Source organism: Lacerta agilis, chromosome 1 (genome assembly GCF_009819535.1).
Source record: "Lacerta agilis isolate rLacAgi1 chromosome 1, rLacAgi1.pri, whole genome shotgun sequence".
Lineage (NCBI taxonomy): Eukaryota > Metazoa > Chordata > Lepidosauria > Squamata > Lacertidae > Lacerta > Lacerta agilis.
In genome coordinates, this window is record NC_046312.1 from 44,646,902 (window position 1) to 44,718,990 (window position 72,089).

The 72,089-nt window shown below is 42.0% G+C and overlaps 2 protein-coding genes across 2 annotated transcripts in view; one reads left to right on the plus strand and one right to left on the minus strand.

The window, feature by feature from the left end:
• The first annotated feature begins 9,665 nt into the window (after positions 1 to 9,665).
• MAP3K9 (mitogen-activated protein kinase kinase kinase 9) lies at positions 9,666 to 44,100 on the plus strand. The gene is made up of 11 exons (XM_033138540.1): positions 9,666 to 10,107; positions 14,365 to 14,778; positions 23,589 to 23,769; positions 25,984 to 26,132; positions 29,763 to 29,938; positions 31,058 to 31,298; positions 32,382 to 32,504; positions 33,053 to 33,209; positions 38,026 to 38,135; positions 39,135 to 39,938; positions 43,123 to 44,100. Exons 1-11 carry the CDS (start codon positions 9,666 to 9,668, stop codon positions 43,593 to 43,595), a joined length of 3,270 nt encoding a protein of 1,089 aa, XP_032994431.1. The 3' UTR covers positions 43,596 to 44,100.
• Positions 44,101 to 69,794: 25,694 nt separating this feature from the next.
• TTC9 (tetratricopeptide repeat domain 9) overlaps positions 69,795 to 72,089 on the minus strand; it is a 23,780-nt gene continuing 21,485 nt past the window's right edge. The window contains exon 3 of the mRNA XM_033146592.1: positions 69,795 to 70,023. Coding sequence (XP_033002483.1) covers positions 69,944 to 70,023 — 80 coding nt within the window. The 3' untranslated portion in view covers positions 69,795 to 69,943. The remainder of the gene's footprint in view (positions 70,024 to 72,089) is intronic.

Below are 72,089 nucleotides of genomic sequence, written 5' to 3' on the forward strand. Positions count from 1 at the left end.
GGGTGGGACTTTACTCGGAGCAATGCCATTATCTGAGAGACGGCATTTCTACATCTCTCTCTGTGAGTATTGAATAAAATATCTTGGTAAGAGCTTCTTGTCTTTCCATTACTGGCAGTCTGCCGTGAGGGAGGGGAATCAGATTCCCTGAAGCCTGACAAGAATAATGCTAGCAATGGCTATGAAACACCTTCCATATTTGCTATGCCTCTGAATACCACTTGTCAGGAGTCACAAGTGGGAAGAGGGCCATTGTGCTCATTTTCAGCCCCGTCTCCTCCCTGCAAAGAATGCTTTGCAGATCACCACAGCACCTGGAGACAGACTGGTTGTGTATCCACAGCAGTGGCCAGAGGAGAAACGCCTGCTGGCAGGAGTGCAGAGAGAAGAAACACCATGCTGCTACACCTGAATCAGCACAACCGGACCCCTTCATCTGCCCCAACTTCATCTGCAACAAAACCTGTCTCTCCCGTATTGATCTCTACAGCCTGTTGATTTAAGCCAGGATCTATCCAGGTCTTGTGCCCCACTTCGTGCCCCGACTGGGCCAGGCGATAAGACTGGAACACCTACAGCTCAATCATAAATATCTGGACTCAAGACTGTCTGTCATGAGCACCCTCACTTCCTCAGAGGTCGAATAAAGCGCTGGCTATTTTAACTTGAAACAGTTCTTCTTTATTTTTCTACAAGCTACAATATATACATAACTATACAGCCTGTGTGGCTAAGGTTTCTTCCACACATCTTATCTCCAGAACGAACCCTGTCTAACACACACAGTGAAGGTCACATTCTGTCTGGCACAGAGAAGTTAATTAAGAGATCAAAGACTCAGTTCCCTCCCCCTTCTCTCAGACCATAAGTCACACGATTCTCACAAAGGGAGGGGGTGAAATACTAACATACTCCCCCATTTCATCCCGAGTTTTGGGAGAATCTAACATAACTGTAACTGTTTAACATATATACCAAGTTGTTCCTTGTTCACAGCCTTAGTCAACACATCAGCAGGAATTTCCTTCCCTGGTACATATGAAACCTTCACAACATTTTTCTGAATACATTCTCTGGCGTGTTGTAATTTTATCTGCAAATGCTTCGTTCTTTGCTTGCAACCTTCAGAATGTATCAGTGCTATGCAAGATTTACTGTCCTGGTATACATTAACTGGACAAGTAACTTTCAGTCTAATGTCTTGGCATAGCTGCAGTAACCACTCAATGTCCATAAGTGAGTGAGTTAATGCATTGAGCTCTGCTTCGCATGAACTCAAACTTACAGTCGCTTGCTTTTTACATGCCCAATCAAAAACACATTGGTTGTACATGTAACAGATACCTGAAGTGCTTTTTCCATCAACTACGTCACTTCCAAAACTGGCATCCGTGTAAATTTCTAGACCACCTGACTTCTGGCTAGAAAGACGCAAGCGATAGTGCATAGTACCTTTAAGGTAGTTCACAATGCGTTTGAGCGCTTTAAAGTCTTGCACTGTGGGATTGTTTGAATATCTGCTGAGCAGATTTACACTAATGGCAATATCAGGCCTGGTACATCTAGCTATGAAACTTAGCTTGCCCAATATGCTCCGAAACAATGTGACATCAGGAAACATTGTAGCAGTTGTGTCATGTTGGTACCCTGTGATCATGGGAGTGTCCACTGCATTTGACTCAGTGAGTCTCAATTTCTGGACCAAATCATTAATTTTGCATGTCTGGTGTAACAGAACATCACCTTTGTCATTCCTTTCAACTTCTAATGACAAGTAATTAGTCACATCTCCCAGATCTTTCATATCAAAATGTTTCTGCAACTTCGTGAGTGTGTCTTTGTAAATATTTACATTTTTCCAAAAGAATAAGAGATCGTCAACATAAAAGATGCAATACAACTTCTGTTGCTTGTGCTCCTTTACAAAAACACAGGAATCGGCCTTTCCTTGTTCAAAACCTAAGGAAAACAGTATTTCAGTAAGTTTTGTGTACCAACAGCGAGAACTCTGCTTGAGGCCGTACAAAGACTTTTTTAACTTGCACACCATTCCTTGCTTTACTTGTACACCATCTGGTGGTTGCATATAAATGTTTTCATCTAGAACACCGTATAAAAATGCGGTATTCACATCGTGGTGTGAAATTGTCATGCCTTCCTCAGCAGCAAGTTTCATCAACAGTCTGACACTTTCAAACCTAACTGTTGGTGAATATGTCTCGTGGTAGTCTTGATCAGGAATTTGAGAAAAACCACGAGCTACTAGTCTAGCTTTGTGTCTGACCACTTTACCATGTTTGTCAGTTTTGGCTTTGAAAATCCACCTGCTATCTACCAATTTCATGCCTGGTTCTTGTGGAACCAATTCCCACGTTTCATTCTGCTTGAGGGAATTCAATTCAGATTTCATAGCATTAAGCCAAGGTTCTGCGTCTTTGGCTGACATGTTTTGAACCTCTTTGTAACTGGTTGGTTCAAACACAGAATCTGAATTACTGGCAGTAACAGCAGTTTTGGCAAACTCAACAGAAAAACGCTTTGGTGGTTTTCCCTTGGTGGTTCTTTCGGACCTTCTTACAGTCTCCTGATCATCTGGATCCACTTCCTCTTTAGGAGAATGAGGATCTATTGTGAACAAAGGTTGTTCATCTGCACCAGCCTCTGGCTCATCTTTAACTGAGGCTTGGGCACTGTGAAGGTCTGTATCTGGATCAGACTCTCCACCATCACTAGAATCAGCATCATCAGACTTAACCTTTTTCTTTTCTGGTTTTGGTTTTACATTTCCATCATCAGACAGTGGGTAACATTGGAAAATACCAACTGTGTCCCATTTGGGATTGCAGTCTATGCTCCTGGTCAACCTTATTGCTTTTGTGTCTGTCATCAGAACACGATAAGAACCTTTCTCATATCCTAGAAAGATACCATGTTGACCACACTTACTCAATTTGTCATTTTTCACAGTGTGTACCCAGACTTCTGAACCAAAAATTTTCAAATGTTTTACAAATGGTTTCTTCTGAAACAGCATCTCATACGGAGTACTCTTAATACTTGAGTGAAATCTCCTGTTATAGACATAAGTGAAGCAAGACAGAGCTTCCCCCCAAAAAAGGTTAGAGAGGCCTGAATCATGCAACAGAGTTCTTATCCCTTGTTGCAACGTTTGGTTCATTCTCTCACACAGGCCATTTTGCCATGGTGACCTGGGTGTGGCGGTCAAGTGTTCAATTCCCTGTTCAGAGAGGAAACTTTCAAATTCTTCTGAACAAAACTCACCACCTCGGTCAGTAAAAAAACAGCGTACATGTTCATTGTGCACATTCTTAAGCCATGCACAGAATTGCTGAAATCTCTGAAAAGCCTCTGATTTCTTTTGCAACACATAAACCCAGACATATCTGGAAAATGAATCAATCAGAACTAGAAAATACCGTGAGTTTCCTCTAGAGGGCGCTAGAGGTCCCACCAAATCAGCATGAATTACTTCATAAGGTTTTGTAACCTCCCTTCCTGATTCTGCACCTTTGGAGGCCTGTTTGATTTTGTTCTCTGCACAAGAGATACATTTCATGTGGTAAGGACACTTCTTAACCTTCATACCATCAACCAAATCTTGCATTTTTGTTAAAGCCTGAAAATGAAGATGGCCAAACAAGCGATGATAATCATGAATACAATGGTTATGCAACTTCTCATTCTTATCAATTGATATGTTGCAGTGGGCCTGTTTAGTTTTCTTAGCTGTACCAGCTGTTGCACCTGTAACAAAAGGCAATACATATAAACCATTAACACATTTGGCATAAAGAATGAGTTTGTTGTCTCTAATAATGTCACATCGGGACTTTGTGAACACCAGCTTGAGACCTTGAGAAGTAAGCTGAGAAACACTCAACAAATTGTCCTGCAAATGAGGTGCATACATAACATTCTTAACTGTTGCATTAAGATTCTGCAGAGAAATCGTTCCCTGGCCAGGAGACTTTATCTCTGACCCATCGGCCTGTTGAATTCGGCCTTCCTGTCTCTGCAAATTAATGAAAATACTCCTGTCGTTGGATACATGCCGCGTGGCCCCAGAATCTACAACAAAAACAGAGTATGCGTCCTTATCAGTACAACGAGAGATCAAAGCCTTTTGTGCAGCTGGCCCTTGAGGTCTGCGTCGTCCTCCACCACCTTTGAAGTTGCCCTTCTTCTTTGAAGCTTTCTTGCAATTACTCCGATAATGACCTAGCTCTCCGCAGCCATGGCAACGTACTGACTTCAGTGCCTTTGCAGTAGTTTCACTTTCTCCTGCTGAAGGCTTAGAAACATTTTCAACAGCTTTGCCCCGGCTTTCTTTAACAGTCTGTCTGCGGTCAAACTCATTTAAGAGCACGCTAGATACATGATCCGGTGTTAAATGATCATTAGGCAATGCTGATAACTGAGAAGCAATAGCATCATACGACTCATCCAGGCTATTAATCATTAGCATAGAAAAAACAGCATCAGAAAAAGTCAAGTCTCTTTGAATGAGGTCTTGCCTAAGACGTTGTAATTGGGACAGATGGCTGGGCAAATTGCCATCTTTCTGCAACTCCAGTCTACACAATTTATTGAAAAAAAGAATACTGCTCCCTGCTCCCTGCCTAAGATGCAAATTACGAAGTTTGTCCCAAACAGCTCTTGCCGTTTCAGCATCTTCTAAACTAACCAACAGGGTATCACAAACGCCCAGAACAATAGTCCCTCTGGCTCTTTGATCAGCTTCATGCCAGGCAGGCCATTCATCATCATCTTCCTGTGGGGGATCATCCTCAATGGTATGAAAAAGCCTTTCCCTTTGTAAAAGCGCTTTCATTCTAACTTGCCAGGTAGGGTACGTCTCTGGCGTAAGAGGAGGAAAAGAGAGAGATATCTGGCCAAACTGTGCAGAAGACATGCTTGCGTTTTTAACTGTAGCAAACACCACTTCTTCATACAACAAAATAAGCCTTAACTCCCTTTAACTTCACTCCCCCAAACTCAGCGCAATTAGCAAGAATCTGGAAAAGCGTCTCTGCTATCTGTTCTGGCAGCTAAACAGCATACCATTGTAAATCAATTCTGTAGCTTGAAAACAGCTCCGAAATGAAGCAGCCGAACTGTCTCACCAAACACAGCAGCAGCACGTCTCAGCAGCCTTCATCTGCAGAGGAACGAAAACCAGCCGCTCTGCAACACAGGAGGAACGCCAACCAGCCGCTTTGCACCATAGGAGGAACGAAGCCATCCGCCTCTGCTACCATATGTTGATTTAAGCCAGGATCTATCCAGGTCTTGTGCCCCACTTCGTGCCCCGACTGGGCCAGGCGATAAGACTGGAACACCTACAGCTCAATCATAAATATCTGGACTCAAGACTGTCTGTCATGAGCACCCTCACTTCCTCAGAGGTCGAATAAAGCGCTGGCTATTTTAACTTGAAACAGTTCTTCTTTATTTTTCTACAAGCTACAATATATACATAACTATACAGCCTGTGTGGCTAAGGTTTCTTCCACACATCTTATCTCCAGAACGAACCCTGTCTAACACACACAGTGAAGGTCACATTCTGTCTGGCACAGAGAAGTTAATTAAGAGATCAAAGACTCAGTTCCCTCCCCCTTCTCTCAGACCATAAGTCACACGATTCTCACAAAGGGAGGGGGTGAAATACTAACACAGCCTTGGCAGGTGCTGTATTTCTCCAATGGTTTAACTTCACCCCCGGAGGCGCACTCTTCCATGGTCTCCCAAGACAGACGGATGCCAACCAATCCCATCCTGCCCTTAGAATGCCCCATTTCAAGGCCTTCCCTCAGGGTCCCCTGACAGGGATACTGCTGACAAGCCTCCTGACCACCTGTTTGGTGAGTGCATGGGGAAGGTCTGTACTGACAGAAGTGAGCAGAGAGTTGCCTCGGCTCAATGGAAACCCCACACAGCCTGGCATAAGGGGGATCTGGAACGCAGAGAGATTAAATTTTAGTAACATAAACATCATAAAAAGTCAAAATGATGAAATAGGGAGGGGGGACTTTTGGTCAAGCTCTCTTGTTCCACGTGGGCCTAATCCAGTAAAGAAATGTTTAAATACTTCTAACAGTGTTTTTATTGCATTAGTGCCACTAAATGCAGTTGTCATTACATGTTCTGCGGCCCACATAAAACTCTACCATGACCTACAATAATGGTTTTTAAATTATTTATGCTTTCTTACCCAAATGAGTGCAAATTAATTTTATCAGAAAAGACTGTGAAATGTGCTTCAGGCGTCTGGCCTTTGTTTGCTTCAGGATTCCTGCTTTGATGGAACCGGTCTTGCTTTAGTTTCCAGGTCAGGAATACTGCTAGTGTACATTATAATCAACTGAGGAACTTCCAACCCCCCCCCCCCCCGAGGTCAGGGCTGGTTTAACATGTTTTTTATTTTTTTGTTTTTTATTTTTATTTTTTTAACCACCATAGGCTGTGGGTCTCCCTGCAAACTGAGTGGGTGCCCCAGATCTCCTTATGTCCAGGATATTGCAGAAGACTCTGGGGGTAAATTCTGAGTTTACATTGGAAGCAGTACAAAAACCCAGATTCATGCATGTATTGGGGCTCTCTCTTCTGTTAAGCAATATTTTCCCAATCTTCAGACCCAAATGTCTCAAATTAATTCATTTTATTTTTTACAAAAAAAGTCCAAAATGGGCTGTCTAATTATTATTAATAAATGTCAGCAATGGGTTTTCCTCTAATCCATTATTACAGCTTTGCCTCCAATAACTTCAGCAACCAGTTTCTTTTTGTTTTCCAATGTAGGTCTTATCAATACAAAAATAGGTATGGTGCAAGCAAATTTTTATTCTGAAAGTGTGGCTTAGAGAAAAAAGTTTGAGGACCACTGCCCTAGGGTTTCAGAGTGGGATATTCCCAGTCCTGCCTGGAGATGCTGGGGATTGAACCTGGGATCTTCTGCATAAAAACCAAATGCTTTACTGCTGAGCTATGGCACCTGTGCCTCTTAAGTCCTCCCTCCCTCCCCATCAAACCTCAGTTATGCCCCTAAATGGTCATTTAGCAATGGGATCTTCTGCAGCCTGCTCCTAGGACATTAGTTCTTTTATAACTTGAGAAGGTGTGGAAAGCAATTCTAGATTTCCCTGTTTGTCTATTGGTAAGTACAATTTAATTAAGAATGGTTTCTACCCAGTCCTCAAGTGCTGCATAAGAAAAGTTCCACTAATATGAACTGAGCTTGCGTTGATGCCCGCCTGAGGACTGCAGTCTTTTTCTGCTTTGCCAAGAAAAACAAATCTTACATCAGGTTTGAAAAGCTATTGCAATGTCAACCACAAGAAGGCAGTGCTGCTTGTTTTTTAAAGTTATTAAAGTACTTTGCTAGACTAGCGGAACTGTAGAAACAGATTGCTGATCATTGTTGTGGAGGGATGCTTTGGAAGTTACTACATCCTCAAAGCATTTCCTTCTTTAGTTAAATGCATGTTTTAGATTATTGGTTTTGCAATTCTAGTAAATGATAACAACTTCATATTATGTTTTTGGTGTGTACATGTATTCTGCATACTAAAATAACCCATAAAGAGGAAATCACATATTTTGAAAGATTGATTCAACAGCATACATGAGCAAGAGATTGATGGTGTTCCTCTTTCTTTGCATACATCTCTTTAAAAAACCCGGCACATATATTTTGTTTCCCATGAATCAGCCTGAAGATTCCATGCATTTAAGATACTGTACATGCATTTAAGACTGTTCTTGTAAAGATAACCCTTGTGCATAGGGATTTAAATTGTATTCCAACATGTATCACATGCTGCCTGAAAACAAGGAACTAAGGCACCAATTATCTTGTGGCAGTGAGGGAGAAACTTTTGGAATGACATCAGGACACCAGCTCCACACAAGGCATGACGGATAGTAGCAACAACCAAGACAGACATAATATTTTACAAGGACAAGAAGAAACAAAATGGACAGAATAAATTTCACACACAGGAAGAACAAGGAAACAGTATGACATCTTCTCTTGTACTTATAAATCATTAAATGTGTCAATACGAGTAAAGGTAAAGGGACCCCTGACCATTAGGTCCAGTCATGTCCGACTCTGGGGTTGCAGCGCTCATCTCGCGTTACTGGCCGAGGGAGCTGGCGTACAGCTTCCGGGTCATGTGGCCAGCATGACTAAGCCACTTCTGGTGAACCAGAGCAACACACAGAAACGCCATTTACCTTCCCGCTGGAGTGGTACCTATTTATCTACTTGCACTTTGACGTGCTTTCAAACTGCTAGGTGGGCAGGAGCTGGGACTGAGCAACGGGAGCTCACCCCATTGCAGGGATTTGAACTGCCGACCTTCTGATCAGCAAGCCCTAAGCTCAGTGGTTTAACCCACAGCACCACCCGCGTCCCGTCAATACGAGTAAAAGTTATAAATACTGCAGCTGTTGTATAAGGGATTACTATTGTGACTGGAAATTGAATTGAAATAAGATTTTGGACTGCAGAAATAAAGTAAATCATCAAACCATCAATTCTAGTAGGTTGCGTGCCACCTAAATTATGTAATTTGGTATTTGAATGATTGACATTGGGAATCGTATTGTCATTTGACATCGATATAATGAGGCTATTATTGGATTATTGTAATTAAAAACTAATAAAAATCATTATCACAATTATCACTTGACAGTCTCTCTCTCTCTCTCTGGCGCACCTGCTGCCAAGAGAGATAAGAGCTGCAGTCCTTTCAGCTTTCCTAGCAGGTGCCACACGGCCTTGCCTGGTGAAATATAGAATTATAGACCAACCATTGGACATACTTTCCCGTAATTAGCCAATAGCAAACAAAGAAGCATTGTTCCTGTGAGCAGTACAAATAGAACGCGTCTCACCACGGCCCCGTCTCCTTCCCTCTATTTCTTTTTCTGAGCCACGCGCATTCATTCGCAGCCCAATGAAAGCTCTAGTACTCCGTCTGAGAGGTGCTGAAGGAAAGGATAATTTAGCCAAGATGCAATCTTAGCTCTTCAAGCGGAGGAGGCGAGATCCCAGCCAATAGGGGAAGCCACCGTTGGCGCGGAACGGACCAATGGGAAGGGTAACTTTGGAGCGCGTGCGAGGAGGGGGGGGAGTACGAGTAAGAGTATATGGGGCGGGGATTGTACGCGGCTGAGTGGGCTGCGGCTAAGCGGGGGGCGGACGACACAGCCGGTCTACAATCAGGTGAAGGGAGGAGCTTGAAGGACTGCTGCAACCGCGAACGGGGATGGAGATCTGAAGGACGAGTAGGCGGGCCTTATAGGCCGCCCCTCCCCCTCCTCCCCCGGCTTGCCGGTCAGTCAGGTGCCTCAGGATGCGCGGTTGGTGCTTCAGCCTGTGGTGGAGCCGACGACGGCTGAGAGGGACGCGGCTCTGGCGGGGAGGCCGGGTGTCGCCGCCGCCGCCGCCGCCTCGTCACCGCGGACTGAGGAGGCGCTTCCTCTCCGCTCCGGGCCCAGGCGCCCCCTCAGGGTCGTCGTACCTGCCGCCGGCAGCCGCATGAGCTCTCGGCGGCTCCTCCCGCGGGCAGCGCCTCCCCCCTTATGGAGGAGCCGCTCCCTCGTCGCCCTCCTCCTCCTCCTCCTCCTCTCCCCGCATGGAGCCTTTCGCAGCCCGCAGCCCGCGCCGCCCCGCTCACCCGCCGCTGCCGGCGGAGGGCGCGGACGGCGAAGAGGATGAGGGCGCGTCGGCGTCGGCGGCCACGGCCAGCTCCAGCTGGAGGACGGCGGCGTCGGGAGCGGCCTCGTGCGATGGCGGCGTCGGAGGCCTGCTGTGGACGGCAGTGTTCGAGTACGAGGCGTGCGCCGAGGACGAGCTGAGTCTCCGCCCGGGCGACGTGGTGCAGGTGCTCTCGCAGGACTCGCAGGTGTCCGGAGACGAAGGCTGGTGGACCGGCCAGCTCGACCAGCGCGTCGGCATCTTCCCCAGCAACTACGTGACCAGCAGCTGCTGCAGCAGCAGCAGTAGCCGCCTCTGCCTCCGCCAGGGGGGCGCCGCCGAGCTCCAGTCCCGCTTCTCGCAGACGCCCGCCATACAGTGTAGGAGAGGGAAGGCGGGAGGACGAGAAGAGGAGGGCACGGCGGGCGGGGTGGGGGGGAGCCAACAGTGCTTATCCCTTAATTCCTTTAGGCCGCTGTTTCCTGGGAGAGGCTGGACTCCCAGCCCCAGGGGCTCCCTGCTGCATGAGCCTCTGCAGACGACCCTTCAGCGTTACAGCATTTACTTCTAGGCAGGACAAGGTGGCTGGAGTTTTCGACCTGTGCCATCTATATAAGCTGCATGTTGGTTAATTAAGTCGGATTTTTAGCTCATTTTGATCGATTGTGGAATCTTTACCTAGAGGTGGCAGTTGTCCCTGTACCTACTTTTTTACCTCTCCCTGTTTAACGAAACTGCAAGGGTGCTAACTTGCCTATATACCTTGCTGCTTCAAGAGGTAGCGAAGGAGGGGGCGTGGCACTGGGGCTGGGTTATATTTATCCTACCACTGCTTTTTCTGTCTCAGCTTTGCTCTCAACACCAGTGAAGAGCTCTTCTGTTCCTCCCCTTCTCATCTGGGCTTCTTAATAAGCTAATTAAATGCCAGGCTGCTTCAGGTCAGATGAATGTTATTCAGTCTGATGGTATTTTCACTGTAACTACCTGGTGATAGAACCAGGGCAGCTTTTCAGTACTGTCATCTGTTACTGAATGGTGTATGTAGAGTGTATATGTGTGCTTACCTTATAAGCACCAAAACCAAAAGTCTTCATGAAACCAAACGTTGTCCTGTCTCTCAGTAGAGATTAAAACTATAGAATGTAGCTACATTTTCCATCTGTCTAGCTGACTATTCTTTTTTATTGTCAGACATCTTGTTATGTTCAGGGTGTGTTTCTCCATTTTTAAATCCATCACAATGTGATCATTCTCCACATTCTACTCTTACTAAATACATTTTTTTAAAGTAACTTGTTATGAAGGAGTTAAGAAATGCATAGCATAGCCTAAAGTTCAGTGCTAGGAGAATGCAGAGAAAACACATTTTGAGAGTTTATGCGGAAGGTACATTACTTCTTACAATGAAGCTGCAAAGAGACTGCAACTTCTTGTATCTTTGGGTATGTCCTGTCTTGTAGGTCTTCCTTTTTTTCTCACCCCTACACACACTTCTAAATCTAACCCATTGTTCACAGTTCTTCTGCATCAGCTGCCTTCAGGTGGGCTTGTTTTGAGGATGTCTTCCTTCTGTCAGTGTTGATGTTGCACTGCTCTCATTGCATGCAAGCAGACACAAAGGAATTGAAGCACAAACTTATGCAGGATTGTGACTTTTATTCTGTTGTATGAAATTATGTTTGAAATATTAGTATTTCATTATAAACATATTGTTGTGGGCAAGAGATTGTAAGACTTTGTATCTTCCTTTTGGGGTTTAATCTATAAATTATTGATGGCCAGGGATTGGTGTTTCTTTCTAGGAGGTAGGAAAGGAATAGGACAGATTATCACTGATGTATTTGGATCAGGAAACCAGGCAATTAGCAGTAGCATAGTTCCTGTAACTGCTATGACAAACTGCATATGAGACTTTTTCTGTCTTAGAAGGCCAGTAGATGTTAGAGAGGGAAAACATACAACACAGCATTACCCAGTGGTTCAGAGGCCCATCTCTCTTGACTTGTACATGCAATCTTCTCAGTTAAAAGTTGGCCTGATTGTATACCTTGGTCTTTAGAGACAAGGACTTGAATTGGTTTGTCATTTGAGTGCTTGTTTGCAAGTAACTGCTACTTGTTGCAACTGGTGAAAGGCAAGTTATGAGGGCATAGTGTCTCTTAAACATTACATTTATTACTGACTTAATATGTATTTAAACTATATCCTTTTTATACATACTATTTTGCAAAGTAACTGAGATGGTATGTGCTACACTTTTTGTACCTACACCCCCCCCCACGCGCGCAAAAAAGCAGCATGTTTTATTTTCAGACTCTGTTTGCATTTGAGGCAGGGTAAATCATGCATTAGTGGTTAGAGGGCACTTGAGAACACAAAACCAGCAAGGTTAGATTCGAATGTTAAGAATACCGGCTGCCGTGTTAACAACCATTTGTATCATTAAAGGAGCTGTCCTTTCAGCACTGTTTGGTTTAGATCCTCAGTTTCCCCCTAAGAATGTTCAAGAGATGTTTAGTGTGCATCTTACAGCAAACATTCCACTCCCTGGGCCCAAATTATGGAGGCCCACCAGTCCCAAAATAGGGGTACAGGGGCGGAGCCAATAAGAAAGTGGAGGTGGAGATTGTCAGCTGATCATGTCAACCACTGATACCATTTTCTATTAATGCCTCATTTCTCTTTGGAAATTGCTAAATTCTTTACTACATCAGTTTCCTTGCAATAGGGAGTTCCATAGTTCAGCTTTCCTCAAGCTAAGCACAGGCTTTGGCTCTGGAGGTATCATGACTCATTCTTCCCCTTTTAGCCAGAAGTTGCTGATCCAGAAGTTTCAAGTAGTGAATAATTCATATATTCCCCCCACCCTCTGTATATCTCTAAAAACATTTTATTTCTTACATATTTTCCTTTCAAACTTCTATCCTGTGCCCACTCCCAAATTGCCAATTTATTTCATCCTTCCTCCTCTTTTCAATACTTTCTCCTGTGCCATCTTTCCTCTCATTCCCTTCCTCTCTATTTCCCAGATTACTACACTACTTCTACTATTATAGGAGATGCTGATGCACAGCCAAATGGCTCAAACTCCTAAGACAGTAGAAAAGGCTACTGCATTATGGGGGTGGGGCCAGTAATGGTCCTTGGCCTACAGTTTGAGAAATGCTCCCATGGTATGTCACATCAAAGCATTACTCAATGTAATAGAGCTTCTCACTACTCTTGAAATAGCTCAGCAAAGGACTTAATGTAATTTCAAGCACTTTTAAGTAGGGAATTCAGAACTCTATTTCCTGCTGTCTGCCAGGCATTATGACACACTTCGACTTCCTTTTCCCTAAATGAAGAAAGTATGCGAGTTGGCAAGAATGTTTCCTGGTACTGACATGCAGATTTCCTGTTTTTCTCTCATCATAAATTTCCTGAGTGGCTTTGTATTTTAAGTTTCAGAACTCTTTTAGTGAGTCTTCAGTAGTGATGGCTCCTAGTCAGATGGGCTACAATACGTTTCATGTAATAGACCAACCATCAAGAGATGTGTACTAGTCCTGTGTAGTCTGGGTGCTATGGCCTTAAGGCCTGTGTTCTGTCCTCCACATCTTACAGGGTGGAGGTAGATGTAGACTTCAGCATGTGGATAGATTCATGCAAGGGGAGTTGGTCCTTCAAGCATAAAGCCCCAAACTATTAAAACATTAGAGGTAGTCTGAATTGTGGCCAGAAACAAATTGGGACTTAATGCAGTTGATACAACACTGGTGTAATAGGATAGGACCAGGCTCCAAGGGCAGCACTTCATAAAATTCATTGCAGTAGTCTAACCTGAAAATAACCAGCCTTGAACCTCAGGTGGGAGGTGAGTTAAAATATAAACAAATTGTTCATAATACTGCTGCCTTTTCTGGGGAGTTCCTTACCATACTGGTCATAGTTTTATTGCAGTATGTATGCTATATCATGTTGCAACCTTAAAGTGCCATTAAATATGAGTAGTGATTCCAATAGGTTACGTGTGGCACTTGTCCAGTTAACGAAAATGTAAAATGTTCTGTCTATTTGGCACATTTGAATTAGGCTGCTGGCAGCTGTACATTTTTATAGCCGATTCTTCTCATATGAAAAGAGTAGTACAGGGTAAACTAAAGTAGTAAAGGGAGATGTCTGCCTTTACAAAAAAACTTCCTTGCTATAACAATTGCTGATGGAAATAACCACATGTTAAGCACAAGCAAAGAAAAGTTGAAATACTTTTTTGTTTTCTTTTATATATTTGTAGCTACCTGTGAAACATGTTGTGTGTATATTTTTAGCAATGAAACATTGTATTTTTGCTGAATATATGCAACTTTATAATTCAAGCCACCAATAAAACTTTATTAAAAATTACCTAAAATAGTTATATAGAATTGTTGCTTACAACAAAATTGCGTAGGGCATTTTAATGATACTACCTTGGTACAATTTTTCCAGACAAGTTCTGATAGCAATAAGAGCTTAAGAATCTGTTGACACAAGCCTAAACTGTTAAATTTAAATCGTACAATAATGTTATTTAAGGCAAGGAATAATGCTGAAGCTATTTACTGACAATATTTAATCTTGTAAAATAACGTATTTCTTTGTTTCTCCATTTATAGTACGGGAAATTGACTTCTCTGAGCTGGTTCTGGAGGAAATCATTGGAATTGGAGGCTTTGGGAAGGTCTATCGTGCAATTTGGATTGGAGAAGAAGTTGCCGTCAAGGCAGCTCGGTATGATCCAGATGAAGACATCAGTGAGGCTATTGAGAATGTCCATCAAGAAGCCAAGCTCTTTGCCATGCTAAAACACCCCAACATAATTGCACTTAAAGGCGTATGTCTAAAGGAACCTAACCTTTGCTTAATCATGGAGTTTGCCCGTGGAGGGTCACTGAATAGGGTGCTGTCTGGTAAAAGAATCCCACCAGACATACTGGTGAATTGGGCTGTCCAGATTGCTGGAGGAATGAACTATCTGCATGATGAAGCAATTGTTCCTATTATACACCGGGATCTGAAGTCCAGCAACAGTAAGTGGGGAGTATAGCGGGTGTGATTTTGGGACTTACAGAGAAGTGGACAGCATAGATAAAATGTTAGCAACTTGAAATATATTCCAGCCACATAAGCTTGAGGACAAAATTGATGAGTAGGCTAGAAGGAAAGGCAAGGCCATGAAAGTTTTCCATGAAACCTACTCTTAAGAGAGCCAGTGATATAGTGGCTAGACAGGTGGATTGGGGAGGCCCAGATTCAAATCCCCATTCAGCCATTAATCCTGCTGTATGGTATTGGACCAGTGATTGTGTCTCAGCCTGAACTACCTCACAGAGGAGTTACAATTAAAACACAGAGAACTGTGTATGCCAATTCCTAAGGTATTTCATGACACAGTTGGTTAGAGCATGCTGCTGATAACACCAAGGTTGCAGGTTCAATTCCTATATGGGACAGCTGCATATTTCTACATTGCAGAGAGTTGGTCTAGATGTTCTGCAAGGTCCCGTCCAACTCTACAATTCTATGATTCTATGACGCTTCTGGCATAATGGTTCCTTACCCCTGGTTTAGAGAACAGCCTTCTCCTAGAAGTTTATTTTTTTATTGAAGATTTTACCAACAGAATTATGAATTCCTTTCTCGCTCTTTCTTTTAAGGCACTGTTGCCAGTTGTCATCTCTGGTATGTTAAGAGAAACTTGTGACACTTAGAACAGAGTTGTGAAGGTGATGGAAGGTTACTGTAATTGCCCTTGCTTGTTTGGATGTCAAAAGTGGTAGTGTCAAGAACATTGTGATGTAGATTGATTCCCCCTCTTCTGTCTTTTCTCCTTCTGTCCTGTTTCTATGAGCATGAAGCATATCAGCCGTCTGTGAGTCCAGACTTCAGGACTTCTATTACATATGAAGTCTTTGAACCTTGAAGGCAGTTTTGTAATTTACCACTTTTCTCATCACTTGGATCAAGAAATTATGTATAGACTAAAAGTATAACATTTGAAGCAGTTCCACGTGTTTTGTTAAATAACAGTTTCACAGGAGAGTTATTCTGATTAAATTCTCTATCTTAGAACTTTATGCATACTCTATATGGACTCTTTTCAGTATTGGTCAGTATAGCAGCATTAATAGCTAACTGTTTCTCCCACATTAGAAAGATGGAATCAAGCTTGTGGATGAGAGGGAATGTGTAACATTGAGAGTATGACACAAATTGGGATAGCCTTGTGAGACTGTTGGTGAGCAGGTATCCTAGATGTGGAGAAGAAAGGAAACAAACTTAATTTTGATTCCTTTTTTCCTCCTCTGTAGTATGGTATAACTAGGATGATAAAATGGATTTTGTTAGAACCTTCCTGTCATTTGTGTGTGCAACACCAGCTTCTCACTTAAATTTGTGAGGAGTTCTATTAAACTGACTAGAAGTGAAGTTTGTTAACTGTGGAGAAAATAGACAGTGTTGGCAGCCAATGTGTAACTAATTAAAAATAAACCTCTTAGCAAAGCTCCTCTCTGTCAGTTTCCAATACAATTAGCAGGATGCTAGCTGTCAATGTGTGTTAAATCTTTTTGACCTTGGAAATAATTTTGTCTTAGAACCATTTAGGTATTTGTTGTTCCTTGCATTAAGGAGATATCTACATGAACTAGTTAGTTCAGTGCTCAGATGAGTGCTTCATAAGATGTGTTCACATTTTCACAACTTAAGATAAGAGATGTGACTAAATAACCTTTTTTGTAAAACTATTTAGTTAAATATCTGTATAATTCAATATCAAACTACAAAACATGACTAAATAGGTTTTCTAGCAAAGTATAGTAGGGCTACAACACTTGTGCTCAGTAGCATTATTTCTGCCATATTACATGAAGTGAATGTGACAAATTCCACTACAAGCAAGAAGCTGTGACATGTCCTTATCCTTAGTGTGTAACAAGATGGCCACAATTTTTTGTTTAAATCTAGTTTCTGTCCCTCATAGTTGGAGAGCAGACATGATACTTTTCCCCCCCAAAGTTCTCTGTCTTCGTTTTATTTTTCCCCAATACATGAATCTGGATATAGGAGTAAAAGTATCTTAAGGGCAACACTTTAGAAAAAATAACATCATTAGCTTTTTTCTGGCAGCTAATGTGAATCTTGGAGTACCAGGTAGTCTGATTGGGAAGAAGTGTACAGGAAAAAGTTTAGGCACTTGTTTGCTACTTCTCACCTGCAAATAACTCTGTACTGCTTTGCAATAACAAATTAGCTGCTGGGATTTTCATCCCAAGTTTGTTCTGAAGATGTGGTTCAGGCTCTTAAACAGCCATTTGTGTGGTCACCTGCAGTAGGTAAGGATTGTCATTAAGTTACAGCAGACAATGGGGATACACTACACTAGTAAGCAAGATTTACTTCTGTGAACTCACTTGCAAAACTGGCATATTCCTGTTTTTAGTTCATAATTGGTTAAATGTGGGCTTGTTCTAATTTAGAACAAGTATGTCTCCTGTATTGTACAGTAGACCCACAATTTATGCAGGGGTTACGTTCCAGGGCTAGCACATAAAGTCAAAATTGCATATAGTCAAACACATTGGGTGCAATGGTGGGTGGGATTGCCAAAGTCTTTTTTTCCTGGACGTCCATCCCTTAAAAAATATATATTATTTTTTGCCAGGTGTGTAAAGCTGAATGCGCACAGATTAAATGAGTGTAAGTTGCGGGTCTACTGTGTAAACTGGCTGCCAAACTGGAATTTAACCTATATATTAAGCATTATTTTCCTCTTTGAAGTGTCTGATTAATCTCCATAGGAGTAATCAGAAATTGTTCTACCAAAGTAATTGTATCTATTTAAGAACAGGTAATAGGAGCTCTAATTTCTTTGTATACTGCTTTGGGAAGACTCCTCAACCCATAATGCTTTCATATTGTTGCACAAAATCTTAATCTTTGGATTGCCATTTCTGAAATAGGATAGTTGAGGACCTTCTATACATGATAATTAGAGTGCATGTCTTTTAATATGTCGACAACTTTGTGTTTCATGGTGGCATATTGGCAGGCTGGTAAGAATGTAGATGTAGCATTTTGAGGCCTACAGACTTAAGTATTGCAATAGAACAGTTGTGAACTTCCTTAGTTGTAAAGTGAAATGCATACCTGATAAGCACAGGTAGAATTTGACAAATTGGTAGCACTTGCCCTAAAATGGCTCAAGTATAACGGTGCTCAGTTCCTGTTATTATTTTAGTTCCTCATATTATTCAAGACATGTACAAAGTCTGATTGGCACCCTACTTTACCCGTGAACTGGGGACTGTGAACCAGCCCAAAAATCAGTGAGGATGCAACCAGACAGAGTTTTCATTTTTAACCTACTTTGTGGCAATGATAGAGTTGAAAAACAGTTTTTCTCCACTACGTGCGTATTCTCAGGGCATTATCCATTGGAACTTTTCGCTGTGGTTTAACAGTCTCACAGATGGATTGTCAAGGTGAAAGAACCCTTAGAGGTATGCTGTAACATGTTTGCTAAAGATTTTGAGGATAAAATTACTCACATGCATTTCTACTTGGTGACAGATAGTTCTGTAGCAAAGTTTATAGGAAGGTGTCTGGAGCCCTACCTTGCATTATATTGAATGAATTTGGAGCCTAATTACCCAAGTTAACATGATGCTAATTGTGTGAATTCATTAAACGTATGCAGCATAAAAAATGTAAATAAAAGCCTTTGTAGGTAGCTTAAGCAGCATCAGGAAGTGGGGAGTAAGAGTTTAATCATTGTAGAGGCAGCTTGATGTAGTGATTAGAATGTTGTAGTAGACTAGGGAGATCCTGATTCAGTTTTCTACTCAGCCATGGAGATTACTGAATGGTAAATTAGGCTGAGAGATACGGACTCATTTCACGGGATTTTAGGATGAAATTTGGGTGGGGGTGCATGTATGCTGCCTTGAGCTCCTTGAAGGAAAGGTGGGATATAAAACAACGAAATGAATCCTTTCCCCTACCTGCTCTAGTCCCAACATTGTTTCTACCAGTATTGACTCTGCCATTTTGAAAATATAAACTTTTTCTAAACAAAATAAAAAAATAAAAAAATTCCTTCCTGCACCTTAGAGACCAACTAAGTTTGTTCTTTGTGTGAGTTCTAAGGTGCTACTGGAAGGATTTTTTTATTTTGTTTTGACTATGGCAGACCAACACGGCTACCTACCTGTAACTGAAACTTTTCTATTTAAAGAAAGTGATTTTGTATTTGTTCCACCCAGGAGGAAGGATTAAGCTATCCAGAGTCCTGATGCTTATCTTGAAGCCTTACATGGTTACAAGCATACCTGAAGAAATGCTTGCTTTCCTTATCTTGCCATTCTGCTGAAATAATAATCTGGCATCCTTCTCCAAGTGCCTCAGCCATCAAAACTGAGACAGAGTCAGTTTTCTACTCCATAATATTTTAGTTGGTCATCCTGTGATGATACTGGCTCTTCTAGTTTTTCTAATAGCTTCATACCATTTTTAAAGGAGTAAATATGCTTCATTGAAACTGCATTGAACTTGCTGCTACTCTGACAGTCTTACTGCATGCATTCTGCTAAAGCCTCTCCTCCTTAGCGAGGGGAGGGGTTGTGAGTGGGAGCCGGCTCCAGCATTGAGCCGCGCCGCCGCGCCGCGCCCCTGGCAGTCAGCCAATAGGGCTGACTTGGGGGCGGGGATTTGCTGCACCTGGGCAGCCGCGGCGGCACCTCTCCGCCATTCTGCGTGCAATTTACTATCTACTAGCTGGCCACGCCTTGCTGTGGCTCCCCGCCCCCCGTTCTCACCTGGTTTCCCACACAGCTTATCCCCATGAACTTCCGTGTACCCCATTTCAGTCTTCCCTCCCCCCTGTTTTCGCCTGGTTTCCCACACGTTATCCCGATGAACTTAGGCCTGCCTCCTCTCAGTCTTTCCCGTTTTCACCTGGTTTCCCACAGCTTATCCTGATGAACTTCTGCATGCCTCCTCTCAGTCCCCCCACCCGTTTTCATCTTCCACTCACGCGGCATGATTTGTTCCCCTCCCCCGCACTCTCCGTGGTCACTCCGAAACTGTTGATCTTCTACCTCCCTTCTCTCCGATTCCCCCCCCCTCCGGTTTCGCCTGGCTTTCCACAGCTTGTTCTGTTGAACTCCTGTGTTGTGATTTGTTCCGTCACCTCCGCACTCTCATGTCTGTTGCTCACTGTTTTAAAATGGGAATTGGCCGAGCCTGAGGCAAGGAGTTGTTATGACGGTGGTAGCTAAAGGTTGATTTGGCCCCTCCCCCGCCAACAGCCTATTGGCTGAGGCGACCTCAAGTTCTGCTCCCCCTCCCACCCTCTTCTGAAGTCTGTTGTTGTAAAGCGTGTGTTCCTTTGACATCCACTGGAGGGTGCTTTTTTGCACAAATTCACGGATTTACCTGGGAAAGGTGTGATATTTTTTGCAATCTAGGTACCTAAGAACCTTCCCATATGGCTAAGGAATGTTGTGTCCAAATTTGAAGGAAACCGGTCAAGCAGTTACAGAGCAAGGCCTTCGCACCCATCTTGAACATTTATATATAGATTGCAATTCATTTTGGTGTTGTGTTTCAGCAATAGGAGAGGCAGATGAAAAATGGATAACTATCAAGCAACACAGGCAGCTAAAGTGCAGTGAAATGCATGTTGCCAAAGGCGTTCTTTTGCAGGATCACTGTGATCCCTCTTGGGTAAGATGCCTTTTAGATGGGAAGTTTGTAGATGGAGCTTTGGCTTTGAATCTGCTTTTGTTTAGCTGCATCTATCCAAAATATCTGCAGTCACATATCTGTCTCAGTGTGCAGTTACATTGGCATTTTGTTGGTGTAGATGGAAGCATTGCAGGTTAAAGAGAGCAGAATATCGCTTTATCTCAGCTTTTCACTAAAGTTAATTTTGAACAGGATCTTATGGAAAGGACTTTCATTAATGGGTATTCATTATTCCATAAGGTCCCATCATGTCCTCATTCCTCAATTTAAGAAGGATATCACAAGCTGGAATGTGTGCAAAATGGGAACCAAGATGATAAGGATGCGGAAACCAAGCCTTATGAGGAACGGTTGAGGGAATTGGGTATGTTTAGCCTGATAAAGATGAGATTGAGAGGAGATATGATTGCCAACTGCCATGTATGATCTAGTTGAGATTCCTGAATTGCAGGGGGTTAGACTAGATAACCCTCGGCGTCCCTTCCAACTCTACAATTTTTTTGATTCTGTGTGTGGTCCAAGTGGCCTAGATCAGTTGTCTTCAACCATTTTAGATTCTAAACCAAGGGTCACCAATCCAGTGCCTGTGGGCACCATGGTGCCTATGAAGGCTTTTATTGGCACTCTGGGCAGGTGTTCCAGTCTCTCAGCTTTTCTTTTGCTTTTTAAAAGGGTATCTTTAGCCCTCCTAGAAAGAAGGTATGTGGCGAAATGGGCAGTTACCTTCAAAGTGATTTCTATGAAATGAGATCGGTATTTGCTATCTTGTTTATTTTTCCTGGTTCTGAGGAATACTCCCTGTTATTAGACAATTGTGTGGTGTGTGTTTGTGTTTGTGTATGTATGCTTATGAAAGTGAGAGAGAGCCATAATCAGGACTAGCAGCGCATAAGATTATGCTTACCATGGGAAGTCAGCTGTTGGGGTTGTTGTCTCTCTAATTCATGTTATGTCATGCTTCCAAGGGAGCCATTTTGTGCATGGCATTCCCAGCATTCCCTAATTCAAGTGCAGTACTTTAACCAAAATAATGCCCAGGGGCCAGAAACTGAAAGCACCCAAAGTGGCCATAATTGGACTCTGGAGACTGAGCAATCTTAAAAGGATAGGTTGGGGATAACAGAACTGCACCACAGGGAAATATTTAGTAGGGATTTCATTTGTTTCTTTTGTAACCTTGAAGTCCTGTTGGACTACCGTAGCATAACGTATATATATACACCATGCCCATCTGACTGGGTTTCCCCAGCCACTCTGGGTGGCTCCCAACAGAACAATAAAAACACGATAAAACATCAAACGTTAAAAACCTCCCTAAACAGAGCTGCCTTCAGGTGCCTTCTAAAAGTCAGATAGTTGTTTATTTCCTTGACATCTGATGGGAGGGCATTCCACAAAGCGGGTGCCACTACCGAGAAGGCCTCGTTCCCTGTAACCTCACTTCTCACAGTTTCAAAACCCTAAAATGTATTTTATATAATTGAATTTTTATTTCTATTCTTTGTATATTGTATTGTTGTTTTATTGCTATGGCCCATGGCTGATGCAAATAAAGATTCATTCATTCATTCACTTCTCACAGTGAGGGTACCACCAGAAGGCCCTTGGAACAGGATCTCAGTGTCCAGGCTGAACAGTGGGGGTGGAGATGCTCCTTCAGGCCGAGGTATACATAGCTTGGCATCCTGCCAGAGAGTGGTTTGTTAGGAGCAGATTACATCAGTGCTGCAGTGTCTGCTTCAAATTCCTGTAGCTTTCCTGGGTACAACTCAAGACACACTCTTCAAATCTATGCAGCTCTAAATGACTTGGGCCTTGTATACCCAAAGAGCTTCTTTTCCCTCAAGTCCTGTTGCAGTTACTAAGACTGACAACCTGAGAATGTCTCCTTGAGTTGGTGGATGAGATATGTAGAAAAAGCAAATAGTTTTAGGGCTCTCTCAATCTCAGGCTATGTATCTTAAAAGCAAAGCATAATGTTTCCAGTCCCAACTCACAATTTAAATCAGTTTTTATTTTATTTTTAAAATTAACTATTTTAAAGTGAAAACTTTGTTTCTATCCCCTCCATCTTACCTCTCTATAGAAAGGTATTTAAAAAGTGTACTTAACAGATGACTGTTTGACAAATCTAATTAAAAACATGTATGAAATTTTTCAGACTTTATAAATAAGATATCCAACGATTTGCAGGAGCTACCGCAAAAATATTTCTCTTCAACCAGACCTTTGACTGATTAACATTCTATGGCATTTTAAATGTGTTTGGGGCGGGGCTGTTTTTGTTTTATTGTGTATTTTGTATTCTTACTTTGTATATGTTGTTAACCACCTTGTGATCTTTGGAGGAAGGGGGATTTAATAATAATAATCTTAATCTTCAAAATTCCCAGTAAGTTTGCAGTATTCAAATGTTTTACCATACAGTGCCTTGATGTTGGATATTTGTTCTTATAGTATAGTGGGAAGCTCATAGGAATACAGCCTGCTGGTTTGCTGATGTCTTAGTTCTCAGCCTGGCTTTTTGCTCGCCAGGAATGACACTTTCTACCCACTTTGTCTGTGTTCCAGAGAGCCTCTTTAGTAGAAATGGATATATCATAGAGGCCAAATATATTTCTCATAGCTATCTCATAGAATCATAGAGTTGTAATATCAGTGCATTTCTTGTCTATTACATTCCCATTATGGGAGATGTGAATTAGGTTGATTTGCTTAAGAATGATATTGATTACGATTTAATGATGGTACAGATAATAGCATATTTATCAGTAGTTTGTATTGATTGTTTTATTGTATATTTTTGTAATATTTGTGTTCATAATTTGAACACTACTTAGAGATTTTATATATCAAGCAATTTAAAAATAACCTTAAATAAAAATGGTGAGCAAATGAAATTCTCCTCTACCCTTACAATTTAGACACATTCAGTGTGACATGTGCAGTAGCAGAGCTTCTGTCACTTCTTCACCCTACCCAACACTGCACCTATGGACAAGATCTAAAGATTGGCATATATTTTTTTAGAGGAAGCATTAAGTATAAATTGTATGTTCACTAAACATTAACCTTTTTCCTCCCTGTGTGCCAGTATTGATACTTGAGAAAGTGGAAAATGGAGACCTAAACAACAAGAACTTGAAGATCACAGATTTTGGTTTAGCCAGAGAATGGCATAAGACGACCAAAATGAGTGCTGCTGGGACGTATGCTTGGATGGCTCCTGAGGTCATCCGTTCCTCCATGTTTTCTAAAGGCAGTGATGTGTGGAGGTAAGTATATTGGCACTAAACACATTGGAATGTTAACTTGTAGCTCCTGGATACCTAATTTAACTTTTTGTGCTTGAAATTATGTTTACTTATTGAACAGAATTCCTAAACAGTTGCTTTACCAAAGTATCGCTCCCCCCATCTTGTTTTGATACTGTTTTTTCTGTGCTTCTGGTTGCTTTGTTCTAAATTCTTACACTTTTATTTAGATGTACATTGGCTTATTCTTTAGCATAGCTGTCAACTTTTCCCTTTTCTTGCAAGGAATCCTATTCAGAATAAGGGAATTTCCCTTAAAAAAAAGGAAAAAGTTGACAGCTATGCATTAGTTTTCTGTATTAAGAATAGACAAACTACCAACAGGCACAGGTTCAAGTCAGTTACTGAAAATAGATACCCTTCTTTCCAGCATGAAACTTCCTGACTCATACATTTTTTTGTCAAAGATGATAAAATCTGGAATCACCAAATCGGTAAAATGCCCTTTTTAAAAAACCTGATGTTCCAGTTTTGTTCCAAGTATTGTGTTTATATTTATAGTGTAGGTATTATATTTATAGTCTTAACCTTTTGTCCATTATCTTGACCCTCATTGCTGGGCAAAGAACTAAAAATCCCAGTTCTGTTTCTGCCAAAGGCTACAGTGCATAAATAGGATTGGTACATGGTTGTGGCACAGGTTCTAAGGTGAAGCAGATACATATGAGGTGTAAACACAAGGCTAATAGCAAACTAGGATGTTGATCCAGCATGGCATGCCCCTAGCATCTTCCTTTTGAATATCGTGGCAGGCACAGTAGCCATACTATGGACACTGGGCAAGTAAACAGATTTGGTCTCTGAGGTGTCTCTTTGTCAATGAAGATGGTGTTGGTGCCAGCTCAGCATCTGATTTACTCTCAGTTGCCTTCCTAGAAGGAGGGAAGGCTCCTCCCTCCCTAAACAGAAAGAGGCAGAGGCATCTGGGCAAGGATGTTTGATGTCACAGGGGTGGAACATTCCTTCACCAACCTGTAGCTGTTTATCTTCCAGAATACAGGCCCTCTACCTAGGTTCAGTGAGAGATTTTACTTTCTTGGGTTCCATGATCACTGCAGATGGTGACAGCAGTCACGAAATTAAAAGACTCCTGCTTCTTGGGAGAAAAGCAATGACAAACCTATACAGCATCTTAAAAAGCAGAGGCATCACCTTGCCAACAAAGGTCCGTATAGTTAAAGCTATGGTTTTCCCAGTAGTGATGTATGGAAGTGAGAGCTGGACCATAAAGAAGGCTGATCGCCAAAGAATTGATGCTTTTGAATTATGGTGCTGGAGGAGACTCTTGAGAGTCCCATGGACTGCAAGAAGATCAAACCTTTCCATTCTGAAGGAAATCAGCCCTGAGTGCTCACTGGAAGGACAGATCCTGAAGTTGAGGCTCCAATTCTTTGGCAAACTCATGAGAAGAGAAGACTTCCTGGAAAAGACCCTGATGTTGGGAAAGATTGAGGGCACAAGGAGAAGGGGATGACAGAGGACGGGATGGTTGGACAGTGTTCTCGAAGCTACCAACATGAGTTTGACCAAACTGTGGGAGGCAGTGGAAGACAGGAGTGCCTGCCGTGCTCTGGTCCATGGGGTCACGAAGCGCCGGACACATCTAAACGACTAAACATCAATGATGTTTTGGGGATGGGGCATCAGGCAAGAAGGAGAGTCAGGTGTCATCTGGCTCCTATCTTCTCCCAGAAAGATGCCAGCAGTAGATATCAACCGCTTTTCTGTTTTCTCATGTCAGCTTCTCCTTCCTGCTCCTTTCCTTCCACCCAAAGATTGAAGGCACAAGGAGAAGGGAATGACAGAGGACGAGATGGTTGGACAGTGCTCTCGAAGCTACCAACATGAGTTTGACCAAACTGCGGGAGGCAGTGGAAGACAAGAGTGCCTGGTGTGCTCTGGTCCATGGGGTCACAAAAAGTCGGACACGACTAAACAACAACAACAACCTAGGTTCAGATGCTTCCTGGAGTCCCAGTTTCTCCTCCCCCATTCCCCCAGGACCCTTACCAGTTCATCCAGCTCCCCAAACCCCTCAGGATCTTACCATCCCCTCTGTGACATCTCCACAGAACTCACTCATTACATCCATGTGTACTTAATTGCTGCTGTCACTTCTAGGAGAATTGGTTGGTTTTAAGGGAGAATTACATTATTAAACTTTTCTTTTCTTAGCTATGGTGTGTTGCTTTGGGAACTACTAACTGGGGAAGTACCATTTCGAGGAATTGATGGCCTAGCAGTAGCATATGGTGTTGCCATGAATAAACTTGCCCTTCCTATCCCTTCAACCTGCCCGGAACCTTTTGCCAGACTGATGGAAGGTAAGCGTTGACTGCATTGGACCTTACAAGATACATACTACTACAGTGGACACTCAGGTTGCAAACGTGATCTGTGTGGGAGGCACGTTCACAACCCGCAGCACCGCTTCTGTGCACACGCGGGTCGCGATTTGGTGCTTCTGCACATGCGTGAGCGCTGACACCCAGAAGTAACTCGTTATGGTACTTCCAGGTTCAGCGTGAGCACAACCCGAGAAAAATTAACCCACAGCGTTCGCAACCTGAGGTATGACTGTATTGGGACACAGTTCATTACTGATTTTATGAAGATGCAAAACAATTTGGCTTCTGTAGTTTTTCAACCAAGTAGGCAGTATGTTGTTTACTTTGTCTACTAAAATACCGGTTTCCAGAAATGACAGGTGGGCAGAATTCTGTTGTGCTCTTGTCTACAGGCTTGGAAAAGATAGGGTGCTGGAAAGATAGGATGCTGGAAAAGACAGGCCATTGGCCTGATCCAGGAGAATGTTATGTTCTTAAGAAAGCTGTTCTTCTACTGTATGTATTCTGCTGCAATAGCAGATTGCTATATGGATGAAGCTTTTGCACATGAGAGGGTAGCACCTAGTCAAGATTGTGCCAGGATTTGAGTTGCACTTGATGTAATCCATTATTGACTCCTAAAGGCTGCATATATAAACCTACAATTCTCAGTTGGCAAGTTATACTGTCATGAAAGCAATTACATTTATACGGCATTTGAATTACTATCTTTGTTCTGAATTTTGACATTAGTACATTCCCCCCCCCCCAAAAAAAGTGCTCAGAAAAATATTTCGGTATACTTAACTTTGGTGTAAATCTCACTGAACAGGTTAACTTACTTCTGACTAAACATAAACAGCATTGCACTGTAAGACTTTTGTTGGCTGGCTTGAGGAACCCAAGGTTTCCAGAAGTTGAGGGGAGGGAAATGAAGGTGAGGGGGAAACACCCCAAACCATTCAATAAAGGCTGAGCATACTCAGTGGGCACATTGATTTGATGAGAGCAAGAGATAGAAAATGGAGGTGGTATGGAGTGTGCTTTAAGAAGTTGTTAGTGGCTGACTGGAGCCCCGAACGGAAGCATTCCACACTGTAATGTTTTGTTGCAGGCCCCACTTGTTTGTTTTATTATACAGTTTATATACAGTAATGCATTATGTTCACTTTTGAGAACCTAAGAAAATACTGAACATGTTAAGTTTATAGCAATAGGCCAGTAGTCATAATTTTAAAACTAAAATAAATTGAGAATAGAGATGACATTATTTCTTTAAATACAAAAGGGCTTCTTGTGGTTTATACTAGAACTGAGGAATGCATTGCAGTTATTTCAAGATTTTTAAATAATAAAACTAGATAAAGATCTTGTTTACAACTTCTATCCTTTTATAAAGTGCTGCTCAAACTCATTAATTCTCTCACTTTGTAACTTCAGTTTTTATTTTGTTCTTCCATTAACTACGCTGGTGGGCTTCACTAAGCTAACAATACCAAACATGCCTTCTTGTCTCTAAAGAGGTTTTTGGATATCACTACAGTCCTCATTAGTGCAAATACTGTGACAGTTTCAAGCCTGGGGAACTGAAAAGGCACAGGCCACCTGCATAGTAGTTATCCTGCTTACTCACTCATGCATTTTGTTGGTAGCTGCACTTCGTTTTACAGTATGCCATGTTTCCTTGTCATAATCCTGATGCAAAGAGGCAGGCACAATGGTGCTTCAGGATATGTCTATTTTGCTGATTGCCAGTAACTGGTTAATAACAGGGGAGAAAGGAATAGGCAAAAATTGCAAAAAAGTTGCACCCCCCTTTCTGTGGCACTTTTGATCCAATTAATAGTGCAATCCTAACTATGTCTACTCCTGTTAATAAGTCCCATTGAACTCAGTGTGGCTTATTCCTAGATAAGTGGGGTTATGATTGCATCTTTAACCATTATTTTTCTTAATTAAAGGTTTGTATAAATATTTATATCTGAATATCCAAAATGAGGCCCTTGAAGTTCCTGATGCTTTTAAAATTATGACACAATAGTGGAAAACAAAACCCAGTGAAGAAAAACCAAAGAGAAATGGGGACTTGGTCCATGGGACCATCCAATTTAAATGGCTTTTAATTGTAGGTATGCTTGTGTGGATCATTAGTAGTTCTCTGTTCTGCATTGCATGGCTCTCAAAAAACAACAACCATGCTGTTTTGTTACACTATTGAATATCTTGAAATAAAAGTGAAGTGAGCCAAAAGAACCCTGTAATAATGTAGGGCCTTGTTTCCTTTCTCCCATCTTGTTTCACTGCACTGTTCAGGGACCAGTTAACAACTGAAGTAGAAATAAAAGCAAGCTAAAGTGTTACTATCTGATGACAACTCTGTAACTGAGACTCCAGAAAGCATTCATTTTCATAGTTTTTGCATATTCTGTAGGATAGGTAGCGAACTCACATAACTACTGTGATTTTGCTTTAACAAGCATGCTTTCAGAAGTTTTATAAGCACAACCCTATGGAAATCACAGTGTGTTTAATAACATGGATGTTTACTAGAAATCAAGTAAGATATTAAGTAAGAACTCAGCTGTATTTAAATACCAAGTTTGCCGCAAGAGTACTTTGACATAGAACCTGTGGGCCTCATACTGCCTTGTTGCACAGGCAATGGGGGACCAAGGCCACAATTTGACCCTGCACATCCCTTGTACTGCTTTCCTAAAGCTAGCTAAGTGAGACATGAGACAAGCTGGGAAAGCGCTAACTAGGCTTTGGGAAGGAGGCGGGAGAACTCTATGGCCCTGTCAGAGCCCACACATGTCCTTCCCAGAGCCCAACGCCTCGCTTATCTGGCTTTGGGAAGGAAGCGCAAGGTCTGCAAGAGTCAAATGCATGGGCGTAGCTAAGGGTGGGGGGCAGCTGCCCCCCTAAATCAATACAAATCAATGAAATCTGAGGTTCTGCCCCCCCAAAGCCTTCCCCCTAACAAAAATCATGACTACACTCATGGTCAAATGTTGTGAGGGCAACCAAAAAAAGGTCACGGGCCATGCATTGGACCACCCTGGTTTAGGAAATTTCAAATTTGTGTAAGGAAATGTATAAAGTCAGAGGTGTAGGAAAGGCCAGTAGTGACATATTTGAATGAAAAGGCATCAAGATAGATCCTTATTAAGTTCAAAGTACTTTTCTGAAACTTTTTACTGTTAGGAATGGTGGGGCAAACTATGATGAGTATATTATTTACTTTCTGAATTAGGCATTGAGAACCTGTAAGTGAGTAATTGATGTAGAATGGTGTGCATTAATTAGCATTGTTTCTGAAAAGCTTTGTAATATGGGGCCAAAGTAGGTGCGATGTGAGATATCTATGACAAGAAGTTTTGTTTAGAGATGGTTGTAATAATGCTAACGTGCTAGTTTCTAGTGTAGAATTTAGATTATTTGGGGTTGTGTTGTGTAGAAAAAAGTTGGCAAATGGGGTATAATCATATGAATTCAAGAGTGGTAGATCAGGGGGTTAAAGTTATCAACAACTGAGTGAGTACAGGTTGCTGGATGGCCCAGAGATACTCTTGCAACCTTGCAACTTTTGAAGTAGATTGTTGTTCTGTCTTGTCTTTATCTGTTTAGATTGTTGGAATGCTGACCCTCATTCAAGGCCCTCATTTGCCAATATTTTAAACCATCTAACCAACATAGAGGAGTCTGGTTTCTTTGAAATGCCAAAGGACTCATTCCATTCCTTGCAAGAAGATTGGAAAATTGAGATCCATGAGATGTTTGAACAACTCAGGTCCAAAGAAAAGGTAAATGGCACTGGATATTGATTTTATACTAAGCATGTTATTATTATATTTTATATTAATTAAGTGATTTTATTTTAATCAGAGCTGATCTTGCAATGCTGGTAGAAATAATGCATCTTGGGTCAGTGGTTTGCGTGAATGTATACTCACAGTCTAAATTTGTCAAGCAGAAACTCTCAATATTCACATCTTTTGGAAACATCCAGTGAATATTCAATTTTGGAAGCAAATTCTTGTTAAAATTAAGGATATTATCAAATATGAGATATTGTGTAACACTATGCACTATTTGGCTACATGAAAGATCTAATTCTACGTGAAGACTGAGCACTTGTTAAAAGAACATAACAAGGTTGTAAAAAAGGAGATTCCTCCAGATTTCTTCCTCAGTCTGCTGGTAGAAGTGGAATACTGAAGTAGACAGGCATAATCCAGTAGTACTATATTTAAAGTCTGATCAATATAAGGACTTTTATTTTAAAAAATAGGCTTATTATTCAGATGATACGTATATGCAACTAAACCACCATCAGAAGCTACAGCACATTGATTACCATTTCTCTGCAGTGCTTGACAGCCCAGTGATGAGGACCTGTGAGTCCAGTTAGGCTCACCAGGACTCCCCATTTATCCCTGGGAAATTAAACATGGAGAAGTTAAAGATGTGGCTGGACCAAGAAGGAATTTGCAGATACCACCAATCAGCTGATCAGTGGCACTTTCAAAGCGTTGTGTATTGTGCGCTGCATGTGTCTTTGCAAGTCACAGCATTTGAGTGTTGGTGCCTGCAGAGAGCTGTGCACAGCACTTTGGAGCTCCAACAACCAGCTGATTATCAGGGCTTCAAAGTGCTGTGCACCACACAGGAGGAAAACAGGTCACGTCATGTCATGGTGACATCAGGTGGTTGATAAATTTGGCCCATGAGGTGGGAGAGTTCAGGATCCAGCCAGATGCATTTCCTCACCTCTGGTGTAAACCTTTTCCAGTGTTTTCATTCTTAGGCCTTAGAACTAAAGGGCAGATGATTACCAATCATAGTCTGCTGCCATTTTTCAGTGGGCAACTGGGATAATATATTATACTTTTAATTTGGAATATTGCCTTGTTTCCTTGCAGGAACTGCGGACATGGGAAGAAGAATTAACCAGAGCCGCTGTTGAGCAAAAGAACCATGAGGAGTTTCTGCGGCGACGGGAGCAGGAGCTGGCAGAGCGGGAGATTGACATATTGGAAAGGGAACTCAACATAATTATCCACCAACTGTGTCAAGAGAAGCCGCGTGTGAAAAAACGTATGGGCAAGTTCAGGAAAAACCGGCTCAAGTTGAAAGATGGCAATCGCATCAGTCTCCCTTCTGGTACGTTCCAGTATAACAGGGCTAAACAAAGTTCTGTCTTGCACTCATATACTGTATTTTTCTGTCTATAAGACACCCGCATGTATAAGACACCCCCTATTTTTGGGGACTCCCACTGGGAGGAGATATTATCCATGTATAAGACGAGTCCAGATTTTGAACATTATTTTAGAGTAAAAAAAATAAGTCTTACACATGGAAAAGTACGGTAATTGTTTGCTGTAGCTTCCCTCTTGACATGTATATAGAATATGCTCTGTGTGACCTTGGTGACAGTGGTTTAAATATCTAAAAAGGATTACTACAAATACATTTTTAGTATAAGTATCTGACTGGCAAATGTCTCATCGCATGGGGTATGTGCAGAGTTTTTCCACTAAGCCAGCTCTTTCCCATGCTTTTCATTGTAACTATAATGCATTTTTAAAAATTCTTCGTTCTTCACTGTGTACTATGCAAGAGACTGCTAACATTTTCATCTTACTTTATTATAGTCTTGCAGATTAACTGAAAATGCATTTTGATTTGTCTACAGGCTACAGTTTAATTGTTTAATCATCACTTTCTTGTTTGGGAGCATGCAGGGTATTGGGCACTGGTTCCTGTGTCTATTATAACTGAGTAGAAAACAGAATTTTAGCCGTACCTGCCAAAACCCTCTTTCCAACTGTTGACAAAGAAAGACATGTCTCCTATATCTTTATCTGGGGACGACCAAAAAAGACAAATAGCAACAAATTGATCATTATATTAGGGTAAATACTTCAGTGTGCAAATCTCTGAAGATAAATCAAGCTACATGGGTGGATGGGCTTACTCCTATTAGTCTCTGAATTCTTTTAAAGAAGTGAGATGTATTTATAAAATTGGTTATTACCACCTCTTGGGCTTGTGTGAAAAAAGTGCATTCACTAAAAGTACATACTGGATCATAGTGAAAAATGTACATCTCATTGGGGATTTAAATTTAAATTCATATTACATTGCTGCTAAAATGCTATAGCAGAAAGAAGGAATTAATTTCCTTAGGTGATGTCATAGTGAAGTGACGAATGAGTATATCAGGTCTTGTTTTATTAACAGATTTCCAGCACAAGTTCACAGTACAGGCTTCTCCAACGATGGATAAAAGGAAAAGTTTAATCAGTAGCTGCTCCAGCCCTCCTGCCAGCCCTACCATCATTCCCAGGCTCAGGGCCATCCAGTGTAAGTAGTTTGCTATAAAATTTGGCCAACTGCCAATAGGTTATGGTTTCTGTTTAGGACAGGATTCCACAATGCTTCCTGTATAGTGGGGGTGGCTGATGCCCAATTAGAGGTCCTGATCTGGCCCCCAAGCAAAATTTTCTCCCCACAAACTCCCTTCCAAATAATAATAATAATAATAATAATAATAATAATAAATACTTTATTGAATTTATTGGTCTCAACTCAAAATGACTTACAACTTAAAAAAACCAAATTAACAAAAACCCACATAAGAACATTAAAATAAAATTAAAACCCATTAGATTAATACCTTTTAAAAAATCAAGATCAAAAGTGGCAAATGGCCATCTTTCCACAGCAAGGATACCCCCTCCCCTGTAGTCTATTTTCATTATATGAGCAGTCAGTATGGTACTGATCAGTGTTGGGTAAGAACATAGGGTGAAGAATAAAATCTATGGGCATCTGATTATTTGCTTGGAGTAATACAAAATAATGGCATAAATGCATGCTCATGTTTTTCTGTACTATTGTCCCCCTCCCAGTAACTCCCAGTGAAAGCTGCAAAACATGGGGGCGCAACTCTGTATGCCATAAGGAAGAGGAAGGAGGAGAAGAAGAAAAAAGAGGCCAGAAGAAGAAAGGTCGCACATGGGGCCCAAGTTCTCTTTGTCATAAGGAGCTAACAGCAGGCGAGGATGGGTGAGAAGCGTAATCTTAGCTGCCACTATGCCATAAAGCCTCAGTCCAGCTTCCTTTTTTCTCCACAAACCTGCCATACTTTAGCTGGTATAATTCTTTGCCAAAGCATTCATTGCAGTTTACATTCATGTTATTTATTCCAATAATAAATTATACATTTAATAAATAATAATATACCCTTTAAAAATGTGTTGGGGGGATTATTGGATTGTTTTTGTTTTTGTTATGTATTTTGTGTTTTTATATTGTGATTTTATCTTGTGAACCACCCTGAGACCTGCAGGTATAGGGCAGTATGTAAATTTAATAAGTAATATTTATACTCCACTGCAGATAACAAAGAGAGAGAGAAAGAAAAAAGGTTCACATCACTGCCTACTTGTTAAAATTAAAACAGAACATTCGTGAATCTTAATACTTGAAACTTTCCCCACTCAAACCTGAAACAAAAAAAATGTCCCTTTAAATACTGCAACAGTATGGTCTCATGGGCATAGTGTGTGGAGGTTATTCCACAAAGGTACAACTGTATCAGAGAAGGTCTTTGCATTCCTTGCTCTCAGTTTTAACAATGTAATCTGAGGTTGTTTGAAGCATCATTTCTTTACTTGATCATTAACACATGGGGAGAGGATTGCCTCCTATTTTTTGAGATTGGAGGCATAAAACATACAAAATCAGCTATCTCATCTGCAGGAGATTCATGTTCAAAATCCCATCTCCTCTTTGCCAGTCTGATTTCTCAGTAACATCTCTGCTACTTCAAAGATTGTTCTGTAATCTTAGTATTTCCATGCTCCCTTGCCCACCCCATTTAATCAGAATTCTGTTTATTCTCAGTTTCTAGGTATAGAAATCCCTTTCTTTCCTGTCCTGTAGTCTGGCACTTAGGTGAATGCAGACAGAGAGAATTTGGCTAAAGCTATAAATTAGCTGGCACAAGCTATAAATTATTCTTTCATTGTCATAGGGTTGGCCAGCTGGTCATTTTACCAGCCAAATAATGGCAGTTGTCTATTTGACAGCAATCAAATATTCCATTAAGCCAAAAACAATGTGTACATGGCAACTTACTTTCAAAACAAGGTTCAACAAATCTTGGCTTGCCTTGGTAACTAGCCAAAATTTTCACCATGACCCTCCTGCTGTCCTTCAGAAGAAAAGAGACGGGACTTCTGGCATTTTTCTGAAATGAGAAAGGCAGAATTTGCTTCTGTTAATTGGCTGGGAGAGAATTGGGCATCTAATTGTCCTGAAGAACCGGAAAAAAACCCCAAGCAGAACATCCAGCTCTTCTTGAGTGTATTGGGCTTTGGCCATCTTTGCAATATCTGTCCTATTAATACAGTACAGTAGTATCATCTTTGAATTGGACAAACATATTTCTCTTAGGAGACAAAGGGACACACATTTCAATTGAGTTTTGTGTTACATTCCTCATACTTTGGACTACATTATGTAATAAAGTATACATGAGTCAAGAACCTAAATCTATTGATACAAATGGCTGTTGTGGTGGGTAGGAATAATGGAAGAACCATATTGGGTGGATTCAGACCTGTTCAGCAAACAGGACTCCTTTAGTCTGTGCAATTGACTTATATCCAGTAGAGGCTCCTCGGGCAGTGGATTCTCCCAAATTACTATTTTGTGGTTTATCAGCCTGTAACGTTTGCAACCAGTTTGTAGGATTACCTTGAGGAGGGAAGATGACAGAGTTATATTTTATGATTAAGACTCATTTGCTCAGAACAAAGCAACCAAACTTCATCTTTAAGCCTTCTGTTGGCAAAATTGTGATTACTACAAGGAGTCTTGGGAGCACTGTATCACTGCAAAAAGTGACAGCTGTTAAACGTAATCAATTCTCTATATCTTTTGGGCTATCCTCCCAAAAGCTGATTGCATCCTTCATAAATATGTAAGAGTGAAATCTAGAAGATGCTTATTGCTGAATTAGATACACAGTTGGTATATGTGGTCAGAAAATGGGGGATGTGGATGAAACAGGTTCTGAAAGTAAAACTCCATCGAATTTGAGAGATGGCTCACATGCTTTCCTTTTGGACTATGGTGTTAAGTAGCAGTCACTAGCAGTAGTGGGGATTATTTTTTTAGCTTTGCTTAAGAACAGGATTTTTCAAGTTTCAGGCTAGTTGGTCTTTCCATCCAAGAATTACTTGGTTTCTTATGTCAGGCATCAAAACCAAAGTCTCTTCACATAATCATGTCAAGTGTTCTGCAATTACATTTTAGACATTCAGATTTTTCAGTGCAATAGTGCAGTATTCCATCTTCATGTAATGTAGGGTTGACATATTTTAAAAAGAGAAAATCCGGACACAAAAGTTGTTGAGTCCCCCCCCCCAAAAAAAAACCAATTTTCCTGCTGTTTAAGGAAATTCACCAAAATTGACACTTCTGAAATGACTTGTCATACATCTGGATTTTCCCAGACATTTCAGCATTTTCTGCCCGGACACTGTTTCCGACGGCCAAATCCTGGCTATGTTTGGGAAATGCTAGACGTATGTCAACCCTAATGTAAAGGGAGGGAGAGTTCTTTAGACAATAAAGTCTTCAAAGTTTTTGGGCTGTGCTCCCTAAATAAGAAATAATGAACACTCACAGCACACAAAATGGATTTTATGGGAATATATTCCCTCTCCTGGCTCTTTAAACCTGGGGAGAGCTGTGATCTGGAGAGAGCTAGTTCAGAAGTCCTGCTATCGATGATCTGAAAGGAGCAGAGCAGACCAACAACATGCTATTCTGTCTGGGGAAGAAGCACTATGGTGCTGGAAGACCATGTGGGATGGTGATGAGCAGGCAGGGAGAGATTCCTTTAAAGAGTGCAGTGATGATAGAATTGGCAGGAAGGGCACTGCTGCCACATATTCGTTTGCCATAAATCCAGGTGGGCAGTGAATCGGGCAGAAATTCATTCTTATATACTTTGGAATTTATACTTCACCCCACTGCTCAAATTGGCCCTTATTTTCAGTATGTCTCAGAGTTAAGTCCTATTCCAGGACACTATGGAATCTAGGTATAAAGTACAATCTACTTTATTGTTAATTAATTGCTGTGCTATGTAGGGAAGAGACTGAATTGTTTTTAGCACCCTCTAGTGACCACCTTGGTCTTTTACAACCTAGGAAAATGGAAAACTTTTTCCAAAATAAGAAAAAAAAATTAACTCACAGGTTTTGTTCTTCAGCTAAGGCTTGCCAAATAATTGTCATCCTCTGTTTTCATTTATGAAGGAAGCAATATTTGCTCTGCCATGCTACAAAGGACAACCCAGAACATTGTGTAATTCTCAAGACCAAGATGAAGGCTGCACTTTGTCTCTATATATGAGAGGGGGTTTTGCCTGTAGTAGGCAAAACCAAGAAACGCAACACAAACCTTCTAACTGAGTGGAGGATAAGAATACAGCCTTCTACCAAATTACATATTTTATCTTGGCTCTTCTTATTTTTGAAGTGAGCATGCTAACTCCACTTTTGTATGTGTCGCCTGCTTAGTGATGTTTATCTAGGTACTTTAATTGGGGTCCTCCTTATATAATGTTCTGAATGTCAGGCTTATGTTGCAGTTAAAATTCTAAAGGTACACAGATTTAGCCCTTTGAACTGCCTAGAGAAGAAACCAGCTGTGAATCATATCAAAGGTTTTCTGAGCTCTTCAGAGAAACAACAGAGTATAAATGAGATGATAAATAACATTGCAAGTATGCTTTTCCTATAATTTTATATCTCTAAGGATGACTGAAACATAGAAGAGAATAGTGCACTTGCAAAGGCAAATTCATAAAACATAATTTTTATTGCAAATACGCAATACATGAACAATATGCTAAAGCAGAGCTTTCCGAACTTTTCATGTTGGTGACACACTTTTTATACATGCATCATTTTGCGACACAGTAATTCAGTTTTGCTAGCAATCCAGAGGTTAAACTAACACCTTTCCAGCCCTGGGAGGACAGTGGAGAGCATTCACACAACACACCTACACACTGCAGCCAACACACAAATGTGTTGCAACACACAGTTTGGAAAGCTCTGTGCTAAAAGGCATGTTCTAACCTGACCCTATGGTAGTGTCAGGTTACTGACCTTACTGGTGTGATAGAAAATGCATCAAAGGGTAACCATACTTTGGGGGGGGGGGTAAGGTTACCCTGGTAACCTCAAGACTGGACTGGCTCCATACATTTTAAACAAGCTTTTATAGGCTTGACTTCACTTGGTATAGAATATGATAGTTAAGTTACTAACTGGGATCTGCTAGAAGAGCTGGCAAGATATGCTGCATAAACAGTTGGTTGATGGTCTGTTCCCAGGCACATTTCAAAGTGCTGATGGTTATACGCAAAGCCCTAAACGACTTGAGGCTTGGCTCTCGGAAGTCCCCCTCAAGAGTCCCACTACCATCTGCAGTTAGGAGGGTGGTGACAAAATGTGCTACGTTTTGGAAAGATGCTAGAAAAGCTAGTCTGGTGTATTCTGTGTCTTTTTGAGTCAAGGCAAAAAAATTTTTTTAATGTCCACATATTCTTGCATGCATAATAATTATCTTTGTTTTATCTGGGTTACTGAATGTGATGCTGCTGTTTTTCTGTATTTTTATAGTTTATCACTGAATTTGGTTCTTTTAACTATATGTCACAATGGGAGCTTATTTTTCTAAATAAACTAATATCTGTGATAGATTAGAATAGTTAAGAATGAGGAGATAAATGTTGGTCATAAAAGCAGACAGAGGAAATAAAGTAACTGCATTTAAATGTGTCTTCTCTTTACTTTAGTCTAAAGTGTTTGGATGGATCGAAACAGTGGTCATCCAGTGCGCCAAATCTAGGAAAAGTTCAGAGAACACCAGTCATTTTCCCAGGATTTACAAGCCTAACAGAGATGGGTAAGTACCTGTTAAATGAAATTCTTAAATGTACTGTATTCAGTCTCAGGTTCGTTTGTTTCTGTCCACTAACACTTACCTCATACAAAAAAGCAAACCTCAGAATCTGCTTCTGTGATCTTAAATTTCAAGACTTACACATAATATATTTTTTAAGATGTACAATATCATGAAAGTTTTGTTCACACCATTGGCCTGGTTGGGACCAAATGCAATTCTGCTCCTCCCCTCCCAGATTTATCAGGTCACTTCAGAAACTGGGAACACTCAGATAATGTGGGAAAAGGCTACCTGAGTCCAAAGCCATTTATGGCTTATAAGTACATGGTTATTTAAAACAATAAGAAACTATACAGTAAGCCACATAGTCAGCACAACACACTATTAAAATAGTGATTAAATGGCAAAATAAAAACTTAAATTCCAGTGTTATAAAATGTGATTCCTCAGACAGTTCCCTGGGTAGATGTGTGTGCTGTCATTCAGCTTCAGGTGTTTCCTTCTTGATATATATGATCCATTGAAGTGGTGGACTATTTTGAGAGAAGTTGCTATGTGTGCGTGTGTATACACACCCCCTCATACAAGCCATGCATGATCTTTATACCGGAGGGTTCCTTTTTCCTCCCTCTGTTCTGTTGGTGTTGCTTCAGCGGCTAGGCTGAAGGGAGCTTTCCTTAGAAACGTGTGGTTGCTTTGAGCAACAAGTGGCTCATTTCTGTTTTAGCTGTGCATTATTTCAAATCTCAGCTCCTTTTAGTGAACTTATATTGCTTTTATATTGAAATTGGAATTCAATAAACTGCATGTGGCATGTACGTTTGACAGCTGCCATCATTTGAAAGGGGTGAAGTTTCCATATTCTTTGTTCAAAATGCAAACATGTTTTTCCATGGTAGCAGTGTGTTTTTACTTTTACACACAAGATGAAGCATAACCCATTCATATTCATAGTCAAAATGTCAAGGCCCCACTCTTTTGTGTGTATCTCTTTTGCAGAGAATGAAGACAGTGATTCTTTGAAAAATGGAGAGACCAAGATGCAGCAATCACCTGGGTCTAACCAATCATACCTCTGCATCCCATTTCAGAGAAGTGAGGACGGGGATGGCCAGTCCAGTGATGCCAATGAGGAGACCACTCCTATGAACTCTACCACAAGCACCCCTCAGCTCACCCCCACTAACAGCCTGAAACGGGGAGGTTCCCAGCACAAACGATGCGAGCTTGCCTTTCTGGGCTGTGGGGCTGTGTTAGCAGCTGCTGGCCTGGGCTTTGATCTTTTGGAGGCTGGCAAGTGCCAGCTGCTAAGCCAAGATGAGCTGGATGCCCCCAAGGAAGAGAAGAAGAAACGTGATAGTATTTTCCAGCGGGCTGGACGTTCCCGTCGGAGCACCAGCCCACCTTCAAGGAAGCTCTTCAAAAAAGAGGAACCCACATTGTTGCTGGGCGAGCCATCCAGCTCCCTGACCCTTCTCTCTTTGTCTTCCATTTCTGAATGTAATTCAACCCGTTCCCTGTTACGCTCAGACAGTGATGAGATTGTGGTGTATGAGATGCCAGTCAGCCCCGTGACAGTGAAGGCTCCCTTGCCAGTAGTTAGTAACCCATTAGTTAATATCTGTGTTGAAAGGTTCAAGCGAGATCCCAACCAGTCCTTGACTCCCACACATATGACTCTCTCTTCTGAAGCCCGGCAAAGGGGGCACAGACGGACTCCCTCTGATGGTGCCATAAATGTGACTGGTAAACTTGCCAATGGATCCCCTTCCAGGAATTCTTCTGCAGGAGCAGTAGGATCAGGTACGTTAGTCTTTTCCATCCTTGTACTCCAGAAAGTGAATGCTCTTGCCCATTGCACTTCCTGCAGATGTTGCCTCTGAGGTAAGATTGAAGGAAGGCAATAGCTGAAGGAAACAAGAGGCACTATGTATAATTTTTACTTCTGTACTTTGAGGGTCTCAAACCCTCAATGAGTTAGGGATTTCCCCTGCATGCGAATGAGACCAATAGTGGACTCAGCAGTCAAGAGGGCGGTTTCTGCACATGATATAGAGGGAAGTGAGGGGCAGGTGGGGCTCATCAACCTGGGAAAGTAGCCAATCTAGGAGAAGGAAAACTCTGACCCTGAACCTCTGCGGCCTTGTGCCTTAACCACAAGACTAATGAGTAAACCCTTCACAAATCTGGAGTGGAGTACCTAAGATGTTTGGATGGTGCCTTGTATGCCTACTTCCGGCAACTCCTGCAGCCAAGCTGGTGCCAAATGTATTGTTCTGCTTTCCTTTGGACCACCTCAGGGAGGTAGGGAGTGGGGTATTGTCATCTGGGCAGCCCAGGACCTCCAAACACACTGCCCAGGCTTGCATTCTGGGGAGGTCACTTTGGTGCTGCTAACACAGTGGTTTGACTTCACCCCCAGAGGCGCAGTCCATTGTCTCTTGAGACAGACAGATGCTTACAACAACAGAGCATACTTTGAGGATGGAGCTGTCCTCCATGTATGGGTAGGGTGGACAGTAGAGAAGAATCCCCCAAACACTGGAGTAATGAAAGCTGCTTTTGTCTGGTCTTTAGTCGTCTTTCCTCATACTTTGCAGCCTTCTGTGTGGCTGCTAGTTCCAGCTTCCCCTCCTCCTCTATTTCCCTTAATATGGTTTCCCTCGTTAAACACAATTTTCCATGCCACACAAATTGCACGTATCCAGGTTCTCCTCAAGTGTTTTCTTCCTCTCAAGAATTCTTGCCACCCTAATGGTTGCTTCCTTTTCTTCCTCAAACCCAGTTCCTCTCCCATTTTAAAAATGTCTTGAATTAACCCTATCTGGTGCATGTAATAACATCAGATTTGGCATTGGAAGTGATTCAGAGTCTCTCACCATAATTGTTTGAATGTGCTTAAATTTCATGCCAGTAGGAATTTCTGCTTCTTGATTTATTGTCTTATTGGTAAATGACAAGTCACTGAGCATCCCCTCTGTCATATTTCAAAAGAAATACTACTTTGGGTAGGACAGCATTGCTGCAACATAAAACCCTAATCTATTCCCTTAACTAACAGCATAATAGACATTCAATGAGGGATTTATTTTCAACACAGGCTTGGACTGTCAAAGCAAAAGAATCCAATATAGGCATTTCTTTCCCTAAACTGAATATTAGCTATGGTCATAAGAAACCTTTTAGACACAGGGTTTGGTAGATTATAAAATATAATTTCTAAAGCAAAGTAAATACTCTTACATTCTTGAGAAAGCCTGTAGCCATAGAAATTATATTGTATCAGTTCCCTCCCTTCTCTGTGCCTAATTTTTAAATTTAGCATTCATATACTGATCTGGTTTGGATTTGGCAGTTTACTGCAGGCATCCCCAAACTCAGCCCTCCAGACGTTTTGGGACTACAATTCCCATCATCCCTGACCACTGATCCTGTTAGCTAGGGATGATGGAAGTTGTAGTCCCAAAACATCTGGAGGGCTGAGTTTGAGGGTGCCTGGTTTACAGTATAAAATTAATACAATAAAACACAGTAAGAATGGCAAAATAAAATTACATTTCCTGTCTCATAAAATTACTTTTTGATTCCAGTTGTCATCCATAACTAGCAGCTTAAGCATGAAACTTCAGTAACTCTCCTAAGAATAACTTGAAAGTGACTCTAGTTTGAAGTCAGTTTGATCTAGATGTGTTAACTGTGATAGGAGTGCTTTGTTCCCTATTTTAATGGGGGGAAATTGAACATTCCTTTTCCTTCAAACAATGAATGGTAGTGTTGGTTAAAGGTGTAACTACAATTACAGTTTAAGGGAAACTCTCGCCTTTTCTTCATTGATGGTTAGTGCCTCCACCTTTTAGGCTTTGCAATACAAAGATTCATTTGAATTCTATAAATTAACTGAAAAATGTGATTGAAATCCAGACAGTCAAGGAAATAAATCTTTAATCAGTTAACATTAACTTGTCATCTCTTGGGATTAACCATTCCTACCACTTCATTCTGCCTTAACATTCTGTTTCAGTGCTGTACAGTTCCAACTATAATAAGCAAACTGATGTGCAAGACATCTGGTAGAGTGTTACTGTTTTGGGTACACTGACCCAGCCACTTGCATAACCCCCTCTGGAAGAATTGTGAAATTTCCTCAGCAAGTAGAAAAGGCAGCTCCCTAATACCATCCTTTAAAAATGGGATCTATTCCAGGCTGAGTCTTTTCCTTCTCCGTTTGTCTTTTGGGAATTGCAAAATTTGTTCTAAAATGGGAGCTTCTGGGCACAAGTTACACTTCCTAATTATAAAACCTACACTCTCCCCTGAAAATATGTATGTGCTATATTACCTAGAGACAGCAATGGTTATGGGGAGAAACTTAGAACCTTCATTGATTTTCTCTGGCCCTGGGATATGTTTGCCAGTGGTAGGCACAGCTACCTAAGAGCTGTGAACAGTTGGTAAATAAAATGTAATAGTAACATTTCTATAGTAAAGTAGCAAATTAGCTTCATAAGATTCATGTTTCACTATGAGCATCCAATATATTTTCAACGTTAAGTATGCTATCTTCTTCCCTGTCTATGGCTGCATCCATACTGCTGGTTGCACATTGGCACTAAGATGCTGGTGTGGGAAGAAAAATCAAGGAAAAAGGAGGTACAGAGATGCATATTGTGCGTTCACACAACAATCCTTAGACAGTTACATATCTGGACTGTGAGCCTTGCTGGCCTTGCTACCGCCAACATCTACCATTCTAGCTTGCAGGGATCAGCATGAAGATCATTGCAGCTCCCATGTGGTTTGCATGCATCAGGTGAACTGAATCAATCCTTTGTCTGACATCACCCTTTGTTTACTTAATGAGCCCGGTGTCTCTCTTCATCAGTGTTGTCTAACCAGTTGGTTTCTCTTTCTTCTCTCCCTTCCTCCCCCTTCCTTTCTTGTGTTCATTGTGTTTTTTCCCCCTTTCCTCCTTCTGGTGGGGGAATAGGTGTATTAAAAACTCCCAGTCCAAGTCAGGGTCCAAATGAAGTCCCTCGACTGCCAGACCCCAACCTCATCTTTCCTCCAACCCCCAGGCGCTATAATGCTCAGCAAGACTCCATGCTGGAGAGACCCAAGACCTTGGAATTCCTACCTAGGCCACGCCCTTCAGCTAACAGGCAGCGGGTTGACCCCTGGTGGTTTGTATCCCCCAGTAATGCTAGGGGCGAGTCCTCTGCTAATAGCTCCAGTACTGAAACTCCCAGTAACCTGGACTCCTGCTTTGCCAGCAGTAGCAGCACTGTTGAAGAGAGGCCTGCACTGCTTTCTTTCCGTGTCAGATTGCCTGAAGAGGAGCGGACACTGTTGGATATGGATGTTGAAGGGCAGAGCCAGGACAGCACCGTGCCGCTATGCAGAACTGAACTCAGAACACACAAACCTGCAGCATATGAACTCAAGCAAGAGTTCTGGTCCTAGCATGAAATCCACAAGGGATTGGTAAGCTCCTTTAGATTCAGTTCTACTTCTTGCACTAAGAATGCACTTTGAACACAGGTGAAGTAGAGAGATGCTGCTGAGGTCATATCACAGTGCTGTGTCCACTAATAGATATGGTATTGGGGTACCTGGCCTTTTGTAAGTACATGTAGCTAAGCTACACAGAGCTGCTGACTCTTCTTGTGGGGTTTCCTGTGGTCTTCCTTGTATTTTCATTACAGTGTTAAACTGCAACAAGTAATGTGGGAAAGTAAGCCTCCAGTCTTGACTGTCAAGAACTCAGATACCCTCTGTTGGTATGGGTTTTGTAATAACCTCAACTCCTACCTTTTAAATGCAATGATAAGCAGTGTTTGTCTACACTGTTACAATGCAGGAATATATATAAAGGTTTAAGTGCGTCTGAACCAGCATTCTTGTTGCATTTGATTGAGCTTTTCTCCCTTGATGTCCCACAACAAATGTTCAATCATTTTTGGTATGCATACAGTTCCTCCTCCTAGAACTGGCTGCTGGGGGGTTGGGTTCAGGGTCTTGCCAATGACCCATAGCACCCACCTCTATACTTTTTATGCATCGTGCTGAAAAAAGTTGGAGCCACCTCTTTCTTAGTTTCTGAAAGTAAATGTTAAATAAAAAAAGGATGTTTCAGGTCGCAGTGATGCAAAAGGATTGGGGCAATGGGGTGGAGCTCTGATAGTGGAGAAATAGAGGTGAGACTCTGAGATTTTGGCTCAGACCCATCATACAGAAGCATGAAATTTGATGAGACACAACCAGGAAGTAGTGAAACACAATGATTAATCTTGTAATTTGATATGAAACGTTGCATTCTTGCACAAATTTTGGTAGTACATTGCATGAAAAGCTGCCGGTCAGGATATGCCCTTTCCCCCCTGAATCTTACTTTGTTTAGGTAAGTAATTTCCAGATTTAATAATCAATTTGTCTCCCCAGTGTTGAGCTGACAAATAGCCCACCCCCGATACCATGTACAGGGATGCAGGCGGCGCTGTGGATTAAACCACGGAGCCTAGGGCTTGCTGATCAGGTCGGCGGTTCGAATCCCCACGATGGGGTGAGCTCCCGTTGCTTGGTCCCAGCTCCTGCCCACCTAGCAGTTCGAAATCACGTCAAAGTGCAAGTAGATAAATAGGTACTGCTCCGGCGGGAAGGTAAATGGCATTTCCGTGCGCTGCTCTGGTTCACCAGAAGCAGCTTAGTCATGCTGGCCACATGACCCGGAAGCTGTACACCGGCTCCCTCGGCCAGTAACGCGAGATGAGCGCCGCAACCCCAGAGTCGGACACAACTGGACCTAATGGTCAGGGGTCCCTTTACCTTTACCTAATACCATGTACATGGCTATTCCAAAAAGAAAAATCACAGTGAGCATTTTAGAGATTCTTTTGGAGAGAAACAGTTTGCACACTTGACCTTAATGACGAGACTTGGGAATACTTGGAAAGCAAAGAGAAGTCTCCAAGTCTCAGCAGGAACTGAAGAGCACATGCAATCCCACTGGTCTAGTATCAAATTGTGTTCAGAGCGTAACAGAGCTTATTACCCTGCCCTCTGCAATCTCCTCCCCCACCCCCACCACCTCAGATTTCAGGAGGACTTCATTGTGCCTCCAAAGTTCAGCATTTTGTCATGTAAGGCCCCTTCCAGGACCTTTGGTGTGCGTGATTTTTGGCAAGCTACTGAGGCTAGCCAAAATCCCTGGACCCCTGCTGCTATCACACACTTTTATGATTAAATCTATTTCTCCCATCTGATTTTAAATTATTGTTGCCATATTAAAATAAAGACCTATCTGAAGCTTTGAAAGAAGTGTTTAAAACCTCTCTCATTTAAGTTTCCTTTTTTATTCCTAGGCTGTAGTCCCTTTTGCCTATGTTCTTGACATGTCATGCATTGTATCTATAGTGGTTTACTACTTATCTCTGTTGAAAAAGTGGGTATAGCTCATTACTAGGAATCAGAAGTGGTCACTCTTAAAGGGTTTTGTGTAAACTTGTAGAAATATTGTTGTCTAGCAACTAAATAATAAAAATCTGAAAATCTGTGCTAGTTCAGGTTTAATTTTGGTTCTGCCACCAGCTTGCTGTATGACATTGGGCAAATCACTTTTGCCATATGTGCCTCAGTTTCTCCATCTGTACCAAGAGCTACCTCATGCAGCAGAAGTGTAGTTTTATTGTGCAAGTTGAACCATATCAGTGCACCTTAAATAGAAGTGGGGCTATACAACTTTGTAACTTTCTTGAGTTCTTCTATATGCTGAGAAAGCAGTCCCCCTATGGCAGTTTTAATGCTATATAAATGATCTGCTAGTTCAAGGTGAGTTCGTGCTCTATGCCAGTCTAGATGAGCCAATATAAACTATATTTTCTTGAAGACATGTAGACTGTCTAAATGACTCACTCCATAAGAGTCAAGCCCAGCTTAGCATTTAACTTAACTGCAGTTATAAGCACCTTCAAGTCAAGGGTGGTTCATTCCTAACTCTGGTACTAGTAATTTGAAATCAACAACTTTCCTTATTCTAGATTGCATCCATTAAAAAAATCAGGTGAGCCCTGCCAGGGTCTTGCCCTTGATGAAGCAGGTGTTGTAGAGCACTCTGAACTTTAGGAAAGGGGTGGGGGAACTCGTGGCCCCCAAAATACTGTTGGGGTACAGCTTCCATCACTCCTGACCACTGGTCATGTGGACTTCATGGTGATGTTTAGGCACTATACCCTTTTAAAGAATTCAGGCCCATTACTAAAACTGTGTGATTACCATTATGATTTAAATAATCATAGTCCAACAACCTGCAGTGCAGGAATCTTTTGCCCAATGTGGGGCTTGAACCCATGACCCTGGGGTTAAGAGTCTCATGCTCCACCGACTGAGCTATCCCAGCTCTGCATCTTATGTACATTCTGCATCAAATGCAGCTTTCAGTACACCATTTCTTTAAAGCTGTTGCCTTTTAGGACACCAAATTGTCCTCCAGGAGCGTCAGTTTCCTAGTAATCTCTATAAGCCCACAGTATGCAAGTTTCCTACTTGTAAATGTTCTTTGCATGGTCCTCTGTACAATCATACAGCACCCCTCTGCATTTTCTGCTGCAAGAGTTTCTTGCAGTTTCTTCACTACTTCCACAACAGCTGAGTGAAAGGTGCTCACTCCTCTTCTCACAAGCTCTTCCTGAGAGGAGAAGGCAGGCATCCTAGGATACCAGCCCAAACTCTTATGGTTCTGGAGGTTGCTGTGCATACCTGGAGATCCCATTTGTGTAACTCTGCAGATGACTACTTTAACATTAATAACAATTTAATATCTGTGTTTCTATTTTTGATCAGGATGGCTTGCAAAATCAGCTTTCTTGAAGAGCTCATGTTTGTCAGCACTTAACTACTTAAGGTGATTTGCTTGGGTCTCCTTTATGGGTCTGATCTATGTTTTGTTGAAAGGCTGTGTTCATGTGGAGTAATTCCGCATGTAGAATGTTTCTCATAGGCTAGCCCCTGTGATCTTGCATGCCCAGGTGTAGCATACTCTCAAGTCTGATGTTTGTGTAGGTACAATGTGACATGTTTTGTAAGGCACCTTGTAGAGAGAGTTTGGTTCTTGATATCTGTTGATTCAGTCTACTGTGCTGAACTCCCCTCAGGGCTTTTGTCCCAATTGACATGTTCACAAAAGTATCTCTAACGCAGTAGCATTAGAAAGTACTCCCCCAACCTACTCCCCAAATTAATATTACAGTCTGTTTACTACATAAATGCTACTGTGTGCTTTGTTTTGTGATGGTGGTTAAGTGATGTTGGAGCCTGCCTTTTAACTTTGGCTCAGCTGTAAGCTGGCAGTGGGAATGACTGACACCCCCCCCCCCAAAAAAAACAAGCTTTGTGACACAACCTGTTGCCTCTTACCCTTTGGGGCTTGAAAATAGTAATTAAATGGCATCAGTGACTGGTTTGTTTCACTGTAGCTAACAGATCTACAGGTTATACTTTTGCATAATCTACTGTATCTCTGTTCTTTGTCAATGTGTTATGTGTATACCTTTGATACATTTTTAATTTATGCTAGAGAATAATAATTAAATTAAAATGGAGCTAATTGAAGTTGATAATATATGTTTGCTTTTCTCTTTGCTTCCCTTCCCTGGATGTATGGTGGGGGATGGGAAAGTAAATCAAGGATGCCAAGCAGGCTTGGTTCAATGGCTACAATTATTATTGTATTACAGTGTAATGCTATTCTAGGCCTTGTCTCAACATTAGAGCACACAAACTTGAATAAAACCATTATAAACACCAATTGTGTAGTGAGAGCTTCATTCTCTCTCTCTCTCTCTCTCTCTCTCTCTCTCTTGCAAATGTTACCTAGAAATGTTGTACTTTAATGATGTTGTGTGTATGTTACATCCTTGTGCTCACTTTCTATCATATCCTAACCTGCTTTGCCAATACTGTACAGGTAATTTCTGATGAAGAGCACCCTTTGTGTGTTCTCTTCGGTCCTGAGCCTGAGTGCCGTGGATTGATTTCAGTCCAGATTATTTCAATCATAGATTTTAAAATAAGTTTTCCCATTTTCAAAAGCATGTATTTCCTGAACAAGCACTGCTTTATCAATTAAAACATACTACTTTACTGCTAAATAGGGGCTTTATACAACTAGAAGCATAATCAAAAACCTTTTACGGTGCAGCTGATGTGCCTCCTAAACAGTAGATTTTCCATTTATAGGCAAGATACTATATTTCTGTTTGACTGTTTAGCTCTCCATACACATGCAAGGGTACTAAGCAAAATTGATTACTTGAAGGCAAAGGTTGCAGATCTATGCCTATGGAAGTCCCTTTGAACCAAGTGGGGCTCGTAGTCACAGGATTTATTTATTTATTTTTGGGGTTTGTATCAACCCTCCCCCCCTAAGGTTAAAGGGCAGACAGCATCAATAGCAACAGAAACAAACTGCAGACAGAACAACAAATATAGTAAGGAGAATCATTTTTTTCCTCCATCTTGAGAGGTTTCCTGGTGAGGTAGGCTACATATTTTCTGTTGCCCTAGTGATTTTATTATGTGTGTTTAGTAAGCAGCTTTTAGCATTTTAAGTAGAGGCAATGGATAAATATGACCCACACTGCACTTCAAGTGGCATAAACATGAAATACTGTCTTCATTCTACCTGCTAGCCATTTCTTCTCCCCACCATACAGCATGCTTTTCCAGACTTAGCCAGAAGTTTCTTTCTTTCCCTTTCTTTCCATACTCCTTGATGTGATTCATTTTTATTCTATACTTTTCTTCTCCTTCCACTGCTTCCCATCTCGGAACACTCCATGCGGCTTAACATTCTCCCCCACCCACCGCAAATTGAATCCAGAACAAATAGTTTTCTTTTATTAATTCTATGAGACCCAGGCCGCATAATCTCACCAGCATTTGCTAATTTAACCTGTCATCTCTTGGATTAATTTAGAAGAGAAAGGCTGTAGTCCTAACCCTCACCTACCTATGAATAATCCCTACTGAATTGATTAAGATTTAATCCTAAATAGACATGGTTAGGACAGCAGCCTAAGCATTAATATTTTTTGCCATCTCTTAAATTTGAAAAGTTCACAGTAGCCAGAAGATGGCGCTCACTGCACTATAGAAACCATTTTATTCTCCTGTGAACGAAGGTGGTCTGAGCACTAACTCATTCTTTTCAGAATCTCCTAGTAGCTTCCCTAATATAATCTGATTAAGGAAGGAAAATTCACACTTCTCCATCTGGTAATATTAATGAGCATTGATTCCCCTTCATTTCTAATGAAAATTTGACAGATATAAGCCTCTTTAGAGGTGGGAGACACTCACTGTCTTGAAGAAAAGCCGAATTAGTTGGGGCAGGGTTCTACTTTCTGTGCAGTAAAGCCTGCTGAGGAGGTGTACAATTGCAGATTTAGGAAGACTTGCATTTCTGTCTATTAACTCTCTGTAAATTTACACAACCAGTAAAGCTCCTCTGCACAAAAGTAGGGTTTGAAGTGTGAACACGCATGTGTAACAGCAGGCAGTACCTTAGGAGCCCCTCTCTGTGGGTGAGAGTGAGGGGGGTGGCACTTTCAAAAGGGCACCCACCACCTGCAGGTTTTACCTAACTTTTTTTAAAAATGAATTATTTCACTTTCTGATAAAATTAATTGATTCGTTTTGGTGAACTGAAAATAATGAAATGAGGTTGGGCAGGAAATGAACTGCAGCACCCACAAAAGCTTCAGGGTTTGTTTGTTTTGTTTTTTAGTCTGTAAGGTTCCACAATACTTTGTGTTGCTTTTTTCTGTGACAGATCAACACAGCTGCTCTTCTGGAAATGCTTCCCTTCCCTTTGTCTTTGCAAATGGTGCATTGCATTTAGCTTTGAGATAATATATTCATTCTGTAAAATGCAGACTAGTTCTGTCCGCTACATTTGTTGGTAAGGGGCAGCTTAGAACAGCAGTCCATTGCCAATGAGTTTCTCCTTTCGAGAACCCTAAGTGCTGAGGGTTGGACTAATCGGAAGCAACTGTAGGGGAGATGATGCCATTTTAAACTATGAGCTTGGATTGTGGAGATCTTTCTCATTTTAAGACTATTTTTAAAAATACGTTGATGTAGGAGGCAGAAGAGAGAAGCATGGATGAGTGGAGACTGATAACTTGATAAAAATCCACATATTCGCGGAAGAGAGGAAATAAAGCAGTCCTATAAACTGATTTTAAAAGCACTGAAGGGGAAAGAGAATGGATGAACTCCAAGAAGATAATGAAATAAATTTTGGTGATCAGAAAGAATGGATTAAGCGTGATGCATGTATCTAGCATGTACCTCCTGGAATTAATCTGTTCTAACTCTGTGACATAATATATGGTAAAAACTTACACATGGCAATGAAAATGCCCTGGGGCAGTTGGTATAGAATTATCCTCAATTGATGCTTATCCTTAGAAGCAGATTTCTCTCTCTCTCTCTCCCCCCCCCCTTTAAACTGAAGATGCATTCTACCACATAGTTTGAAGGATCTAAGTTCACCTGAAGGAACAAATGTCAGCAACATGTGACGCCCTCATGAGGGCTGCCAAAAACAGCCTCAAAGACCACATGCAATCCCCAGTCTGCATGTTGAGCCACCCTGCTCTAGAGCAATGCCAGTCAAGCCCCAGCAAGCACACATGCCAACTTTTAATTTCAGCTGTCACAAATTGCACATGTCCAGTTCTTGTGCATCATGTATTTGTTAGATCGCTTTGTGCACTGTAACTAACCTCTCAACCTGTTCAAACAATTTGGGAAGTGGTTAACAGTGTAAAGATGGTTATGATGATGCCGGCAGGGAGGGCATCTATTCCATTTGCTTCAGCTGCCCCTCTTTTCAGGGACCCCATCCCCAAGAATGTAAGAAGGGCCCTGCTGGGTCCGGCCAAAGGCACACCGAGTCTCCACCCTTGTTCTCACAGTGACTATCCAGATGCCATGGGGAAGCAAAGTGCCTCTGATACTAGAGATAGTAGGCAGCCATTCTGAGTAGTGGCTATGGATAGCCTCATCTGCCATGAAATGGTCTAATCCAGTGTTTTTCAACCTTTTTTGGGCAAAGGCACACTTGTTTCATGAAAAAAATCACGAGGCACACCACCATTAGAAAATGTTAAAAAATTTAACTCTGTGCCTATATTGACTATATATAAAGTAATTCTCTTGAATTTTTCAATTTTTCCCACGGCACACCAGGCAACATCTCGCGGCACACTAGTGTGCCACGGAACAGTGGTTGAAAAACACTGGTCTAATCTACATTTAAAACCATCTGAATTGGTAGTCAACCTACATCTTGCAGGAATGAATTATATAGTTCAGCTATGCACTCTTTGAAGAAGTAGTTTCTTTTGTCTGTCCTGAATTTGTCCAATTCTGGTCCAGTGGTTCTAATATGAGAGAATGAGAAACTTTTCTTGTCCACTTTCTTCACACCATGCACAATGTTATATAATTGACCTTTTTTCTAAGCTAAACCATTACTCATACAACTATTTTACTTTGGGGGTGCCTTATTCAGATTTCACTCTTCTTTTTTTACTAGAGTGGTCATTTTTCAGGGTTGACCCTCCTCCTTGGTGATTTCCCATACTTAAATATCTTAACAGGGTGCAGATGAATCTTTAATGCATGCAAACAAACACTTAGGCATTATGTGAGACCAAATGCTACAGATGGAGAGATTTACTTTGATCTGTTGATAACGAAGTTTGAAATACACTGAACGCTGCATCACTTGGACTTAAGTAGCCTCTGTAGTCAGCTGTTCAGGGTTTCTGTAGTTCTGTACAGTCTGATAAGCAAAAAAGGAAGCTCTGCTGCTGTTTGCTGTTTCACAGTGACTGCTGATAAAGGAACGTTTATCTACAGGCAGCCGAAAGGTGGCAAAAATGTGTTTTAGATTGAAGGGATCACGGAGAGTATTCAGGATCTCCAGCTATAGCTGATGAATCTGCAAGGATTTAGATTCTGCAGTAATACATTTTGAAGAGATTGTGTCCATTGGTTCTGTAGCTTCATTAGACTTTTCACTGGATTATACCCAGCAACTAGGATTATTCGACTGAGATGTTAAAAGAATTTAAGATATCAGATGTGTAGGGAATATCTATAAGGTTTTCCAGGGACTCTGTGAACTGTTGCTGCCTTAGCTTGAACAAGTCATGTGGAAATCTAATTTCTCTGAGGAGCTAGACTTTTAATTCCCAGTGGTTACTACTCTCCTCGATTAGGTTTGCAAGCAATGTGAATTTGGTGGGCGTATGGAACTTCCTTACTTTTGAACCTAAACTATTTTTCCACAACTGCCCCTTGAGAATAAATCAGTTTCATGAATCAGAATACAGGCATCTTTCAACTAATACACACTTATTATTTACGTAAACTTTCTCTCATGATTGCTTTAGTTTGAGATACAACTGCTAGACTGACATTGCAAACTGTGCATTTCTGGAGATCAACAGCATCCTTGAATATGATCCTTGTAAAACTGGTGCTTTGCAGAAGATAAGGGATACTTTGCCTTTAGTATATTAAGGAAGTGAGCAAGCACCAGAAGTTCTAGGAAGGGCTGGTGAAAAGTGGGCAGACTTGAATTTGTTTGCTGTTTTTATTGGTACCTTTAAAAAGCAAACAACAGCTTGACATTTTGTGAACTAATAAAAAAAATTAGTTTTAGGGCTTTGAAGACTAGATGCTCCACTGCTCATGTTGCTTATCTCCCTTGATACTTAAAAAAAAAGAATGAGCCATAGTTTTGTACCTTTACTGCAAAGCTAACCCCCTTCCACACGCCACATACACAGTCCATTACATGTGTGTTTGATATCTTCATGCAATAGCTCTGCAGCTTCTGCTTCCCCCACCCCAGTTTGGAAGGTGACATGTTGCTGGGGCATGGGTGTACCAGTTGTCTGGGTAAGTTCCAAGAGAAATTTGAGGAATAGAGTTGAGGTATTCTGGCTTTGTCCCTTGGAACCAGGGCTTTGTGTTCCAGTATTGTTGCATGCCACCCCTATCTCTGAGAGGTATGAGATTTCAAGGGTTCTGGGCACTTAGCCAGAGTTCATGTTTCTTTTTGGAATGAGGCACAGTGGAATCTGTGGTGTCTTTATTATATATTGTTTACACATACACATATATAGAATGTGAACCTACGCTGGAGGGGTTCACAGCATCAACAGCCCAGAAGAGTCTTGCTTCTTCCATAGCCACAGCTTCGGACTCAAATAAAAATCAAACATTGCTGTCTGGCCATGATTTCCAGCTTTCTGCTTTGCTTCTAGTTCACATCACAGCCCCTTTCAACTCTAAACTCAGGCTTTTATCCTTCTAACTATCTCAGAGTTGAAAGAGGGGCCCCACCCAGTTGCCATCTAGCACAGAGCCCCCTTTCATTTGTAATTAATGGCCCATCGCCCAAGCGATCGCCTCAACAGGAAACTAGCCTGGCTTATATTTTAACTCTTGATGGATCTAGGGATCAGAAGGTTTGATTAGATTTTAACAGTTGCTGTATTCAGGGAAAAGAGGGGCCTGACACCCACAACATTATTATTTGTATCCTTCTGTTTTCTCCAAGAAGTTTGTGACAGACTTGCTGGGATTTTATCCTCAAAGAACATCCCTGTGAGTTAAGTTAGGAATGTTAGACTGAGAAATAGTGTTCTGAGACCACCTAGCAGAACAAGGATTGGATACCAGTGCTCCCTAGTTCTATGTATTTTTAATCTTTTGTTGGAAGCCGCCCAGAGTGGCTGGGGAAACCCAGCCAGATGGGCGGGGTAGAAATATTATTATTATTATTATTATTATTATTATTACTACTACTACTACTACTAAACCACACAATTTTAAAGCTGTATTATGTAGTAGAAGCAGTTGCTAGACATGGCCCCATATCCCTTCTCTCCCTCCCTGCTCAACAAAGTGAAACCTAGATAAATTCCTTAATTGCCAAATTTGTCATCAATTTAGATAATTAAATGAGACTTCAGAAACAATCTTAATTAATCTGTTGGTGGCATCCGGTCGAGAAATGCCTTTAATTTCCTGAGAGACATAGTGACTGCGTGTAAGGAAATGGAAGATAAAATGCCCACAGGGTTTTGTCTCATAGGGGTTTTATGACAATGTAGGAAATGATTTCAGAATATCTTAAACATTTGTATGTGAATGACCAGTCTCTTGAGATATGATTCATTTTCTACTCACTGCTTTTGAGGCCATGGGTTACAGTATTCTGGTAAGTTGTGAACAAAAATAATAATCCTGTTCATTACTTCTAATGTCAAGACAGTTTTTCAGCAGGCAACCTATTATTGTATGCAATAGGTGAGTGAGCATCAGAAGAAAATCCCACATTTTTAGATCAATCTCATCTTGTAGGCCTTTTGTAGCCAGGAAATATATTCAAAGCGACTGAGTGCAGCAGACCATCACTTGCCTTTAGGATCAACGACAGAATATCTAAGGTACAAATTTGCTCAAGGAAAAATATATGGAAGGGCTAAATTATATCAGAAATATGCCTAAATCCTCTGAGACTTTAGAAGCACAAGAGATTATACTCTGTTATATACTGGGGCATCAATTGACAACATTACAGGTAGGTGCTTTGCTCTTAACCCACCCACCCACCCCACCTTCGTTAGTCCTTGGTAACTCCTGTTTATCTCACATGAAGCTCTGTTACTTCTAGTAAAAACCATCCCTCCCCCATTACCAAAACCTTAGCACAATAAACTAAATGCTCTGATAACTAGATTAAAACATCTGGATTGGTATCTGAAGAAGTGTGCATGCACACGAAAAGCTCATACCAATAACAAACTTAGTTGGTCTCTAAGGTGCTACTGGAAGGAATTTTTTTATTTTTTATTTTGTTTTGACTACGGCAGACCAACACGGCTACCTACCTGTAATCAGGATTGGTATTCAGCTAAATTGTACTCAGAGCTGACCCCTTGAAATTAATGGACCTAACTTGGTCGTGTTCATGAATTTTAATGGGTGTACTCGGAGTAAAACGTGGTTGAACACCACCCTAAAAGGACATACTGGGAAATTAGGAGGGGAATTCAATGTAACAGTCTTCTGATCGTTCCATCAGCACATGTTCCCTCTTTGCCCTGTTCTGGGGGATATTCCTGACCCTCCAGAGTAGATCTGGGGGAGGCATCATGGGAGAAGTGCAAGGAAGCCCCATTGTGCTAGCATGAGCCCTTGCACTGGCTTCTGCCAGTATGGCAAGTTAGTTAAATTGCAACACATCTTGCCAATAAGTGCTGCAGGTTGTGTGCCCTAGGCTCTACACCACAGGTTTCCTTTCTCCTCCTTGTTCATGAAAAAAGATTGAAGGGTTCAAAGTTCAGAAATCTGAAACTGATTTTCATTTTTTAAAAAAAGGCAAGCAGCTGCTTCCATATAATCTGACTGTACAAAGTAGACATATCAAAGTGCATACAGCTGTACATGTGTACAGGATCTCATGTCAGACAAGTGTCTGATTTGAAGCATCACTGATGTCTCTTTCATTGTTACAGTTTTAAGTGCATGCCTTAAAATGTTCTGAACAATTCCCCAGCACTCGATGAGATTTAGGGGTTCTAGTTAAAACAGGTTAAAACTCCATCAGTCCAGCAATTTTCTATCAGATGTCACCATTAAAGGTCAAGCAAAGAGGTCTCTGATAGCTTCTGAAAGCTTGGCGGTGAGGTCACCAGAAGGACGTGGTCTTTTGATTTATTCTATCATTTTCGAAGCCTCGTTCTCTCATTTTATGGGTTTGAAGGCAGTCTGGGAGAGAGATGTGGGAGCTGACCTGGCTATAGCTCAATTGGCCAGATGGATAATGGTCCACAAAACCATTTACCTTTGTGCTGGCTTACCATATATTCAGGAAAACTTTAATTCACCATTGGTTTTACACAATGGTTCATATGGCTCATATCCAATGCTCTTGTAGTGTCTTATGCTGAAGAAATAATAATGAGAGGGGGTCTTTTGGCACCATTATGCTCACTATTGAAATAAAGAGATGAGCTGCATTATTCGCAGACAGGTGGTTTTTGACCCTAACACATCTGTTGCTTCTTCCTAGAATCCCAGTACATTCTGGACAGCACAGCATCAAACTACCCACTTGTAGCTTCCCAACAGCTGGTGTTTTCCTTTTTCTGGTTTCAACGTAAACTGCTAAACCAAACATAATAAAAATCCTTTTATCTATATGCCATTATGGTATAGGGTAGGGTTGCCATATTTCAAAAAGTGAAAATCCGGACAGGAAATTCCAGGTGTATGGCAACCCCTAGTATAGGGCTACTTGAGCAATTCAGGTACCCAAGGTTTATAGCTGGCACTTTATCACCGAGGTGTAAATTGTTTGGCATCATGCACCTATGTTTCCTGTGCAGCTGTATTCACTCTTCAGTCAACAGCAAAGCATCAATACCCAGCAGGGACCTTTAAAGGTGGGGAATGCATTTAAAAATAATTTCTCTCCCTGTGATTACAAACGTTGCTGCTTGGGTGTCTCACAGTGATCCTGTGAAGTGTAATCAAGGATTAAAAGCAGTTTTAAGAGGCTCATCTTACAAGAACAAAGCACCATTATTAAAGATGAAAACAGACTTGGGTGCTCATCTGGCATTATTGCCTGGTGTCTGATGTCATAATCAGTGGATCTGAAAGCTCCATCTGTGTGTTCCACTTGCTGCCGCCACTTCATAATTATGTTGCATTGTACACTGCTTTTGTTCATTGACTCATTGGCTGTTCCTGGCTTCAGATGAATTATTCAGCATCGGAAGCTGTTCTTGTATTCAGCAACAATCATAGCTTGAGTTTCTGCAGCTCCTTCCAGCTAGTTTTACATGTGACGGAAAGCAATTCACAGGGTCTTTACTCACCGTTGCTACACAATGAAACACTTTGACATTTTATCTTTTTGGCTACACGATCAAACACTTTGACATTTTATCTTTTTGGCAAGAGGTGTTTCCAACTACAGAAGCTCTGCATGTTCCTATTGAAGAAACAGGAACACAACACACATGTTTATTAAGACACTCTAGCACACACTGCCTGCGGGAGGCAGTGGAAGTCAGGAGTGCCTGGCGTGCCCTGGTCCATGGGGTCACGAAGAGTCCCGACATGACTAAACGACTAAACAACAACAAAGCACACCACCATCTATCTTTGTGCTTTTGCTTCCATTGTTACAGGTGCCTTTTAATGACTGATATAAATGTGTATATTGTCTTCCAATTAAAAAGCTGCCTGCAGTGGCAAAAAACCCAGCAATGGTATATCTGTCCCATCCTATTAGGGTGGCTGCTCAAGGATTTTCATGCTCAATTCCTCAAACAGCCATCTATGTAAAGCAGGAGGGATGAACTGGAAGTTGCAGGCAGACTACATCCAAACCTGTCCACCTTCTGTCAGCCAGTTTTGACATAAGAGCAGAGGCATCCACCTGCCAATCACCTGATGTCATTGTCATCAGGTGATTATGCTTCAAAGGAAGAATTGGGAGCACACTGAGCAAGCATTCCCGAGTCTTCCATTCCAGCCCTTACTGTAAAAGAAGGATCTGGGGCAGGTTTTGCATTTGATGCTAAATGCAGTGCCAAAAGCAAGCCCTGCTCAAGGCAGAGATCACCTGTCCAAGGGAATTCTGATCAGGAGCTCTCATGTGCAGCCATTCCCAGTGGACCTTGTAGTTGATGCCATATTGAAAAAATCTGTATATGCAATGATCCAAGAGCCCATTTTCAGAGTCTTGTACTGGTTGCAAAGTGGCAACAAAGACCTTTATGTTTTTAGTTTTTCTGGCCTGTTTGTGTAATACGTTTTGGGATTTCACACATCTGCTGAAGCAAATGCAGCATCTTTGGGAAAAGCTCTGGTAGAATAGCAGGGACAAGTAATTCAGTTGTGTTATATGCACAAGCTCATATAATTTTGCACCAAACTCCCTAGGTTTTGTTTTGTATTTATCACGTCTAATGGAGATTAACATTCCATTCTCTCTGTAAGAATGCAGTGGGACATTTGGACTGATCTTTCCCCCTTTCATTCCTCTCAACTACCCCGACTAAGTATACAAAATAAAGCAAATGCCATGGAATAGGTGGCTACCAGCATGCTTAAAGGATTTTGTGGAAATCATTGCAGTTTTCTCAGCAATTCAATGGGAATGGAGATAAAAGATTTCCTGATATCTCATGCCTGAGGCATTCTAATTTAGTCTGTGTTGTGTGAACATATAAAAAATGTGCACAGCATGTCAATCTTGCTACCTGTGTTGACAGGACAGTGATATGACAGCTTCAGTTAAGGATCCAAAAGTGGGCTGGCTCTCCCATCATCACTTCTGATTGACTTGATTGATTGATTGATTGATTGATAAAGATTACTTATATGCCACTTTTCCACCATTGGCTGTGCCCAAAGTGGCTCACAACAAACATTCAAAACATCATAATACAAATTTGCAATAATGCCTGGGGCTGATGAGAACTGGAGTCCCACCAACATGAACCATCTAAAGCCATTCCAACTGTAGGGATCGGCTCAGATGCCCTTACCTATTTATATTTCTTGTTCCTGCAGGTGTGGCTTCTATGTCACTTGAGTGTTGCATCTTAACTCTAGTTAATGTGTTGTCTTCATTTTGGATACTGCAGAAACGAAAGCCTTTGTGAGTACAGAGTAGTCAAGCAGTCCAAGCAGAGTTTATGATGTTGTTAATATTCATCCACTGCACAGCCACCCCTGGAGATTAATCATCTTTCTTCTTTTGAATATTTCCCATGATATGTTTCTAAAAAGAGGACAAAGGGATTCCTCAGCCTTGTGAAATCATAGCTGTTCGGATTCTGACAAGGCACATTGAGCTGACACTTGCTTTTCCCTCTTTAAAGGCTGCAATCCCCTCTTAAAGTGAATGTCTTGTTCGACCATACAATAAGCTGAACAAGCAAAAAGAAATACAGTACTCATCTTCACAGTCCAATTAAGAACGTCTTCTAATTATATTCCCGGGACAGGGGCTCCTGAGAAATAGCAATACCTCCCCGTTCTGAGAGCTAAATCATATCTGCTTGTGTTAGCACAGAAATACTATCTGTGGTTAAAAGCCCACTTGTTTTTTCCCTACTTAGTGAGATTGTCAGTTGACTGCTGGGGGGGGGGGAGGAGAAACTACACTGGCAACCTGAAATAGTCTACCAGCTCCATCTGGTACGCAGGCTGAGACCCTACCTGCCCGCGGACTGTCTCACCAGAGTGGTGCATGCTCTGGTTATCTCCCACTTGGACTACTGCAATGTGCTCTATGTGGGGCTACCTTTGAAGGTGAACCGGAAACTGCAATTAATCCAGAATGCGGCAGCTAGACTGGTGACTGGGAGTGGCCGCCGGGACCATATAACACCGGTTCTGAGAGATCTACATTGGCTCCCAGTACGTTTCCGAGCACAATTCAAAGTGTTGGTGCTGACCTTTAAAGCCCTAAACGGCCTCGGTCCTGTATACCTGAAGGAGCGTCTCCACCCCCATCATTCAGCCCAGATACTGAGGTCCAGTGCCGAGGGCCTTCTGGCGGTTCCCTCACTGCGAGAAGCAAAGCTACAGGGAACCAGGCAGAGGGCCTTCTCGGTAGTGGCGCCCGTCCTGTGGAACGCCCTCCCATCACAGGTCAAGGAGATAAATAACTACCTGACATTCAGAAAATACCTGAAGGCAGCCCTTTTCAGGGAAGTTTTTAATGTGTAATATTTTTGTATCTGATTTTTGTTGGAAGCCGCCCAGAGTGGCTGGGGAAATCCAGCCAGATGGGCAGGGTACAAATAAATATTATTATTAATATTATTATTACCGGTAACTGTCAAGCAATGGAACTCTCTCATGAGTTCATGGCTTAGATGGTGCTATAACCAAACTTTCAATTTGTGGTGGGGGGAATCCAAAATTGAATAAACATTTTGTTCCAAACTCTGTGCCAAGAAAATCTTAATTTTACAATTTGCATGAATTACACATGGTATAAGATGAGCAAATATGAGAATTTGCAAAGTTATTCTGTGCTTGCTTTTACCCCATCTCTTCTACTCATGGAGCTTAAATAAAATACAATACAGTGGCAAAGAATATGAATACAAAATAAAATGGGGGCTTGTTGTTGTTGTTTGTTTGTTTGTTTTTACTTGTAATTGTTGCATGCCACCCCAATCTCCGAGTGGTGTGAGATTCCCAGGATTTGGTTTCCTCATAATGAGTGACAGCGGAGACTGTTGTGTTTTTATAATGTATGGTTTATTTACACACACATACAACGTGAGTCTACGATGGAGGGGCTCACAGCATTAACACCCCAAGAGGGTTTTGCTTCTCCCAGAAACAGGCATAGCTGTGTCTCTCAGCTGCCTAGCCTGCTTCCTGCTTCTAGCTTCTAGCTCACACACCTCAGTTCTGGCTTTTGTCTTTCTGACGGACAGTTGAGGGAAGGGGCCAACCCATTTGACCTCTGGCACAGAGCCACTTGGTTTGTTGCCTTAATGACCCATATTGAGGCCATTTCCAAGAAACTTTCCTGGCTAGTCCAGCAATTGAATCCATGTTGGATCTAGGAATTAGAAGGGACTCAGGCGTACAGCCTACCCTACCCCAAACTCACAGCATTATGCTGAAATGTATCTGCCAGCAGTGGAGACTGCGGGTTTCGCTTTATGTGACACTCCAGTGTGGTCTTTGCATTTCCTATGCCTGTAATATAAGTGTGCACTGGCTGCAATGGCCCCTTGATTTTCAAATATCACTCTTCTGCTTTCCGTCGCCTGAAAGGAGTGCTACCAAGATACAAAGCCTACTTTGTGCCATTTGTGTCACAAAAAGTTCTGCTGTTTTACTATGATTCTTATTGTACGCCCTCATCACTCCATGGAAAAACTGAGCCATGCTGACATCTCTCCAGGCAGCCAAATACATAAGGGAGCTTCTTCCCAGGAGCCCATCTTTGCTCAAAGGTTTTGGTGAGAGTGACAAAGACAAAGTCCTGATTTTGTTCCCTTTTCCTAGAGCTATTGTGTTGTGAAAACACACCAAATAAAATGCTATTTTTCTTCCTTTCACAAGATAAACTTTAAGGAAATAGTTAGCCTTCTTCCCATAGCAGTTGTTACACTTCAAAACACCCCAGGAATAGTTTTTACTGATTAATGCAATGCTGCAAAATGGCCCTGTATCATTTCTGCAAGGTTCTCTGAACAAGCTGACAAGCTGACTCCTACAATTTGCCCAGGAAGCTGACTCTCCCCAAGTTTGTTCCAAGCTGTCTGTCTCAGGTTGTCAGAACCTAGAAAGGAATGAAAATGGCTGACAAATCAGTTACCCTTGTGAGCCATTGTTGCTTGAAAGATGGCATGGATGGGGGGGAACCCTTTGTGATGAGCATCTACCTCCAGCTTCAAATCCCCAGCTGCCTTTGCTAAGCAAAATGGGGAAAGACATTTGTCCATATGTTTCCTTCTGGGTAAGCCGAACATTAAAAGTTTTGTCAGCAATTACAATGCATTTAAACTGCGTGCTTAATGCCAGCATTCGAGTAGGGGTTGCTGAGAATGCATGGATTTATAAATAAGAAGTTGTTCAGAGCAGAAAATAGCTAACAAAGAAGTCTGAAGTTGGCTGAAGCAAGGTTATACCACTGCTAAGGACACATTATCATCTCTATCAACTAACAGAAAAGGAGAGAAACTTGAATCCCAGACCCCTATAATGCTTGTGCCCATCTTCTAATTCTTGGAATAGCCAGGCCAGCCTGTTAATGGCCCCCTAAGTATGGATCCTTAAGGGAACAAAGGAAGTGCCTCTGTTCCAGAGACATTTCCCTCACTGTCTGCTAGTTAGAAATACAAATGGCCAGAGAGTTGAGAGTTGAGCTGAAACCTAGATGAGAGAGCTGGAGGATGGCAAGGCAGAGAGAGAGAGAGACCCATGTTTGATTTCTGCTGGGATCCAAGGCTGTGGCTATGGAAGAAGCAAGACCCTTTTACTACTGCAAATCCCTCCATTTTGTCATTTTTCAAGCCCTGAACAGTTTGGGGCCAAGCTACTCAAAGAATTGTCTGTGTGCCCATATGAACCTACCCAGATATAAAGAACAGCCATGGAGGGGGTGGTTAGGTTGCCAGGCAGAAAAGATAAAGACAAAAGATTTGGGGCAGTTATGGAATTCTCTTCCTAAGGAGGTACATGAGTCTTGAAAATAGTTCTGTTTTTGCAGTGCTTTAATGAAGAGAGTAGGTTAGGTAGTGGAGGCTGCTGGTCCATCAGTGTCCATGAGACACTGCCCCATCAATCTCTGCCTTCAAGTCAGCCCCTACTGGCCTGCCTTCTTACAACCAGCCCGGGAGGTGGAGCTGCCTCACAGTTTCCTTCTTAGTTTCAGTGTTGCGCTTGTAGATCTCAGCAGGGAAGAGAATGGGAACAAAACCAGAATGAGTTGGCTCTGCCTGCCATTGGCTCTGGTGCCACCTGCTGTTGATCTCCTTGCTTTCCACCCTACCAGCCCCAATGGGCACCAACCATCACTAAACTCAGGCTTGTATTACGCTTTTCTCACGGCTGTTTAAATTTTACGCTAAACTGCCTGGCTAAATTGAAATGACGTTATTGCATTTTCACCGCTTTTTATTATTGTTCCGTTTCATAATTTTAATGTTGATGGAGGTTTTCATCTATTTTTTTATTATCACTTTTTCACACTTTGCCTTGGGGGAAATTATTATTATTATTATTATTATTATTATTATTAGAAAGGTTGCTTATATACACCTACTTCTTTGGCTGCAGAGGTTATCCTTCAGTGTGTGATGGGCTGGAAGGAACCACACAACCTCAGGGCCAAGTCTAAATGTGCAGCTCCACAGCTCTCTATTGTCTGTGTTATTCCTTCAGGCAAGTAACATATGAAGAAAGCTTCAGTTGTTTTAAAAAATTAGAGTCTGTATCACATTGTAATGCATAACAATCTTCATTTCTCCAAGGCCCAAATGATGATGATGCACCCAGTGCTGGGTTTAGGTTGGGGCAGGCAGTTCCCCTGCACACCGAGGCGCCGAGAAAGGGGCACAGGATAGAAGGTGAGAAGGAGGAGGGCATGTAAAAAAAAACTATTTAGGGCTGTGCAATTAAATGTTGTCCTCACTCAGGGGCTTCCGGTTTCCGGTACGGACTGGTATGGTCGGAATTCCACCTGCTCCTGACCTCCATGGGGAATTTTGAGGCTGTTTTGGGAGTATGCAGCCTCCCTTACCTTCCCAGGAATGTGGGAAGGACAGCTTGCCCGCGGTGCTCCAAAACCTGCTCTGACCCTTCGGGGAAAAGAGCAGGGCAGCCTGGGCAGAAAGCCCCCCCGGATTGGTTTGGCACTCCTGCGACCGGCCTGTCCGTCCGAGATTCCCAACGCTATGAAATATAAATTAGTGAGTAGCCTTGGGCATGCTTCAAACGAAAGAGGAGAAAGTATTTTGCTAAAGAATCCAGCCACTGCTTGAAAAGAAGAGGGTGAGAATTTACTACTGTATCGGTATGTGAAACGGGACAGAAGGGGGGGAGGAGCCCTGGACTATGTGATTGTATGATTCTATACTGGGCAAATACCCCCCCCCCCCAGAAGACCCAATGTTTATATAACAAGTGAGACTTGAAGGACTGAAAAATTGAATTTGAAGGAGAATATACGAAGTATTTAATCTATAAATGTGTGAATTATGAAAAAGAGACGCTACCCCTTTGAGTGGAATGTTTTGTTAACATTTGGAAGAGGGAAGAGCATTCTTATCTGTAATTTTTGGCAAAAGATGAATCCCTTGGACATTGACTGACTTTAATTGGAAGAATTTGGTTGACTGCCCAGAAATGACGCAGTTGGAATTATGCCCGGACTGCAAAGTGAGATCGAAGGAGGACACAGCCGCATACCTTTCTCTTTTTACGTGATGATTTATAAGTGAGATGGCTAACCCTCCGAAGATTTATAAGCTGGTGCAGATCGGGGCTTTTAAAAGTGGGAAAATATATGAAATACAATAAAGAAGAAGATGGCGACCGCCTGAATGTGACTTTTGGATTTCAACCAGCAAGGGCGAAAGAAGGAATGTGGAGTACAGACTTAAAACCACACAGCGATACTGTTTGTTTGGACTTATCTTACTTGTTGGATATGTCAGCGGCTGCGAAAATATTGGAATTTGGAAGCAAAGCAATAGTTATGATAATAGAGCCTCTGGAATTTGAAGCATGGGAAGCCTTAAACAAAACTTAAAGTAATAATTTGGACAATTTGGAACCTTTTTTGTTTTATAATTGGAGAAATAATTTGGAATGTAATTTGGAATGTTTCATATGATATTGTTTTATTGGAAACCATAATAAATATGATTTATATAAAAAAAAATGTTGTCCTCACTCAGGGCATCATATTGCCAAAGTCTGCCCTTGGTGTACCTTCCAAATTCCATTCTTAGCTGCATTGCCCTCTTGTCTAATCCAGGCCTGACTATTCCTACATCATCCACATGGGAGTTTAATGTTGATTTGAAGCTACTTGTACCTCGTTTTTTTTTGTGTGTCACCCACATGAACATCCCCCTCATCCAAAGGGCAGCCTGCACTTTCCCCTTGTTCAATGTGGATCTTCCTGATCCAGAGACAATCCAATCAGAGAAGTGAATCCAATAAAAAATTGCATGTTGCCCAACTGTGGAGGCAGCGCTGACACGCCTTGTTTGGCCAGGGGTTGCATTGATGTGTGTGGTGCCATCTACTGCCACACTCCTTGCTCCCATCACCCCAGAGGAAAGGATGCTGATTAAAAATAAATGAATTAAAACAGCCTTTTTGCTTTTTTAGACTTGCTCTAGCACAAAACAGCTTTATTAAAAAATAAAAAATTGCTTCCTGCATGCGAAAAGGCAAGTGCAGCACATGAATGGAGTGTGGGGCAGCAGGGGATGATTATAAAGCCTTCAGAAATGTGAGCAGTTTTCAATTACCGGTAGTCAATCTGCAGAACCCCAAGACAAAGCAGGACCTCCCTTTTTCTCTCCCTCTTGGAAATGGAAGTGGATCAGAGGTGCCCAGGCGCGGGGAGGGGACAACAATGCACAGCATGAACACACACACACACAGCATGAACACACACACCAAAAATTAAAGCACCAGCCACTGTTTATCCACTATTTTTGAGAAATAACACTGAAAGCACTCATGTGTGGGCAGCAGAGCACAAACATACACGTGGTAAAATTGACCCCACATGCACCTTAGTTTTAAGACTAGTCAAGCACTCCTGCAATTGCCAGATTTAAATACATGGAAAGGGTTGGGTATTCCTTTCTGCATGGGCCATGTCCTTAGTTTGGTTGAAAGCCAATCAAGTTCTTATTCCTCTCATGCTGTCTTTGTTGCTTTTCTCATCAAACTAATTTTTCACTTGAGTCTTCTCCATTTGTTGTAGCTTAAGAAACAAACCGAAAACCTGTGTGTGTGTGTGCGCACACACGCACACACGCACACACACACACACACACACACACACACACACAGCCAAGCAGCCACCCACACATATATAATGGTTGACAGAAATTTATGCCTGCCCAATAGCAAATGTGAAGTGAGTGGTATCATTACATCTGCAGGTGTTCTTTCATTTCCACCTACAGTAAATATTAATAGAAAAAGCATCAAGTCACGCAATCATCTTCCATTTCAAAGCAAGTAACTTTCCTGTAGTTCACTTCTGTTCTTTAGAAGGCTTGTCAAGACCTGGATCTTTGTTCAGCTGGGCGTCCTTCTGAGCTAGTGAATGAAGTCAAGCTAAGAACTTTATGAAGGTAGCCATTTAGAAACTTTTAAAGGGCAATTCCATCCGATAACAGTTAGAAGTCTCTGTGCAACTTGAGTATTGTTGTTTTTAATGGATAGGCAAGCAGAGCCAGTCTCTGTATGTGCATCTACATTGCCTTCACTCGGGGCCCGTTCAAATCATGTTTTGTTCTACTCTGTGGCAATGGCTTACCTCTTTCTCTGTATGTCTTTGGTCTCTTCAAAGGCAAGCGTATGCGTGGTGAAAAAGCTGTCCAACAGCTGTAGGAATTTTCACCAAACATCACCTGTGACGCCCCCTTTTTTAAGGGTGGGAGGAGTTGCTATGTGTGTGTTTCACTGTATCAGTTTTGTGTAGTCAATATTATACTTGAAGGCACTCTTGTGTGTCTTCACCATGTCAAGGGGAAACTCTGAAAACTGAAATGGATTCTGACATGCTTAAAAAAAAAACCCATGGAGGCATATTATTTATCACACGGGGATGCAGGAAAGCATGATATAAAGACCCCATAATGGCCTTAATAACGCACTGCAAATTAATGTGACAACCAAGGCCTCAATCAAATAATGGTTATAAACCAGTTGATTTCATGCAAGTATGGAAATGGCAAAATAAGATTAACGCTGAGTGGTCCCTCTTTTTCCCTAAAGCTGGAATGAGGAAACCAATGGCTGGCTCTAGACCAGGAAAAATCTGAGGATGTATGGAATCCTGAAGGGATTTCGGCCTCCATCCAGCCTGCCACTCTCTTCTGCCTCTTATTTAATTATTATTTATTGATTTAAATGTCCCACCTTTTATGTCCAAGCAGCTCAAGGTAGCATACATGGTTCTTCCCATTTCCATTTTATCTGCACAAGAACCCTGTGAGGAAGGGTATCCTGAGAGACAGTAACTGGCACAAAGTCACCCAGTGAATTTCCTGGCACAGTGGGGATTTGAACTCTGGCCTCTCGTGTCCTGGTCTGACGCTTTAACCACTACACCACACTGACTCGACTTCCCACTGACTGCTCACAGCTCTCTGATACATGAAGGAAAGGCAACAAGGTTCCTCATGGCTCACTGATTCACAAAGCTAACACAATTTCTGCAATACGTGTTGCTAAAAAAAGAGAAAAATCCTACCCTTGCTCACCAAAAGTGAGGTCCCCGGTCCATACTGCTACCATACCCTCCAAGTGTCCCGATTTTCAAGGGGCAGTCCTGGAATTATGAAAACCATCCTGATTTCTGAATGGATTCCACAATGTCCTTGTTTTTCCTATAAGTGCTGTCACCACCAAGCTCAGGGAGCAGGATGAGCTTGGCGCTGCTCCTAAGCAGTGGCGGCAAAGGAGCATCCCATGCCCTCTCTATTGCCACTGCTGCTGCCCTCCTCTCTTGAGCAGCTCATAGCAGCTGCTGGAGAGCAGGGGAGGAGGAGGAGGAGGAGGAGGAAGAGGAGGAGAGGCTGCTGCCCCCGGGGCCCAACCCCACATGACACACTGGCTCTGAGGCAGCTCCACGCTGGGTGGGAAGGAAAGAGGAGCAGGGCGGAATGCATTAAATGCATTATTTCTCATCTTCTCTGTTTCTAAAATTTATTTACTGGTGTGTTTCTTTTTGTAAATCTAACAAAGAATAAAATAAAATCAGGATTAAGGGGTTTTCTCGGGATGGTGGAGATGTGCTACTACAGAACAAGTGGCACTGCACAAACCTCAGGAAAAATAAATATCATACAGCGTACAGAAGACTGAAAAACATGACCTACAAAATACTGTTTCATCATCAGGATGCAAAGGCAGCATGAGGATTTTGACTGGCCTCCAGCCTATAAGTATGTTTTAGGCCAATTTCAGTGTGTTGGATGTAAAACCTGGTATATCTGTGAGAAGCTACTCGCATGGTAAGATGTGACAGGGAACCTTGCCCATAAAACAGGACCGCTATTAACACTTAGCACTCTGCTGCTCCACAGGGAGCTGTGTAAGAGTGCTGGGCTGTGCCCCCCCAAAAGCATTTTTTTAAATGATGAAGTGCTACAAGGAAGAGAAGTGTGTTTCTATCACTCAGGCTGCAGAAACTGTCTGAGAGTTGGGTGATTATGACACACAACAGCATTCCACTCTGCAATAATAAATGTGCCTCTGAGTGAAGAAGAAGAAGAAGAAGAAGAAGAAGAAGAAGAAGAAGAAGAAGAAGAAGAAGAAGAGGAGTTTGGATTTGATATCCCGCTTTTCACTACCCGAAGGAGTTTCAAAGCGGCTAACATTCTCCTTTCCCTTCCTCCCCCACAACAAACACTCTGTGAGGTGAGTGGGGCTGAGAGACTTCAGAGAAGTGTGACTAGCCCAAGGTCACCCAGCAGCTGCATGTGGAGGAGCGGAGACGCGAACCCGGTTCCCCAGATAACGAGTCTACCGCTCTTAACCACTACACCACACTGGCTCTCTGAAGAACTACATTTTTTAAAAAGTTGATTTCCATGAGAGAGAACATTAAGAAAATGTTTAGTTTCCCAAGGAAATAATTGAGCCTGAAAAGCACGTGCGCTTAATACTGTAAACTTCCCTGTAGTCCCTGGATGAAGGGCGATATAGAATTTTAATAAATAATAATATTAATAATTTGAGTGGCTTAGGACAGGAGAGGGATTTGGAGGGGAGGCTTGAACCAAGTCTTCCTGCTCCATCCCTCCTGTTTGGCTCTTTGGATTAAGGCGTCTTCACTGCTTAACCACTGCCTGGCATCAGCATTCCCCATACGAATGAAAGAGAGACGATTCAGAGAGGCACTAATACGAGACGGAAGGATTGCAGACTCAATCCGGCGTACCAATAATAATATTTAGCACTGTACAAACACCAACTAAACAAATCCTCACAACACCCCCTGTGAGGTAGGGAGGCGTTATAGTCCCCATTGTACAGATGGAGAAACCGAGGCACAGAAAGGGTAAGTGACTTGCCCATGGGTGCTTATCAAGATGATGGCAAAATCATAATTTGGTGCTCCAGTTTGCACTGTCTTGAGCTGAGACTAGTTACATGGTCATGCTGCCTCTTTAGGTCAAAGGGACCAGGTGCGCCTTCTGAAAAATATTATTATAATTATTATTATAATATATGGGGTTGTTGCCTGTTAAACAACGTGTATTTGATACTAGTTAACCATTCCACAGTTTTATTCCCCAAACAATACAGTGTCCTTTCACATTCTGTTTCAGGTTCTTCCATGTCCCTAAAGCCCCACCCAGTTTTTGGACTCTATATAAAGTACAGTCTTGCTTAAAGTCCATTTCTCCCCAGTGTGCTTTCATCAGAATGTATTGCCAAGTAAGCCTCTGTGGGATGGGAGGCTGCTTCTTGCTGGAACTTAAAAATCTGCCAAGTGTAGAAAGCTGCCCAACGGGGGTCTGGCTCTGGTGAGGCGGCTGCAGACTCTCAGCCCTCCTTGTTGCCTCTGTATTTGAGAAGAAAGGCTGATGATCCTTCTGTTTGCTGGTAAGTGTGGCAGCAGCAGCAGCAGCAAATGGTAAAAGCACAACAAGGTGGAGGAGATGGCCTTCCATTGCTCCCTTTGAACCTTCGGCACAGAAGTCCCGGAAGGCCGCTGGCTGTATCGATTGTGCTTTGAGGGCTTCGATTTGTGCCGTTCAAGGAGCCAAAGCCAGAACCAGGATTTTGAGTCTCTTCTTTCTGTTACCAATGAACTAGCCCACCCCACCCCACCCCACTCCAGCTGGGATCAAAAGCAAAGCAGGAAGTCGGTGGGAAGAGACTGTCAGCTAAGGTGGAGCCATGAGAGAGGAAAAGTCCACCTGAGGGGCATTCAGGGGAGGAAACATCCTCTCATGCAGTCCGACGCCTTCTCACAAAGCTTCTTTTTCCCTCTGGGAACATCTGCTAAGCTTCATCTCTGTCAACTGGATGTACCGCACAACGTTGGTATCTGCAGGGGGAAGAGGGTCAAAAGACACCGGCTTAGCACAGCCACCAGTCATGTTAGATCATAGTTGTTAAGTGTGAAATGCGCATCACTGACACAGGGAAGAGGCTGGTGCGAGTTGTAGCCCAAATCACCGGGAGGCCATCAGGTTGGCGAAGGCTGGTCTACATGCTGCAGGGATGACTAGCAACACCATGGCAGACATGTGGCAGGCTCTGTCCCCCAGATTATCTGCTTTGTCCCATAGAACTCAACGGGAGCCGCTGAGAAGTGAGTCCATTCCAATCAGCATAGCCCCACCCCTTCATCTGCATAACCCCGCCTGGTTTTGTTTCTTAGACATGCTGGACTTTGCTAAGTCAGTCCAGGTGCACATGTCAGAAAAAGAACTACTGCTTGAGATGTATCCTTCATGGAAGAGAGGGACTGGTGCAGTGTGGGCGGGACACACACACGCACAACTCTGGGACTTTTTCCAGAGCAGGAGCAATGATGTCACCTGCCAGAGAGCCAGGATAATTGATGGGCCCTCTTTGCTGTGTGAAGTGAAAACCTTTGCATCTGACAGGTTAGCACAGAGGGAGCCAGAGAAGAGGGAGGTCATCGAGAAAAAGCTAGGTGCCTCTTTTCCTTTCCTACCCTGAGCTAGCAGTTTAAATGCTAACCCTTCTTTGTGCAATCATTTTCATTTCTAATTAAAAGCTCAAGGTTGCATTTCAGCTGGCTGAAGGTCTTTTGTTAAAGCTCACTCTGTTTAACAAGTTGAACTTATGCAGTCAGAAGTAAGCACTGCTGAGTTCAGTCAGCCTTACTCTCAGGTCGCTGTGCATGCTAGAACTTAAGAAGACGCCTGCAGGATAAAAGCAGGGCTTTTTTCCCCAGCCGGAACTCAGTGGAACTCCTTTCCAGCACCTCTCAGGTGAGCGCCATTGTCATTATTAAGGGAACAGGGGAGGCATTCCTGGAGAGTTCTGGCACCTCTTTTTCTAGAAAAATAGCACTGGATAAAAGCATAGGTCAGTAACTTGTCTTCACCGTGGCCAGCCAGATGCCTATGAAAAGCCCCCAAGCAGGCCCTGAGCACAATAGCGCTTGTCTTCTTGTGCCTGCTTCTGAGACACATGGTGCAGTCATAGTGATCCTAATAAACTGGTTATTATGCTATGTACTGATTTTTTTTGTGGGGGGCATTGTGTGTAAACATAGATTAATGGGACTACCTGAATTTTTAGATTCTGCTTGTGGCACATCTTAGCTGGCACTGTCATGATGAATCCTTGCACTTCAAATGCAACACCAGCTATTTTATCAAAATGCACTATCAAATGCCTCCTAGCCATGGTAAGGCTATGCCTCTGGGTACAAGAGGGCTGCTGCCTTTGCACCTTGCTTGTGGGCCTTCTGGAAGCTTCTGGCTGGTTAACTGTTGGAAACAGGATTCTTGATGGACTTTTAGACTTGATAGCCTAACAGGGTTCTTCTGCTTCACAGAATATGGCAAAAAATCGCTTTCTCTGTCTCTGGAACTGTTTGGAATTGTGGCCTCCGTTGCATATCTTTTCTATTCCTCTACCCATGCCCTTCTTCATCTCCCTTCTCAATTTCCCCCCACCCATCTTGCTAGGTAAATATGAAATGCTCAGGGAGTTATGATACTACACAGATGCTGCTGCAACCTTTCAGTGTTCCCAGCAAACTGTGCCCTGTAACGTGATCGCACATATAGGAAGGGTGGTTTTAATTACTGAAGTCAAGTGTGTGCAGATTCATTGCCTAAGAAATATGAAAACTGAGATCCTAGCAGCTAACCTTGGGGGGGGGGGAGAGACAGAAGAGAACAAGAAATCTGATTCTCCACGTGCACTCAAGATGAGCGCCTGTGACATTTTGCAGTCCAAATACTGCATGATCAAAGAACTGTACCCAGGCATTCCTTACAAGGTCTTAAAAGATCTTGGGCTACATATCCCCAATCACCTTTAAAAAACATCTGATGATCTTTCCATTCTCAGTACAGTTGTACCTTGGAAGTCGAATGGAATCCATTCCGGAAGTCCATTCAACTTTCA

What these genes read in the sequence shown, in the direction of transcription:
- MAP3K9 (XM_033138540.1), top strand. Translation starts at nt 9,666, where the DNA reads ATGGAGCCTTTCGCAGCCCGCAGCCCGCGCCGCCCCGCTCACCCGCCG. An exon ending in GCAGACGCCCGCCATACAGT is followed by an intron (nt 10,108 to 14,364) that starts GTAGGAGAGGGA and finishes CTCCATTTATAG; the next exon opens with TACGGGAAATTGACTTCTCT. An exon ending in CTAACAGCAGGCGAGGATGG is followed by an intron (nt 33,210 to 38,025) that starts GTGAGAAGCGTA and finishes TCTTTACTTTAG; the next exon opens with TCTAAAGTGTTTGGATGGAT.